Source organism: Astatotilapia calliptera, chromosome 8 (assembly GCF_964374335.1).
Source record: "Astatotilapia calliptera chromosome 8, fAstCal68.1, whole genome shotgun sequence".
In the NCBI taxonomy this organism is placed as follows: domain Eukaryota; kingdom Metazoa; phylum Chordata; class Actinopteri; order Cichliformes; family Cichlidae; genus Astatotilapia; species Astatotilapia calliptera.
The window spans coordinates 16,059,943-16,130,076 of NC_137429.1; the positions used below are offsets into that span (position 1 = coordinate 16,059,943).

The window sequence follows — 70,134 nt, forward strand, 5'->3', positions numbered from 1 at the left end:
GCCGAACGTTTCTTGCTAGAATACAATGGCCTAATTTTGCGTGCATTATCTGTCGTCTTTATTTCGTACTGGCATATACTTTTGCCTACTTCTTGTTTTGTTTTTAAGACATTTGTATGCAGTTCATCTAGCATTGCAGTAATACCCTCTGGAATGAATGCCCACTGTTTAACTGTGTCTAAAACAGCATTTAGTTTTCCAACCGCATCTTCTGTGCATTTTTTGTCTGTGTTTTCAACTACAGGAGTGTCATTTAAAGTTGATAGAGGACTTTTCAGAGAGTTTTTCATTTGTTTAAAATGGCTACAAGCCACCTTCAGGCAAGCACATGTGTTATAGTGAGAGAACGTACAACAAGTGCACTGAAGTGTTTCAGCCGATGCAAAAAGACACAGATTTCCAAACAAACTTGGCATTTTTATCACTTTCAAGTCCTCAGTGTACAAAGTAATGCCTTTCTTTCACTGCAATTTTTGCCAAGTTAGAAATGTCTGTTTCCATGTTTGGATAGATGTCATTGTCAACCTCTGCTAATTTTGCAACTAACACTAGATGCTTGCAAAGAAGTCCTCGTAAGCCATATGTACAGTTGCAGTAGGACTCAACAGGGCAGACATCATACACCATGTCTTCTCTTGACTCAGATGGGACTTGATATGCATTAACTCCATGGCTGTTCTTGACTGTAATTTTAAGAGCCCAACCACTTTCCATCAGTCTTGAAGCAGAGTCTGAAACTTGAGACAAGGTGTCAGCAAACCTGTTTTTCATGCGGCCCACATCTTGCAGGGTTTTTATGACTGAGAAGTAGTCGTCGGCCTTCCCTAGGAGCACTTCAATCAGATCATCCAGACGCCTATTCTTGTAGCCAGATAAAAACTGGTATTTCAGGCGGTGGAAAAATCTGAAAAACAGTTATTTGAAATGATTAGTAACTGTAATTGAAGGAATTTAAAGTTTTAATCAAGACTGAAATTATTTAAAAAAAAATTGGAATACCTATTGCACACGTCTTTTATAAAGGAATGCTCTGTGCCGGTTTAGCTGATTTAGGCAAATCCACCTACTCTGTTTTTTGTTGTGATAACATAAAAAACGCTGCTAGAATTTAAAGGATTTGCCTAAAACCTGTTCTGGCAATGACATGAAGAACCTACTCAGTTTAGCCTCTTGGATTAAAGCATAATATCTTTTTTTCAGCAATACAATCGAATGAGTTCAAAATAATAAATCATACCTTTCAATCACATTGTTTGTTTCAGAACGAGCGTGACTGAAGCGACGGCCGTAGTCACACCACATGTGGCCAATGCCTTCCCAGTGCTTCTGAAAATACTGGCACACCAAAGGGTATTGCTTAAATGTCTGGCAGAACTCTGCTGATGTGGCTTTAAAGTCGTCCTCCTAAGAGAATTGGATGCAACAGAATATATTTCAATCCATTTAACAGACCTATTGAAATCTTTAATATTATGTATTGAAGCCCTTTTCCTTTTATTGAATAACATTAAGAATTGTAAGTTATTAACTCATTCACTGCCAGCCATTGGCAGTGAATGAGTTAAACCCATTGACTCATTCACTGCAATTGACGGCTATAGATGTCAATGGCAGTGAATGAGTTAATAATATGTCGTGTTTTTGTATTAAGAAGCAATTATTTCTTCCCTTACAATGGCTAAGAAGGAACACTAAACCTATAAGCATATTTGGTTTCAGCATCTGTCTGTGAAAGAATCCCACTCACAAGTTCTACTGCACAGTGGGTGACACAATGATGGTCTGCACAGCTTAAGTACTTGTTTTGATAAGCAAGCTAAGAAGCCAGTTTTAGAAATTGTTTCAAAAATCTATTTTGTATCTCTCTGTAACTTTTTTTAGCAACTGAAAGTTATTATGCTCTTAGTGTAATCAAGAAATCAAAATGTGAAATAGACAAATTACACTTACAGATGTGCAAGCTTTCAGCTTACAAAAGAAAGAAATGATTTCATTTCTCTTTTGGGTGTTAGAAAGCCCATGGACCCCGGACTCTGATTTTGAAAGCCATCGATTAACAGCCTGTGAATGTAAGAGAAAAAAAGTTAATCTGGAGAGAGAGACAGAGGAGCAGCTGTACAAAAAGCATAAAAGAAAGCTGACGTCCAAAAATAACTTTGTCACTCACTGGACAAGAGGACCTGTGCATTACAGAAATCAACCAGGCAAACATATTTTTAAATGTCAAAAAGAGCTTTGGGAAGCAGCCACCAGAAGATGAGTGCACTGTGGTCTTAAATGAATGGACAAAGTCACTCAACATTTTATCCCTTTATATTCATTAACCTGAGTAGGTGAATATCACAATGAGGCAAATCATAACAACAGGACCCTGTTGTAAAAATGTGTTTCAGGTGCATCTTAGACAACGTTACCTGCAAGACACGGTACCAGCATAGAAGGATAGCTGACTCTGGAAAAACCTTCTGCAAAGCATTTATTTCCGCAAAGTCTTTGTCAACCATAAATGCTCTACAGAAAAAAAGAAAACACTAAATGAGATTAAACAGTATGAAAATGTTTTTGCTATCTCAAAGCACCACTTCAATGCCAAATTAAACATTTCAACTCACAAGTAGATATATAAAATACTGCATACAGCCTATAGGAATAACTTCAACAACTGGAAAGGAAAGTTTTTTGCAGCCCATGCTGCAGCTATAGCATTAGATTCTGGCATGTTATAACTTTTTTGAAAAGGAATTATTTCAAAATTAATAGCTGTCAATGTATTATTTACCTCGGGGAAGTTGGGAAATGCTCACAAACTATTCCAAGAACAGTTTCCAGGGTTTTCTGACTTTCGTTGCTGACAATAGCATAGGCCACAGGGACTCCATGCCCATGATCATCTCTTACAACAAGTGTGAATAAGGGAAATGAATAATGGTTAACGCAGTGCGTGGTGTCAACAAATACTAACTGTTTTGCATAGTTCTCCATGTTTGATTTCATCACAGGTGTCTGCAAAACAATCATTAGTTCTTGGTCAGATGTGTATGGTTGATAGAAGAGAACATGTTCTTGATGTTTTCCATTAAGTAAGGTATGTACACTTTGACTGTCTCCACAGTTAAAGTGCTTCTTCCTCATCATGCAGGTTTTAACACTGTCAATGTCACATGGTGTGACAAAATGCTCTCTGTTGTGAAGATCTCTGTGTCCATGTTCTTTGGCCCATTTATGACATTCGGTTAGTATGATGGCTGGCTTAGTTCCAAGGGAAAGCAGTTCCTCAATCTTCCTCCTCAAATCACTGGAAATATTGTTGAAATGTGCGTCTTTTGGGTCCGAAGGATCATGCCCATCATGCTTATCATATGTACGCTGCACGATGACTGTGTGGTCTTTCCAACATTTGAGTACTTTAAATGAAACATAGGCCTTACAGCCCACTGCTCTGTAGCTGTTTCGACTTTTTTTCCCAGCTCTGATGCAGTTGAATTTGTAATAGTCTCTTTTCCTGTCTTTACCTGAGGCAACATTTAAACATTTATAATGTCCATGAAGGGTTAATGAGTTCAATTTTTCTAACACAACACTGAATGGGTCCTCCTGGCATTGTGACACATGCACACAAAGTTGTGTATCTTTTCCAGTTCTTTTTTTTTCGTCATTCAGAACACTTCTTCTAATTATATCGTCCATTTCTGGTGGAAAAATAACGAAGGTTTAATTAGTCAATATTCATTAATTCATCTTAACTTGTTTTGGGTTTTTTTGCAATACAATGTAAATATTAAATATAATATTAAATATATATATATATATATATATATATATATATATATATATATATATATATATATATATATATATATATATATATATATATATATATATATATATATAAAAATAAAAACACCCAGCACGCCCCTGCGGGCGGTTTATCCTTCAAGCTCGGGTCCTCTACCAGAGGCCTGGGAGCTTGAGGGTCCTGCGCAGTATCTTAGCTGTTCCCAGGACTGCGCTCTTCTGGACAGAGATCTCCGATGTTATTCCCGGGATCTGCTGGAGCCACTCGCCTAGCTTGGGAGTCACCGCACCTAGTGCTCCGATTACCACGGGGACCACCGTTGCCTTCACCCTCCACATCCTCTCGAGCTCTTCTCTGAGCCCTTGGTATTTCTCCAGCTTCTCGTGTTCCTTCTTCCTGATATTGCTGTCATTCGGAACCGCTACATCGATCACTACGGCCGTCTTCTTCTGTTTGTCTACCACCACTATGTCCGGTTGGTTAGCCACCACCATTTTGTTCATCTGTATCTGGAAGTCCCACAGGATCTTAGCTCGGTCATTCTCCACCACCCTTGAGGGCATCTCCCATTTTGACCTCGGGACTTCCAGATTATACTCGGCACAGATGTTCCTGTACACTATGCCGGCCACTTGGTTATGGCGTTCCATGTATGCCTTGCCTGCTAGCATCTTGCAACCTGCTGTTATGTGCTGGATTGTCTCTGGGGCATCTTTACACAGCCTGCACCTGGGGTCTTGCCTGGTGTGATAGACCCCAGCCTCTATGGATCTTGTGCTCAGAGCTTGTTCTTGTGCTGCCATGATTAGTGCCTCTGTGCTGTCTTTCAGTCCAGCTTTGTCCAGCCACTGGTAGGATTTCTGGATATCAGCCACCTCCTCTATCTGCCGGTGGTACATACCGTGCAGGGGCCTGTCCTTCCATGATGGTTCCTCGTCTCCCTCCTCTTTCTTGGGTTTCTGCTGCCTGAGGTATTCACTGAGCACTCGGTCAGTTGGGGCCATCTTCCCAATGTATTCTTGGATGTTCGTTGTCTCATCCTGGACTGTGGTGCTGACACTCACCAGTCCCCGGCCCCCTTCCTTCCGCTTAGCGTACAGCCTCAGGGTGCTGGACTTGGGGTGAAACCCTCCATGCATGGTAAGGAGCTTTCTTGTCTTTATGTCAGTGGCTTCTATCTCCTCCTTTGGCCAGCCTATTATCCCAGCAGGGTACCTGATCACGGGCAGGGCGTACGTGTAGATGGCCCGGATCTTGTTCTTACCATTCAGCTGACTCCTCAGGACTTGCCTGACCCTCTGCAGGTACTTGGTGGTTGCAGCTTTTCTAGCGGCCTCTTCATGGTTCCCATTCGCCTGCGGGATCCCCAGGTACTTGTAACTGTCCTCTATGTCTGCAATGTTGCCTTCTGGTAGTTCAATCCCCTCAGTTCTGACTACCTTCCCTCTCTTTGTTACCATCCGACTACACTTCTCCAGTCCGAATGACATTCCAATGTCATTGCTGTATAGCCTGGTAGTGTGGATCAGTGAATCAATGTCTCGTTCACTCTTGGCATACAGCTTGATGTCATCCATGTACAGGAGGTGGCTGACAACTGCTTCGTTCCGTAGTCGGTATCCGTAGCCAGTCTTGTTAATGATCTCACTGAGGGGGTTCAGGCCTATGCAGAACAGCAGTGGGGACAGAGCATCTCCTTGGTAGATCCCGCACTTGATGGTGACTTGTGCTATGGGCTTGGAGTTGGCCTCTAGTGTTGTACGCCACATCCCCATTGAGTTCCTGATGAAGGCTCTTAGGGTCCCATTGATCTTGTACAATTCTAGGCATTCCAGTATCCAGCTGTGGGGCATTGAGTCATAGGCCTTCTTGTAATCAATCCAGGCAGTGCACAGGTTGGTCAGTCTGGTCTTGCAGTCTCGGCTGACTGTTCTGTCTACCAGTAGCTGGTGTTTTGCGCCTCTGGTATTCTTGCCAATCCCTTTCTGTGTCCCGCTCATGTATTGACCCATGTGCCTGTTCATCTTAGCCGATATGATGCCTGACAGGAGCTTCCATGTAGTACTGAGGCAGGTTATTGGTCGGTAGTTGGAGGGGACCGGTCCCTTCTTGGGGTCCTTGGGGATCAGGACCGTCCGACCTTCGGTTAGCCATTCCGGGTGTCTCTCGTTAACTAGCAGCTGGTTCATTTGTGCTGCCAGACGCTCGTGGAGTGCAGTCAGCTTCTTTAGCCAGTAGGCGTGAACCATGTCAGGCCCTGGTGCTGTCCAACTCTTCATACTGGAGACCCTTTCTTAGATATCTGCCACTGTGATGGTTACTGGACCCTGTTCAGGGAGGTCGCTGTGGTCTGCCCTCAGATCCACTAGCCACTGAGCATTGCTGTTATGGGTTGCGTCCTTCTCCCATATGCTCTTCCAGTATTGCTCCGTCTCCAGCCTTGGTGGTGCTGTTCTCTTATTGTTCCCTTGCCACTGAGAGTACACCTTTGCTGGTTCTGTGGAGAACAGCTGGTTTATTCTCCTGCCTTCTATCTCTCTGGTGTACCTCCTCAAGCGGCTGGCCAAGGCTATGAGTCTTTGCTTGGCAGTTTCCAAGGCCTCAGGTATGGACAGCTTGCTGTATTTCTTATGCACCTTCTTTGTCGCACCTTTCTGCAACTCCGTTAGTTGGCTAACCTCCCTCCGTGCTACTTTGATCTTGCCCTCTAGCCTCCTTCTCCATGGAGGGTACTGCCCCTTGTGGCTGTTCAACTTGTAGCCAAGCATGTCACTGATCACTGCTGCCGTATTGTAGATCAGCTTGTTAGTGTCGGTAATCGTGGTTGTAGGTATCGTCCGTAGTGCTGCATTAACATCATCTAGCAGACCTTCTGAGGGTACTTCACGTAATCTTGGTCACCGACTACGGGGGATACAGGTTTCAAGCTTGGCCATGATCCTATATTTCAGGTCAGTTCCTCTCGCACTCAACGATCCTTCTCCTATCGCTATATATATATATGTTAGGGGTGCAACGATATTCGTATCGATATTGAACCGTTCGATACAGTGCTTTCGGTTCGGTACGCATATGTATCGAACAATACAACATTTGTAATTTATTTTATCAACTTTCCTTCTGACGATGCTGTCTTTGTTGAGCGCTCAGTGAATCTGCGTTCGACTACTCCGCCTAGGCTGCACTGTCGAGCGCAGATCCACTGAGCGCTCAACACAGACAGCATAGTCAGAAGGAAGAGCGCAGGGCACCTCCCCCACCCTCATTCAGATCTGGCGTTTGGAATTATTTTGGTTTTCATGTGACGTATGACCCTGAAGGTAAGCGAGTCATGGACTAAAGTAAAACAGTATGTTGGATGTGCCATGCAATGCTCAATTACATTGGTGGGAACTAGTGTGTTAGCGCAGTTAGCTCGTTAACGTGTTGGCCGTCTAGCCCCATGCACGGGGCGATCGGCGGTAGCTCGTTAACGGAGATTTGCCGTGTTGTGGCGTTAAGGTCATTTCAACGAGATCAACCTGAAAGCACTAGTGGGAACACAACGAATATGACTGCACATTTACGCCGACATCATCCTAGTGCAAAGACAAAAACAACAAGCATGCTACTAACTTTAGCCGAGTCATTTAGACAGCTGTTAGCACATGATTCTCCTTATGCTGCTGAGAATATAGCCCAGAAGAAGCGGATAGTATAGCTTTTATTTTGGAAAGAGCCATTTCTCTGTAATAAACTCTCTTTTCCAAAGATGCATGATTCCTCAATCAGATACAGGGCTTGCAATATCGCTAGCCTGACGTCCTGGGGCTAGCGATTTTTTCAGTCGGGCTACCAAAATCTATCTCTTCCCTGCTCGTCGGGCTATTGTAGGAAGGAAAAATATATGTCAATGCTTTTGCATTCTTTCAGAAATGTAGCTGGGTAATTATGTCATTGGCATCGGTGAGCCACTGTCAATATGTGACATATTGAAATCGCGTTTGAATTTGCGCTTGTTTTTTTGCTTTCACTTTGCAATCGTGCGAACTGTGTATAGAGAGCGACAGCACTGATCTGTGAGTGATGATAATTTGCGCACCAATTCCTCTGACATAGTCTTATTAATCGTTAGCTTACTATGCAAACATGACAAGTGAAATCTCCCGCAGCAAGCTTAAACATGTGAGAGGTTGATCGCGCAGAGAATCGCTGAGCTTATGTGAGTGCGTGTGTAAAAGCAGCAGGATTTATATTTGACTACGATGACCTGGATGACTGAGAACCTTCACAGACAGATATATATTTTAGTTCTGCTGAGCCAAATAAGACAGGTCAGGGTGAAGAAGTGACAGCCAAAGAAAAGCTTACCACAAAACGGAGAAGTTATGACAAATCAGACTATAAGGCAAAAAGAAAGTGCAGCTTTATGGTTTCATGGACAAAATAATTTCTGTGGCTGCAATATGACGAGCTAAATAACCAGGGCTGCACATAAGTGGTCCGCAGGTGCGCATTCGCTGTCAAAATAAAAAACGCGCACAAGGGTTAGGGTTAAATTTAAAAACTGTACTTTTGAGTTAAAATATATATATATATAATTTTAATAAATGACAAATTAAAAAGGCATGAACATTTTTTTTGTATCGAAAAAATATCGAACCATGACACCAAAGTATCGAACCAAACCGAACCGTGAATTTTGTGTATCGTTGCACCCCTAATATATATATATATATATATATATATATATATATATATATATATATATATATATATATATATATATATATATGTTGTCCCAGGGCAACTTCTACATGATGTCCCAGGGACAACATTTACGCGATGTCCCAGGGACAACTTCTACATGATGTCCCAGGGACAACATTTACGCGATGTCCCAGGGCAACTTCTACATGATGTCCCAGGGACAACATCTACACAATGTCCCAGGGACAACATTTACGCGATGTACCAGGACAAATTTGTAAATTTCTGGATTACTGTTAATCTCCATAGAATCAAGAACTCATGTCCAGTTTCACAGCTATGGACCAGTTAATTATGTTTCCAGGTGATAGTTTGATTCATAGATTCGGCACAAAACCATAAGTCTAGGCCTTTTAGTCCAGATTCTCTTCACTTACGTTTGTAAAATGATCAGGGAAGCTACTGCAATTTTGCCTGACCCAACCCCCGGGCCACGAAACACCCAAAAAGTTGGGGAACGCTGGTCTAGAGAACACTGGTTAGCTAATGCTGTCGTCAAGTAGCTTATCGCTAGCAAACAAACAGCAAGCCAAGTGAGGAACATATGTTTAATGCTTACCGTTTATTAAAGGAAAGTATCCTATATTGACTTCAAATTCGGCGGACAGGCGGCGGTTTCTCGCTTTTTCACTTGTATTTCAAAATACTCGAAGGCGGGTATTTCGAAGTCGCAATGGAATGACGTCACAAGAAGGTGATTGGTCACTTGTAATGTTGAACCTGGAACAACATTAATTATGATGATGTGGGAACAACGCTGACACGAGGAAATCAGATCGTCCCAGCATAAGATCTCAAAATGGTGGAGCATTGATCAAACTCTTATAGCCTCTAGTGGCCCCCACCTTATCATAAAAGCCTAAACATTCACATGCTTTCTCTCGCACGGCGCCTAAGCTACGACCTTGGCTCCCTGTTTATCTGCTCCTGCTGAGATGGGGCAGAAAACCTCTCCAGTATATTCTGTTCCCTTCTAATCAGACAAATAAGGCGATGACTTTCTGTGAACAGTATTTCTTATAACTCAGCAGTATAATGCATCATAAAACAATATCATTCATTCACAATAAATCAGCAGTCTAATGTAATGCAAATCAGTTTAACAAATGCAATAGTTATCACCTTCTTCTAATTCAGGAGAATAATGCAAACTAAAACTACATAATAATTCACAATCTTTAATTAGGGGTATAACATGGCATAAAATAATATTATAATCCCACACTCCCCCTGTTGAGCTCTTTAGAATAAAGAGCTCACCTACACCCTGTAATCCAGTGTTATCGGGTTCATTTCTTCTTACCCCTGAGGCCCTTTGTCCCCCTGTTGGGTGAACCATATGTGAGATGACCTCTGTGTTTGCGCAGTTCAGATGCAAGAAAAACTATTATTACAACAGTAGCCGGTACAGATGACACTCCTCAGTTCTCCCACAGCTTCATTTTGGTGCTACCTTATACCCTTCAGACGTACTCAGACTAGAACCTCTGTCCGAGGAGCTTTTAGCCTTTACTTTATTGCTGCAGCTACCAGTGTCTTCCAGTTGGGTGAACCTCTGCTCTTCTTTCTTCAACCTCAGGGGTTAGACAACCCTTCAGTCGTGGCACAGATCAGGGGATTATTCTGCCCCGATTTCAAACAAAGATCTGTGTATCCTCGGGTCCTGTGTATCCTGTGTATCCTCCAGAAAAAGATCAGGAACACGTCCCCCTTTTGACCAAGAGCCTCGCTGGTCTGGTGTTCCTGGATTTCCGCCAACCCCTTCATGGTTATTGCTGTGTTTATGGGATCCATCCTTTGAGGTGACTAATCGGAGCCCAAACGCCATGACACTTGGACCCAGTTGGTGTCTCGGCAGTCACCGTGTCTGTCTCTGCTGCGAAGGATCCCCGTATATCTGTGACCTCGTCTGGTGTCTGTTCCTTTCTCTGTAAGAGACAGAAAACCAAAACACCTCTCTTCCTAGCTCTAATAATCTAATGTTGTCATCTACTGATCTTCTGGCGATTCAGAATTGGTTTGGAATATTCAGAATGTCCCAGGGACTTATTCTAATCATATCCTATGTGTGTGTAAGCGTGTTTGCATTTAGCCCTCTGCACTCAAAGTCAATACCTGCAATATATCATCACGCCGAAGGAAGCTTATGACCTTCAAAAGACCAAGTGCCAACTCATTATAATAACATTTGCAAGGTGTGTCTGAAAATTATTAAAACCACTCATTTTAACAAAAGACATCAAAAACAAATTAGGCATTTTTAATTCTAACATTTGCCCCCCTTTTCACAAAAATCATGTGTTTCCTTGCTTTGCTCCACGGCCTTCTGCGGCTCTGCTGTTCGGCTCTTCTCAGAGGTCAGCTCCTGGCCGAGCCCCAACACTGGGTTGAGTCAAACGATGATTTTAATGATCACACGCGTGGGAGATGGACACCGTACGCAGACAGCATCAGATCTCAAAATGGTGGAGCATTGATCAAACTCTTATAGCCTCTAGTGGCCCCCACCTAATCATAAAAGCCTAAACATTCACATGCTTTCTCTCGCACGGCGCCTAAGCTACGACCTTGGCTCCCTGTTTATCTGCTCCTGCTGAGATGGAGCAGAAAACCTCTCCAGTATATTCTGTTCCCTTCTAATCAGACAAATAAGGCGATGACTTTCTGTGAACAGTATTTCTTATAACTCAGCAGTATAATGCATCATAAAACAATATCATTCATTCACAATAAATCAGCAGTCTAATGTAATGCAAATCAGTTTAACAAATGCAATAGTTATCACCTTCTTCTAATTCAGGAGAATAATGCAAACTAAAACATCATAATAATTCACAATCTTTAATTAGGGGTCTAACATGGCATAAAATAATATTATAATCCCACAAACCGTAAATTGATGGAACACTGTCATATCTTCATTAATAGTACCGTTCCTGACTTGAATACAGCTTTTCTGCTTTACCACAACCAGTTATGTCTGAGGTGGATCTGAATCCTCCGTTGGACACAGTACAACGATCTTTGCCCGCTTCTAGTGTGCACATAAATTTGTCTTTAGGCAGAAACATACTGATAAGAGCAGAAATGCTCATTAGCAGTGTAGTGGTAGTAGTATAAAATAATTTTATTATTATTATTCATTGTTTGAAGTTTTGATGCAAGGATAAAAAAAACAAAACAGGAAATAACCATGTTTATGATTAAGAAATGTTATGTGCTCATTCTTGTTCTCACAGTGTGCAATTTCTATATCAAAATGTCCATTTTCAAATAAGATTTTCAGTTTCCTGATCTTTCAATCTGCACAATATAACAAAATTATATTATTTAACAAACTGCTATAAGTGGTGGCCATTAATTATAATCAGTAGTACCCACCACAAAAGAAGGATATCGTTTCCATGTCTTAAAAAAGAAGCCAATGCTGAAGTGCATTAACCCTGGATTCTGTGTAATAACCAGAAGTGTCTGCTCTGGTTCTAACAGAGGTGTCAAACATAAGGCCCGGCGGCCAGAATCGGTCCAACCAAGACTCTAATTCAGCCCCACTGGGCAGCTTTAGAAAATGTGAAGGAGTTAAGAGATTTTGGAACTTTTAACTAACTTTTCATAAGTTTTACACCTTTTCCTGATGCTAAAAACGTTTAACCCTCAGTGCCATTCATACTACGCCAAAGTAATTAAATAATAGATAACAAATTAAGTCACAGGAAAGTTCCTGTTTATGTGCTATTATTGAGTTCACAATAAATTAACAAACACTTTATTTGTTGTAATCAGAGGAGAGTCAGTGCAGTGAACTTTGTAACCATGTAGCTTCACTGGTCTTAACATCCCTAGTCTAGATTAAGCTGCATGCATGTTTGTTGTGGCGGAGCAGCCGGAGTGTTTGAGCTGTGGACCCAAAAGCAGACACGGGAGAACAAAACTCAATCTTAACAGAAAGCGAGCCATTTATTGAGGCTGGCATCCGAAGCAAAAACAAGACAAGGCGAGTTGCGGAAAAAAGGAAACTAAAAACTTAAACTGGGCTAAACTAAAACTAAACATGAAAACTGTGACATGGAGACTTGCAGTGACATGATACGAGATAAGCAGACAACCCAACACTAAACTGAGGGAAACAGAACGTAAATACACTGAAGGATAATGAGGAAAGTGGAAACACCTGGGAAACAGAGATGACATAACAAGGAAACAAGACTTTCAAAATAAAACAGGAAACATGTACAGACATGAACTGGGACACGCAAGCTTGAAACAAGAGACAGAGAGAACGAGCGAGAGTGATAGAGCAACACCGAGGAGAAAGACGTGGGGAAAGTACACAGACAAGGAGATAGAAGAATAGAATAGGTAGAATAGAATAATCCTTTCATTGTCCCACAAGGGGAAATTTGGTTGTATCAGCAGCAAAAACACACATATACAAACAGAACAGGACACAGAACAGAAACACAATTTTTACATATTTATATCATGGACAATAGTTACCAAAGCAGAGTACTGTACAGTTATTAAAAATAGAGTGCATATAAGAGGCAAACCCAGGTTGTAGTGTGCAAACAGAGCAGGATACTGAAAGATGTTTAAATAGTTAAGAATATTTAGAATAATTAGAAAAGTGCAGATTGTGTATTGTACCTGCGCATTAAAAAATTGACATGTAACTTCCAATAAGTTAGTGTATATATAAACTGAGAAAGGTAATGTGCAAGTTATAACACATGACAAACAGAAAAAGACACATATACAAGGAGAAGTGGATGATAACATGAACTAGACTAAACCTAAACTAAGACAAGCTAATAATAACCCTAGAACTTAACATTATCTCATAAGTAATCAAAAAATGCAAAATAACTCAAAATGCTGGGTCACAGCCCCGGCCCCCTGACAATGTTGTTGTTATTGCTCTTTCTTTTTTAGTTGGGAGGCTGAATGTCCCCTTGCCTTGATAACTGTCTGGTCAGTTAAATTCTTTTACCAGGTAAGGTGAGCAGGTTTTGTCCTTTGACTGCTCAGTAGCCCAGATTCTGCCTAAATTATTAACAGCAGCAAGTCTTAATAAGCTGACTTAGATCTGACAGATGCAGCACACTAAATTTGGTTGTGTTTCTGGCTTCTGGAGACAGTGGATGCTCTAGTCAAGAAAAATAAAGAGAAATTGTTTCTAGTTTTAAGAATTTCTTCTGTCAATCGTACTAAATATTTTGAATTAACATGAAAAATAGAGCCAAGCACAAACAGGTTTTATACAAAGACTTTACAGCTGGGATGAACTCAGTGCTGTGACCATGGAGCATGCTTTTAGCACCTTATCGGAAGCATTTATTCCTGTTCTGCCTGGAAAACATGTTGGGATGTGTTTACTGATATTTCTATTCCATTTCTAAGGGATATCCTTTTGTGATTTTCAGCTTTAGGAAATTATTTCATAAAAATATCCCACATACAGCCTGTAACATACATGCTTTAAGCATTCCAACATGCAGTTCTGCAGATAAAGGTCAAAATGTTTTTCTCGTCCCTCACCGTGTTAGGTCCAGATGTAGGCTGAGTAAGTAGAACAACAGCTGTGTTAAATCTGTGCAACTCCCCACATTCACATCTGGGGAATCGCTCGTGTTTGCTTCTCTTGGCTGTCTGCTGTGCAGCTCCATCAGGGCAGGTATGTATTTCTGGAAATGAAACAGCAGTCAAATGAGATTTCATTAATAAATCAACAGCCTGAAACCATTAAAGATTAAAACAGGGTACACCTCACTGCGTACGGTACACCTCACTGACAGGCAATAATAAGTCAAGGCTAAGTGATTGCTCATTTTCTGCTGAGATTTTCATGGTAGTTTTCAGTTGACCTGCCTAAAATCAAACTAATTACTAAAAGAAGTGATTTTAATTTTGTATCTTTCCATAAAAGCTTCATTCCACTGTAATCCACTTCATTCAGTCCACTTGCTGGCAGATGGGGGGCATTTTGACTGAAAAAGGACTCCCTGCATAAATGAATAGTAGCAAAACACATGGTGATTCACAAGGAGATGCATTATTAACAAAAAGTTCTTTGTGTTCTTGATGTCTCAGAGAAAAATGACAGCACAGCAAGAGACGACTGAGTAAAGAAGGAGTTCAGAGCATAGTCGAGTTTTCAAAATATTACTATTCAATACCTAAAGTAGTAGAAGACAGCAGTGCAGATGTGTCATTTTGTTCTACTCTATTTTGCAGTGAGCAAAGTCCAACATGGAGTTAAACGTTTACATTTTATTCCATAGTTTTAATTATCTGAGCTTATATACTGTTTTGTTTGTTTGTTTGTTTGTTAATTAGTTAGTTAGTTTATTTGCTTGTTTTAATCAATTTTAAATCATGCTTTTTATTTGTTCTTGTTTCTAATGTCTCTGTAAAGCACTTTGAATCACCTTGTTGTTGAATTGTGCTATACAAATAAACTTGCCTTGCCTTGCCTTGCCTTATCTGAGCAAGGCTAATGTATCATAAGCTGATTATTTTTTATCTTGTACACACAAATGTGTCCTTGAACAACTTATTATCTTGTATGTGGTAATTATTTATCATGTGCACAAACAATAATTTATTACACATGACATCGCCAGGGTTGTTTTCATGGTAATTGTGGGCTTTTAATGATTTCTTTGAACTGATTGCACAGCATGCATCAGTGACCTTAAAAAAGTAGAATTGATGGCACATGTTTGAATTTATTTTGGATTTTCTTTAATACAACGGTCAGAATTGTACATACAGGCTCAAATATATACTTACACAGTATATATTTGGTTAATGTCCTTTATCAAGTTACACCTTGACCAGACACTGTTTGTAGCTAACAGCTGGCATCTGGTATAAATCAGGCTGAATATTTGACCGCTTTTCTTGGCAGAATCAATAGTTTATTTAGATCTGTGGCCCTCCTGGCACGGACTTCTAAGTTTTCTAAGTGCAGTCCACAAATTTTAAACAGGGTTGAAGTTGGGGCTTTGGGCCGGCCATTCCAGAAGCTTAATCCATTGCTAAAACCACTTTTGACTTGTTTGGCATCATTGACCTGTTGGAACAACCAACTATATCCAAGATTTACCTTTATGGCTGTTGATTTGAGGTAAAGTTGAAGAGTTTGACGATCATCCTCCGTCATTATTCCATCCGGTTTGTGCAATGCACCAGTATCACTGGCAGCAAAACATCTCAAGAGCATGAATCTACTAGCACATAAATACAAGAATGGTCTCTGTTGTAGACTAATCCATTAAGGGATAGTTTATTGGAAGCTTGGTGTTTATGGGTTTTATACAAGAAGATGTGGCATGCACCAAGCTGACAAAACAGCTATCTTTGTGTGGTCATGCAGTGGAAAAAGTGCATAACCACACATATGTCTTAAGTTGATGATGAAGGAACACTGAGTTTTTCTCATATGAAACACAGGAAGATGTGAATTCTGAAGCAGTTCTTGCTTTTAGTGATCCAATGCAGAGTTTACACTGCAAAAGATTGAATTAACATTGAGAGGGGAAAACAACAACTTATGTGTGACCCATGAGGTTGTCCTGTTGGTTCTCTTCTGTTTGTGTAATTAGCTTTTGCCATTTTATTTCTTTAAGTGAAACTGGTGGGTGGAGCTGACCTGGCTCACATTTCACTACACCTGTGCAGGCTCGGCTTGGCTTGGAGGGACAAGAGCAGTATATCAAATCCTCCAACACCGTCTTTTCCAGTGGCTGACAGAGCTTTCGTTTCATATGCACACACTCATACATTTACCATCCATTCTGACATACTGACAGTCACATAGTTTTGTTTCTTTATTTAGCTGAAATACAATCTGAAGACTATGTGTGGTCTCACCTCATATTTTTTGCAGGTTTAAAACTAAAATCATCTCCAGCTGCAATAATAAAGTGGTATCAAAATTAATCCCCAAAAATTTATTCTGTTCATCTGGATATAGCGTTTTCAGCAGGAGAAACATTTAGTCACTCAAGAAGGCTAGCATTCTTAGACAGAGATTTCCATCAGTAATGGGGGACATTTAAAAGTTAATATGTACCGTAAACCTACGCATACGGATCAGTTTTGAAAAGGCCACAGCGGCCAGGGAAGCAGAAGACCTTCACATCAAGAAGGCCCTGAGTAGATGTGGTTATCCCATGTGGTTATCTTAGTTTCAGTAAGGCAAGGCAAGGCAAGTTTATTTGTATAGCACAATTCAACAACAAGGTGATTCAAAGTGCTTTACAGAGACATTAGAAACAAAAACAAATAAAAAGCATGATTTAAAATTGATTAAAACAAGCAAACAAACAAACTAACTAATTAACAAACAAACAAACAAAACAGTATATAAAATCAAAACAGATAAAATCAGAAATAGATAAAATCAGTAGTTAAAATGTAAGTTTTGAAATTTAAGCTTAAAAGTGTGGATTTGGTGCTTTATTCAAATGCAGCTGAGAACAGGTGAGTCTTCAACCTGGATTTAAATAAACTGAGTGTTTCAGCTGATCTGAGGCTTTCTGGGAGTTTGTTCCAGATATAAGGAGCATAAAAGCTGAATGCAGCTTCTCCGTGTCTGGTTCTGACTCTGGGAACTGATAAAAGACCAGATCCAGATGACCTGAGGGATCTGGAAGGTTCATACTGGGTCAGGAGGTCATTGATGTATTTTGGTCCTAAACCATTCAGAGCTTTATAGACCAGCATCAGAACTTTAAAGTCTATCCTCTGACGGACAGGCAGCCAGTGTAAAGACCTCAGAGCTGGACTGATGTGGTCCACTTTTTTGGTCTTAGTGAGGACTCGAGCAGCAGAGTTCTGAATGAGCTGTCTGACTGATTTTTAGGTAGACCTGTAAAGATGCTGTTACAGTAATCAAGCCTACTAAAAATGAATGCATGGACTAGTTTTTCCAGGTCCTGTTGAGACATCAGATCTTTTATCCTTGATATATTCTTGAGGTGATAGTAAGCTGATTTTGTTATTGTCTTAATGTGTTTTTCTAAGTTTAGGTCTGCATCCATCACTACACCCAAATTTCTCGCCTGGTTTGTGGTTTTTAGATATATAGATTGAAGTTCTCTGGTGACCTGTAATCGTTTTTCTTTGGCGCCAAAGACTATTACCTCAGTTTTGTTTTTGTTTAGCTGGAGAAAATTGTGGCACAGCCAGTCATTAATTTCCTCAATGCATTTACCAAGAGCCTGTACAGGGCCTCGGTCTCCTGGTGACATTGTGATATATATTTGTGTGTCATCTGCATAGCTGTGGTAGTTTATTTTGTTGTTCTTTATAATCTGTGCCAATGGGAGCATGTAAATGTTAAACAGAAGGGGTCCCAAGATGGAACCTTGGGGAACTCCACATGTGATACTTGTCTGCTCAGATGTGAAGTTACCTATTGATACAAAGTATTTCCTGTTTTCTAAGTATGTTTTGAACCAGTTTAGTACAGTTCCTGAAAGACCTGCCCAGTTCTCCAGTCGTTTGAGTAATATGTTGTGGTCAACTGTGTCAAATGCTGCACTGAGATCCAGTAAAACTAAGACTGACATTTTTCCACTGTCTGTATTCAGACATATGTCATTAAACACTTTGGTCAGAGCAGTTTCAGTGCTGTGGTTCTGTCTAAAACCTGACTGGAAGGCATCATAGAAGTTATTCTGTTTTAATAAGTAATTGAGCTGTTGAGAAACTGGTTTTTCAATGATCTTACTTAAAAATGGGAGATTTGAGATCGGCCTGTAGTTGTTCATTTGTGTCCTGTCAAGATTGTCCTTTTTCAGTATAGGTTTAATTACAGCAGTTTTTAGTGGTTCCGGAAACACACCTGACATTAAAGAAAAGTTGACGATCTGTAACAGGTCTGACTCTAAAGTCTTTGAGACCTTTTTGAAAAAACTTGTTGGCAGGACATCTAAACAGCAGGAGGAGGTGTTCAGTTGACCTAAGATGTCCTCCAGGTCTTTGCTGTTAATAGGGTGAAACTGTTTCATGGTGTTTAAACAGTTTTTTGGTGGACACAGTACATATTCTGGATCTGCTGTTGATGTACCAATTGCTTGTCTAATCTTTTGGATTTTGTCTGTGAAGAATTTGGCAAAGTCATTGCAGGCCAATGGTTGAATGAAGTTCAGCTGCCACTGACACAGGAGGGTTTGTTAGCCTGTCAACTGTAGAAAATAAGACCCGAGCAGTATGGGTGTTTTTAGTGATGATGTCAGAGAAGTAGGACCTCCTTGCACTCCTCAGTTGTAAATTATAATTGTGAAGTTTCTCTTTATAGATGTCATAATGAACCTGGAGGTTTGTTTTTCTCCATCTGCGCTCAGCTTTCCTACACTCTCTTTTTTCATTTTTCACTAGTGTGGAGTTTCTCCATGGAGACTTTTTCCTTCCAGAGATAACCTTCACCTTAATGGGAGCAATAGTGTCCATTACATTTAACATTTTTGCATTGAAGCTATTGACGAGCTCATTGACTGACCCTCTGGACAGCTCAGGTGTTAATGGGAAGACCTGGTTAAAGATCTCACTACTGTCTTCAGTTATACACCGTTTTGTGATCACTGCTGTTGATATATTTGTGTGGGCTGAGATTTTACTTTCAAAGAAAACATAGTAATGATCAGACAGGCCCACATCAGACACAGTAATGTTTGAAATGCTCAGGCTCTTGGAGAGCAGTAGGTCAAGAGTGTGTCCTCTATTATGTGTGGCCTCTGTTACATGCTGAGTCAGCCCAAAGTTGCCCAGAGTGTTACTCAGGTCTTTAGTCCCTTTGTCCTGAGGGTTGTCCACATGGATGTTAAAATCCCCAACAATAATTACACAGTCAAAATCAACACAGATCACAGACAGCAGTTCACTGAGGTCATTAAAAAAGTCTGTGCAGTATTTGGGAGGCCTGTAAACATTAAGAAACACAACTTTGGATGGGGCCTTCAGCTGTAAAGCCACATATTCAAAAAGACTGAAAACTTCCAGGAGATAGCTGCTTACATTGAAATGATTCATTAAATAAGACAGCAACCCCTCCTCCTCTCATGCTCACCCTGGCCTCACTGATAAACTGTAGTTAGGAGGGGTCGTCTCGATGAGAACAGCTCCACTGTTACTTTGGTCCAACCAAGTTTCAGTTAAAAACATAAAATCAAGGCTGTGCTCAGTGATTAAATCATTAATTAAAAATGTTTTCCCAGCTAAGGATCTAACATTTAATAAAGCCAACTTAAGTGTTTTAGAGGCATTACTTGTCCCCTCGTGTTTGGGAGCAGTCTGTGGCACACAAGGTATGTTTACTATATTTAAAGATCTTTTAGAGTGCAGCTCTCTGTGTTTTGACCAGGCCACATGTCTCCTGTCACCTAAAAGTACAGAAATTTTAAAACCTTCTAGTAAACAGGGTCCCAGCTTCTCCTGGGAAAAGTCACCACTGCCATAATCCTCGCAGCCCGGACCCTCCACACATCACACATCAGACTGCGGAGACAGAGCATGAAGGTGGTAAGGAGGAACTAAGGGGGGCGAGGCTGGGCAATGTGACTTCGATTGCTCTGTTGAGGGTGGGGCTCGATGGCGAACCTTTGGCTGCTCTGGTGGGGGGTTTATGGGGGACAAAAAGGGATTGGGCCGGGGGGTAGATCTGAGCCCAGCATTGACCCGCTCCATCATCTCCTCAGTGAATTTCAGGTGTGGGGAGGGGGGAGAAAGGGAGGGGGAGGAAGGTGATGGGGGTGATGGCCTGTCAGGGGTTTGGGGGACCTTGGGTCCCTGGTCCTGGTTGTTGGTGTTGTTGAGAGAGTTGGAGGCAAATAGGGACCCCTCTTCTTGCCTCAGATGTCTCTCCTTTCTGAGGCTCTTCCCAGGTGGGGGCAAATGGAGCTCCTCCTCAAGGTTTCTGCTGGGCTTTGTCTGTTCTTGGAGTACTGTTTGTTCCTCTTTATGAGATAACTCCTCATTTATCTCAGCCTTGGCACCAAGCACAGATGGATGACGTGTGGAATAAAACAAGTTGAAGGTGAACAGTTTCACCCCTGACTTGTTAAAATTAAATCAATTTGCTTTAAACAGATGCCTGCGTTCCCAAAAAATATTAAAGTTGTTGATAAAATGCACTGAGTGGTCAGTACATGCTGATATGAGCCATTTATTCAGTGTAAACAACCTGCTGAATCTCTCGTCTCCTCCTCTGACGGGCGGTACAGGTCCACTGATGAATACAGCTGCATTCAGAGAGTTTACAGTATTTAATAATCCAGTAAAGTCCAGTTTCAGAACCTCCGACTGTTGTTTGGACACATCGTTTGACCCTGTATGCAGAACAATGTTTGTCACAGTTGGATATTCATCTGCAATTTGAAGAATTCTCTCCTTCAGGTTGTTGACCATATCGTTAGGAAAGCAGAGGACTTTAGTGTTCTTACCGCACATCCTTTGTACATCTTTTACGGCAGAGTCACCCACAATCAGAGTTTCAGGCCTAGCCTTTAGCTTTCCCTGTGGCCTTTTACTTTTCAAAAGATTTTCGGACCTTACTTCGCTACTTTTAGATGGATGGTTGTCCGATATAGATCCAGGGTTCGTTTTAGTTTCTTTAATGGGAGGTATTTGAGAAAGAGGTGAGATTGAAGAACTCCAAACCAGCTATTATAACATAAAAACTTTGCTCAGATAAACATACACCCCAATGTCTCTTCATGCTACATGTGTCAGTCATTAGACTATTATGCATGTATTCTGTGTTGGTTACATTATTAAAAACAGTTATTAACAAATATTCTAAGTCTAGTTTTAAATAATATCTCAATCAAAAATGATTCTTTTTTCAGATTTAGTTATAGTTTTTAGTTTGATTTTAGTTAACTATGTTAACCTTGCTCGTTTACTGATTGTGGTGAATTCATTAACCTGAAATGACTGCGTCTTCTCTTTTACGTGCTTTACGGTAATTTTCTCTTAGAAACGGAAGTCTCAATGAGAACTTCCTTAGTTACAAGACGCTCGCACTCCGATTGTGTGTTGATTTTTTAGCTTGTAGCCTTCTTGCTACGTTTTCCAACGTGTTTAAGTCATAAAGACAAAATTTATTTGACCTTTAATTTAATTTTACTGTGACGCGAGACAGCGGAGAAACTCTTCGGGTAAAGTGTCCATATTCCCGCTCGTTTTTCATGGCTCTTTAGAGGAAATGACTTCCATCCAGTGGTGTTTTTTACCCCTTATATTGACGGTCATATGTGGACGTCTGGCACACGGAGCTACAGACCCAGTGGGGAGTTCCTCCATCAGTGCCACCCCCGCTAATGGGGAACCGATCAGCTCTGCCACCCCTGATCCGAGCGGTACGGAGGCCGTGAACTCCACTGGTGTCAACACCACGGAGGTCCCTACGCTTGCCACCGTGAACTCCACGATGAACACGACGCTGTCCGCGACCGAAGCGCCCACTGCGGCCGCCGAGAGTCCAACTGCAACCACCGTCCAGCGTGCGGTGTCTCCACAGGGTAAATTACACCTCCACCTACATCATAGGTGTCAAACTCTGGCCCGCGGGCCAAATATGGCCCGCAGCCTAATTACATTTGGCCCGCGAAGCCATACCAAATTATTATTAGAGCTGGCCTACTGGTATTATACAGCTAATATATATATTGTTTAGTATTAAGCTTTGCTTGTTCCATATTCAGTTTTTCAGCAAAACTTGTTTGACTCCATAAGAAAAGATTCATTCTTAAATCTGGAGGAAGATTTTTTTCCAATAAATATTAATGTTAGCCCGCGACCTTGTTCCAGTTTTGAATTTTGGCCCACTGTGAATTTGAGTTTGACACCCCTGACCTACATCGTTTGTTGGGGCGGTTAAGTCTTTTTGTTGCTTCGATCAGGCTTCCCGCTAATTACTCAAGCTAGACTTTGTGGATCTGACGGTGATACCACACCTAGCATAAGTACTCCCAAGCATGTCCAACCCTTTTCCTGATGTTTTCCAGCGTGTCTCTGTGATTTAACCCCTGGTTTCTGTGACATCGGCTGCTGCTGTGACACAGCTGACTGTGGGGTCCCTAGCTTGAGCGCTGTCTTCACTGGATGTCCGCAGAGAGCCATGTGAGTGTTGGTCGTTAGCTCTATAACACGTGTAGTACACAGCTTCAGCATTTAAAATACCATTTTTAACTTTACAGATCAGGTGTTTGCATTGAGAAATGGCTGATGTTCAGAGCCAATGTGGATTCGTCTCTTATCACAGTGACCGACTCTCTGTTTTGTGTGCAGCCTTCAGGTAAATGGCATAACTTTTTTTTTAAAAATTACAGGTAAGGTCAACGTATATCATTATCGTTTTCCAACCTCCAAACAGATAACACGTCCCAGTCTTTCCCAGCCCAACCTCAGCATCCAGTTTTAGGGGACTCGTACCACTTCTCTCTACAGAAGAGTCCAACTGTAGGCCCCAGCAGAGGTTTTTACATGGTAAGTGCTCACAGACTTAAATAATTAAAACAAAAAAAACGTAAGATATTTGAAATCATCACAACTTTTTTTCTGTAGGTTGATGATGTCATCCAGACATATTTCCCCAACTCCTCCGTGCGGGGTCTCCTCCGTCAGCCATCTCCAGGACCGGCAGCGTCAGCTTTTTGCATCGACCGCAACCCTGCAAGTAAGATCACATAAAAAGTTAAATGTTGAACTGTTGAGTGGCAAAGTGCTGTTACACCATTTTAAGTGCAGCCCTGCCACCTAGAGTTGCTTCTTCATATTTACTTTGGACAGTTTTGGGAGAATTAGTTTAGGATATTTTCTACAGATGTCTTAGACACAGCAGCCCAACTCAGACGTGTGGGTTTGTGGCAGTATACATGATAGCCTTTTATACTGGGGAGGCCAGCAAGTATCCTATAACTGACTCATCTCTTAGCCCCTCCTGATCAAGGACCAATCTCCACATTGTGTCCCAGGCTGAGCCCAAACACTGTTCAGAGGAAACGCCGCAATATCATTCTTTCTGCTTGTTGCCATAGGTGACGGTAGGAATGTAGACTGATTTCACACTCAGCTCTCTTGTCACGACAACAGTCCGTACAGAGACACCACACCAATTTGTGTGCATATGGGGGTGCTCAGAGGAAATCTTGCACATGTTTTAAGGCTCCATCACTACTAAACAGGTGTTTACAGGTGTTAGAGTGATGTGTGCTGCCATCCAGGTGATGACTTTGTCAGGAAAAGACTTGCACACAACCACATTCTGCTCATATTGTACTGTAAACAATGTCTTACTTATCAAAAGTTGGTACACACATGCAGAATTATTACAACAACACGCTGTTTCCTACGCCACATTTTATCCACCTTAATTCCTCCCCTTCTTGTAGAGTTCTTGAGGTCTGTGTCTCTGTCTTGTGCACGGATGGTGACTCCTCAGTCATGCATCACAGATCCAAGCCTCAGCGCCAACTCCTACTTCTCCGACCTGCATCTCGTCAAGGTCAGCGAGTCCATTTGCACTAAATCCTTTTAAGTGCATGATTAGCTGTGAGACTCTCACCGCAGATGGACTAATATCGTGTTTTTCTGTGACAGATCCCAAAAGCTGAGATGGCACCAGTGTCAGATTTTCTGGTAAGTCGTACATTGCTGTTGTAAATGCGCTTTGACACTCCACTTAAAATACTTTGTCTATAGTACATGTACTACACTGGAAAGGCAAAAATAGGACTTAATAGTTGTTGCTGGGCTAATATTTCACAGTTATTGATTATTCTTACAGGCTAATGTTTTCCTGACTGTTTTAGATCCCAGTGACCAACCTGTCAGTTTGGCCTTCACCAACGCTGCGGAACAGCTCCTGTATTAATGCAGTGCAGAAGGTGAACAAGTGCACAACTGTGTGGTGAACCACGAGTGCTCAAGTGTGTGACGAAACATTGACGTTGACTCTGCTGTTTCTGCCTTTCCTGCAGGTGAAGTTTGTCATATTTTACACCGGCAGAGGGGAACTCGCAAACGCAACGGTTGATGTAACCCTAGCCGACGTGAATCAGAGTCAGCTGTTGCTCCAGATGCACTCCGTAGAGTTCCAGGTAGAGCCAAAAGAATTAAAAAAACTAATTTTAAACAGTTTAATGTGCCAAGTAATGTCGTTTTTCTCTTTTAGCTGACCAAACCGATTCCCACTCCCGCAATACTGAACCCTGCAGTCGGACTTAAAGTTGGATCTCCTCTCATCGGTCGCTTTTTAAAGGAAGCGATGCCTGTATCCTAACTACAATTTTAAGATTGTATCTTTTAATTTATCTGCCAAGCTTCGGGGAAGTTTGGCTCCTTAACAGTGAGCCAGCTGACCTCACTGGGGGTGTCACAAAGTGGGACCTGTTCCCCTGATACAACCACGCGAACGCCCATCCTCTTCACGCACAACATCATCACTGGCTGCACATTCAGGTGAGTCTGCATTATTTCTTTTTGCCTCTGTTGTCTGTGGTTCTAGTTAGCTTACATTAGGACAAGTGGAGATGTCGCTAAAATAATGAGCAATATCCTCTGCTTTTTAAAAAAAATTTATTTCCGTGCTACAAGCTCTCCAGCCAACGACTGCTCAGAGCTGCGCTCGCAGATTTATGGGATTTTGCAGGGACTTGCTACTCCTGATGAGATCGCCATGAGCTCGGGCTCCCAGCCAGACTGGGCGAGAGTCCTCACACAGGAGTGTCCCTTCAGCCTGCAGGTATAACCGAAATCTGACCCCCATACACCGTTACAGCTGTTCTGGTGTCTGCAGCAGCACCTAGTGTCGGTGCTTTGTATCTCCCTTCAGCCAGTCGCAGCAATTCAATTCAGTTTTATTTATATAGCACCAAATCACAACAACAGCTGCCTCAGGGCGCTTTATACTGTAACCCAACAATCAAACCCCCTATGAGCAAGTGCTTCCTGTTAAAAGGGAGTTTTTCCTTCCCACTGTCGCCAAAGTGCTAGCTCATACAAGATCATCTGATTGTTGGGGGTTTCTCTGTATTATTGTACGGTCTTTACCTTACAATATAAAGTGCCCTGGGGCAGCTGTTGTTGTGATTTGGTGCTATATAAATAAAACTGACCTGAGTATCTGTACACAGACACGTTTCACAGAGACATTTATGTTGTTCCTTCTCAGGAAACGTGTGAATCAGGCTGTGTCCTCCCTCACTCTCTCTCCATCGAAGTACTGTGGGCTCGCCTGGGTCCCCTCGACATTCCCCAAAACTACATCCTAGGGGCCAGATACCTTTTCCAGTGTCAAAATTTCAAGGTGTGCTCTCTACATCTCACTTTTTTCTCTGTTTTTTCTGACAAATTGACCTTTAACATTCCTCTCCTCCTGTCTTTATTTTTTGTTTTCTTTTTCCTCCTCAGTGTCCTCTGTCATCCTCTCTCGCTCTGACCACTAGAGTTACGTTCGCTGACAGCACAGTCTACCCAGAACCCCCCAGGGGTTTGCCTCAGCCTTTCTGGAAGTTTCCTTTTGGCTTCTTCACGAGAGGCTCCGCTGAGCTGGACGGCCACATTATTATGAACAGCAGCAGCACAGAGAAGGTCACATGGAGTTTAATGCTGCTCACAGTCATGTCACTAACAGGATTAGAATTCCTCTGCAGGTAACTTGACGGGTAACTGGAGCAGCACTGGAACTCGAGGAAAAGTTTTCTAACATACCTAATTTATTGTTTCAATTATTTCTCAGAAATAAATACATTTTCACAAGACAGTTTGAGTCATTTTTAGACTGCATCACTGAGGTAAAGAGGCACTGTTTGCACACAGCTCCTCATCTCTCTGCGCCTCCTGCTGTCGCTGGTTTCTGTGCGTTTCCTTCTTTTTCTCTGTGACGCGCACATAGTTGAGGAGATTGACGACTGCAGCGGGAGTTATACCTTCCAAGCGAGTAGCAGCTCCCAGCTGGAGGACAGAGCAGAAGAGTCAGGGCATATTTTTTCTCTTTTATTAAAATAAATATTTCACACTATTATTTTGAAAGGAGTGGGCTCACTGTGCTCGGTCGAACTCTGTCCAGGATCTCTCGAACTTCGTCGGAAAGCGACACCGGCAGAGAGAAATAGTCAATGTCCTGCGGCAGGGACATGTTCTCCTCCCTCTGAATTCTCTCGATCTCTTTCTTGTTTAAGTCGCAGTGAGGCTTGTACACAGCTGCGTGACAGACAAGAGAAACGTTTTAGCAAGAGTTTTATTGTAGATTAACATTTCAGGCGGGGTTATTTTTTTCTTACCTTCTATCTTAAGTCTCTGTGCGAATTCCATAAAAGACGAAAGGCTCTCGGGGAAGGCAGATGCCAACATTTCAAAGGTCACGTCGTTGTACTGAAGAAGATCTAAGCCACTGAAAAACAAACATTAACGGGAAACATTTTTAAACTGTTGTGACATGAAAAATTTAATTATTAGCTTGGCAGATATCTATCGCTCACGTCAGTAAGGTGCTCTTGGTCTCACTGATGGGAACACTGGGAAGCTTCTTCTTCCAGCTCGATGTAGACAGAAAGAGAGCCTGAAGGGCTGTCAGTGCATCCTGGAGGCTGTTCCTCACTCTTAAAGACTCCTGGTAGCGCACAGAAGACACACATCCCACCTCCTCAAAGCCTGATGGGAAACAAAAGGTAATGAGAGGAGGAAAAGAAGGGGAAAAAACAAAACAAACGCAAGCACAATGACACGTTGAAGATGCTACACCTACCCTTCGGGGTCAGGCGGAGGTCGGCGTTGTCCGGCCTTAGAGAAGTTCGAAACTCGGCCCGGCTGGTGAACATGCGGTAAGGCTCTGTCACGCCTCGACTCACCAGGTCATCAATGAGAACTCCAATATAGCTCTCTGTTCGAGACAGCGTCACTGTGGGCATGGAGAGCGCCGAGCGGGCAGCGTTTGCTCCCGCCCACAAACCCTGCTCAGATAGAAGAAGAAAAATCAGTTACTCCTAAGCTGCTTCCAGCTGTGTGTGTGTGTGTGTGTGTGTGTGTGTGTGTGTGTGTGTGTGTGTGTGTGTGTGTGTGTGTGTGTGTGTGTGTGTGTGTGTGTCTTTAAGGAAAGAAGCACCTACCTGTGCGGCAGCCTCCTCGTACCCCGTGGTTCCATTGATCTGACCGGCCAGAAACAGACCTTGAGTGCTCTTCACCTGCAGCGCCGGGCTCAGCTGAGTGGGACACACAAAGTCGTACTGCACGCCATAACCTGGAAATCCCAGAAAACAAACATTAGACTTTCAGTTCTGGAAACCAGCTTACTTCTGTCAATCCATTTTTTTTAGAATTAGGGAAGAATTGAGGGAACTGTCACTGTTACTAGGCAGATCAAACAGGATCTAAAGACCTACCTGGCGTGTGGATCTCAGCTCTGCGCATGGGAGGGATTTCTCTGATGAGGCGTAGCTGTATGTCAGGGGGCATTGTCATGGACAGACCCTGTGGATACAGGAGGTCAGAGGTCACGCCCTCGGGCTCCAGCCACACCTGGTGGCTTCGGCCTGGAAAGCGCAGCACTCTCGACTCGATGGAGGGGCAGTACCTGTTAGAGACGAAGACTGCACGTCATTCCAATTCAGCTCGATTGTTTCAGTTTTGCATAAAAATTTTATGATACACAGTTACACTGATGTTTTTGTTTTTGTGGCATTTTCTTTGCAAAAACCTTCATGTTAAAACGAATCTACATGCTTTATTTTGCATTAATGAGCAGAAAATGATGGAATAACTGAAGTGATTCCTTCTGAGTTTCAAACCATTGAGTCCAAAGTGTGTGTGTGTGTGTGTGTGTGTGTGTGTGTGTGTGTGTGTGTGTGTGTGTGTGTGTGTGTGTGTGTGTGTGTGTGTACCTGGGACCTTTGGTGTCTTGCTGTATGTGACAGTTTAGTTGAAGGCTCTCCCTCACCACTCTCTCCACACCCGGTGTAGTAAAGGTGAGGTAGCAAGGCAGCTGCTCTTCTGGCTACAGAGGGTTACGTTTCAAAATAAAGCAGGAGGAACAATAAACTAGACAGTGAGTTAAAGAATAAAAGTCCATTCATTCAGCTGTACCTTGCAGTGGGTGTGGGTATTGAGGAAGCTGAAAGGAGTCGGGTGACTGTCAGGGAGGTGAAGCTTAGCCAAAGACAGGTCTACTGAGTCCTTCACAATCCTGGGAGGGGTACCGGTCCTCAGTCTGCCTGTCCTTAGCCCCAGCCTCTCCCTCAGCGTATGGGACAGCCCAGCGCTTGATGGAGCGTCTCCAATCCGACCCCCGGGGGAGGTAGTTTGACCCACAAAGAGGGAGCCAGACAGGAACGTACCAGTGGTAAGAACCACTGATCTGGCTGAGATGGCGTGGCTGCCATTAGCTGGTTGTTCAGGAAGTGCAAAAAACATGAGAAAGTAAATTCAGTGTATAATATGTACCGTTTGCCATTTAGGTCCTTGTCCTTAAAAGAGGTAATCTGCTGTGTACCCAAACGTATCCCAGTGACTCTGTGGTGCCCGGGCTCCTCCGGGTTTGGTTCTGTTACCAACAGCTCCTCCACTGAGCCCTCCACCATGGTCAGCCTGGGAGTGGACAGCAGCTCGGACTGAAGAAAAAAAATATGTAGAAAACAAACATTTTAATTCACTCGCAGACAAATATTTTACTTTAATGGACGAGTAATTCAAGTTTTGGGTTTTTTTCTTAACCTGAATGAAGTCTCGGTAGCGCTGACGGTCCAGCTGGGCTCTCGGACCCCACACGGCAGGCCCTTTTCTACGATTCAGGATGGAGAAATGAATCCCAGCCCAGTCCCCTGCCCGACCACACAGCCCATCCAGAGCATCAACCTCCTTCACGAGCTGGCCCTTCCCTACTCCTCCCAGGGAGGGGTTACAGGACAGAGCACCTGTGGGAATATTATCAGAGAAGTCTAGTTTTCCCTGCTGGAGGAAAAAGAGCTTCTTTGTTTAGGTGTCCCTTTATCCTCACCGATGGTGTGAATTTTCTGCGTGATGAGGAGTGTTTCAGCCCCAACTCTGGCTGCTGCCGCCGCTGCCTCGGTCCCTGCGTGACCCCCGCCCACCACGATGACATCATACTGATGTCCGGTGAGGTGACCGACATGTCTGGAAACCGGTGAGAGGAGACTGTGCAGGAAGGGAAGCTTCTTTCTCAACATGTGAGACGCACACCTGTCAGAGTAAAAGTTAAATGATGGTGTATCCCTGTTAGATACTCCATTACTTTCGTGACCCATCAGCTTTATTTCAACTCTCAACTTGGAAAAATAACTTTGTTGTTTACAGTGGGTAAAATAAGCAATGAACATGTCACCAACTTTCTAAGTAAATATATTTCTAAAGGTGATTTTGACATAAAAAAATCTCACCAGATTTCAGTAACAATCCATCCAATCCACACATCCAAAGAAATCAAAACATAGATGCCATGATGACAACGGCTGAAATCTGTCAGTAACTGGAAAATAATCCTGGCATTTATTGCAGATTAATATCAGCTGGTTCATTCCAAACTTGACCTCAGTTTCCTGTTCCTGACTAAAGTAACACCAGGTGTGGTTTTGTGCTGCTGCAGCCCATCTGCTTTAAGGGTCCACGTTATACACACTGAGAGATGCTCTTCTGTGTACCTTGACTGCAAGGAGTAGTTGTTTGAGTTACTGTTGCCTTCCTGCCAGCTGGAAACAGTACGCCTTTCTCTGACCTCTGGCATCAACAAAGCATTTTGGCCCTAAATCCAATTTAATTCTAAAAATTTGTTATGTTGAACATGTACAGCTGTGAATCAAACCGCATCCTCGCTCTCTGTTAGTAAGAGCACAACGTACAAATACGTAAACAGTTTAAATACGGCTTCGTTTACTCAGCGCACGTGTGGATCCACAACAAACTCTCCCCTCAGGTTTGAAATGCACTTACGGTTTATTTGGGAGAAGGCGTATTGTTGTTTTTATTTCAGACTCTCTGTAGCAGAAACTGAGACTAACAGAAAGGCAAAGATCATTTAGGAAAATTACCAAACTCCTGCTACATAAGTCTCCCTATGGAGGCCGCCATGATGTCTGTAGCTCACAACCGTAATAACTGGTTTACAGACGCACTGAAAAAAACGATGCTCAGCATGTTTCAGCCTTTCGCCTGTGCTGTTGGTGTCTTCGTTTGGTTAATGTTACAATCATGAATCAAATATAATAAATTAATAAATAAATACATGCGATCAATACAGATAGGAAAAAAATAATGGGAGATGATTAAATTAACAGAAACCAAGGTGGTGATTTGTAAACAAAACATTAAGTGTTCTGTATGGTGACTGCCACGTTTACAGCAGGGACCACCCATCCTTGATTATATCAGCGATACAGTGGTATCGATTAAGTCCTGATTTAATCAATGCACACATTCTTCCACGTAAGCGCGCTCACGTCAACGCCCCCTCCCCCTTTCAGCCGGTTTGCAGTCAGCCGCGCGCGGGTTCAGTCAAGCTGTCCTAGCGAGAGGAGGTGTTGACCGACCGCAGCAGGTTTTCCAAAGGAAACCTGAAAATCTAAGTTCCACGGCAGAGGACAGTAACGCCGAGCAGTAATTTTTTAACCGACGGTTCAGCGGTGTTGGATTTAAGGCGACGCGGCCGAGGATACAAAGTAAACCCCGGAGGGAGAGCGTCCGAAGTGAGCCCGAGGATCACAGCTAATGCTAACCTAGCCAGCCTTGGCTAAATAATTACACGGAAGCTGGTGTAATTTTTAATTGTCGCTTGCTTTGGCGTAGCCTGTGTGGTTGTAGAGTAGATAGCGTGGGGTAATTTGTTAAGTTATGTGTTCGATTTAGTTATATTATCGAGGTGTTTTTGCTTTTACATGTTAGGCCACACGCGACTGGTGTTCACCTAGCAAGATTAGCCACAATAGCCGGGGAGGTTACACCGGCTCTGCGCTTCTTAGGGCAGCTGATAACTGCTAAAGAGAGTTCGCTTTCAAAGCTACTTCACATAGGAGGTATCGGTGTTTTTAAGTGAGCTTACACTTGATACTGTCTAAGCCTTGTGCTTCGCAATGCTGAAACAACAGCAACCCGGATCCGGCGGGAGAAAGGCGTCTAACGGGACATCGGGCCCTGCCGGTATGTCTTCTCCAGTCAGCGGGATCAACAACGCCAACAGGGCACCGGCTGGAAGGTAAGAGGGCTGGGATTTTTCTTTCAGGACAGTCCGGGGATTGTCCCGTGACTTAAAGGCCTACCGGTTAAAGCGCTGTTTCCCAGTGGGCGTAACCCCAAAAATAGAGCTTACCTAGGAGCCAATGGGATTCACTCTTCTTAGATTGGCATCATATGTGGACCAATCAGCACGCTCGAATCGAACCTCAACCGAATCAGCGAAGTGGCGAAAGCTAGGAGTAGCAAATCAGCATAGAGGTGATACAAAGTTTATTTGGCCTGTTTTTGGTTGAGAAGGGGCGAAAGAGAGGGGAGGGAGAAACTGTTTACATGTATAACCTCACGTCCCAAATGCTTAATAAAAACGCCTGATACAATGGCTGTGTTAACATTACACAGTTGTTATGACCAGTACGAGGTCGCGTGTGCTGCTGATTTGTGAGATGAGCGCGTTTACTGAAGTCTTGTTAGCTCCGTCTTTGTTTTGTAACCGAGCATGTAGCAAGCATTGATACGAGCCACAGTGGCCATTCACGGTGGAGTTACGTTTAGCATGCAGATTGGTCTACATCACCCTTTCATGGCTTTTCCAGTCGTATATCAAACGTCTTTGGGCAGAAATGTGTTTTTAATTTTCGATTTAGACTTCCTGTTTTCTATCTTAAGGACGCATATTAAAAAAAAAATTCAAACTAAACTGACATACGTTATTTATGTCTAATTATATTTTATTTATGTCAGCAGTTATTATAGGGCAAATTGGATTACGAATATTACAGAGAAACCAATCAATACCCTTTCAGCAAGCAGGCAGTGAGAGTTGGGAGAAACATCTCTTTAAACAGAAGGAAACCTACAGAAACTTGCATAGCCAGGCCCCGGGGAGGGTCGACCATCTGCCTCAACTGGTTGGGGTGAGGGGAAAAGGGAGAGGGCAGGGGAATCAACAAACAGTGTGGTAATAAACACTGGGGAGAAACTTGAAGCTCTAGAGCCAGACATACCTGCAGTGAGGTGAAGGGGGATGGGACAGATGGGGGGGGGAGATTAATCTGTAAACAAATATTATTTCTTTAAACAATATCTATGTTCGTATGCCAGTTTTTCCTTTAAGTCCCTCAGTTAGAGTGCGTGGATTGAGAATAAATTAACTGTGGAGCTTTTCTGGTGAGCAGGAGTGACATAAGAACTTGTCCTGCCACTCTGAGTAACTTTGTCTGCTTCTCGAATAACCAATTTTTCTAGTGTGTGATGTGGACTGTGACACTGACTCCTCAGACTTAAACAAGTTCTTCTCCTTCTGAACAGCGATACGTTTGTTTTGTTTTTCAGGAATCGATCTTCTGCAAAGCCATCATTCCAGTCATCTCCTGTAAGTATCCCGATGATATGAGTATGACCTGTGTTTGATAAAGTCCTCCTCTGTAAAAGGGCCATTGAAAGGTTTATCTACAGCTGCTCTTCACTCAGCTGTGGCTGATTGCATTAGCTGGTCTTTACTATACCTGATCCGATCCACAAAGTTACTCTGTTATGACCAGTCATCAGATTGGGGTTAAAACTGCGTGTGCGGTTATGTGATTGTACACAAGACTGTGGAGGTTGGTTAATATCTGATACGGCAGATGTAAAGGATCAAAAGTGAAAGTAAAGGTAGTTGAGTAAGAGTGAAATTAAAGAGTCAAGCTGTCCAGTCAGCGCAAGAACACACCAAGGACAGATTAAATTTTTTGAAAAACGCAACCAGGAAACAAGTCATTGTTTAGACACTGGCGGCTTCTAAAAGTGGAAAGATATTGAAATCAATATAAACGTTGGCGTTTTTGAGGCATTTGAAAAGAGGTTTTACCCTTGCCTCGTGGATTGTTCGTCGTGTAAAGAGGTGGCCAGATGTTGAGTCGCGGTTCGACACTAACTTTAAATCCAGTGACACGTCTTGAGTAATTTATGATTTCTTCTCTCCACCACGTGTAAAAACAAAAAGTCTGTTATATGGCACGGGACGTCACCTTTAGCGTAACCTGTGCAGAAAAATTTTTACCTTACCTGCTCTGGACTAATTGCAGGATTTACACACGGTCATAGTCAGAAGACGGTTTAAGCTGATGATGTAACAGGCATAGCTGCCGGGTCGGACTTAAAAAGCCAAGTTATGACGGATTAACTTAAGACCAGGAATAAGCACTTCTTGGTGCGAAGGGCCTCTGAGGGTTAATGTTTAACTCTGTTCTAGTTTGTCAGCGTCAGCCCGCGTTAATTTAAATATATTGCGTCTTTGTAAAGCTTTGTTTTGAAAATCCTTGTTTCCCCATGTGTAGGTGTTTGAGGGTGTCTATAACAATGCCAGAATGCTTCATTTCCTCACAGCTGTTGTGGTGAGTCATTTGGCTGGTTGTTGTCTTCTTCAGACCATGTTGTTGTTATTATTATTATTTATTTTGTAAACAATAGTCTTATAGGTAAACTTACCTACTGTAAAGGCACTCTTTATTTCATGGTGGGATCTGTACACTGGTTAAATTTGTTTCACTTTTTTATGCAGTTTTTCCACAAATAATATAGCAGTTATTGATTTAATACTGATATAAACACTTCTCTGGTTAGCTATAGTTTTTAAAGACTGTCTTGTCTCTCTCAGGGATCCACATGTGACATAAAAGTGAAGAATGGCAGTGCATTTGAGGGCATATTTAAGACTCTCAGTTCTAAGGTAAGAAGCTCAGGTCACACAGGCATGCACATCAGTTTGCCGCCTTATTCGGGCTGTTAGAGTGATGGTCATCTTTTCTGTGGTTGTTTAATACTTGCTGAGCGCTGAGTGCTTTCTCAATGTCCTTAGTGCGAGTTGGCTGTGGATGCTGTACACAAACGCAATGAGGAGGAGGGCTCAACATCAGCTCCGCCACGGAGGGAGGACATCACCGACACCATGATCTTCAGCCCCTCAGACCTGGTCACGATGATCTGCAGAGACGTCGACCTCAATTACGCCACCAGAGGTATGAAAATGCACGTGTGCCGAGGGTCAAGTCAGGGCAGGCTCTGGGTTTCTGCAATCTGGTTAAAAGAATGTAAACGTGGCGCTTCTTCATTCAGTTTGAATGGCTGCAGATGTAATGGGGAAACTATTTCAGATTTATCTACCTTGTTTTGACGTCTTCTTGCGTTTGATTTTTCAGACACCTTCACAGACACAGCCATCAGCTCCAGCCGCATCAATGGAGAACATAAAGAGAAGGTTTTGCAGAGATGGGACGGAGGTGACAGCAACGGAGAGAGTTACGATTTGGAAACTGATACAGTAGGTTTCATACACTCTGTCAAGTTTCTGTGTATACAGACTGTTACTTATTGTTAACTCTTGCGCTGATTCCTTTACTACCCCATTAATCTCCCTTTTTTTTGTCTCCAGTCTAACGGCTGGGATGCCAACGAGATGTTTCGTTACAATGAAGTCAAATATGGTGTCACATCAACGTATGATTCCAGCCTCTCAATGTACACGTAAGTTACTGCAGCAGTTTGTAAAATACGCCAAAAACATTCCCTTAACTAGTCAGTAAGGTTATAAGTATCAGTATTTTTACTGTAGGACACACATCTGACACAAACATGCAGATTAAGTCAGTTTTTATTTCTCCCACCGCCCAGTGTACCGCTGGAGAGGGGCAACTCTGAGAACTATCGGCAGAGGGAGGCACGCGCTGCCCGCCTGGCCCAAGAGATTGAGTCGAGCCCCCAGTACCGCAGTCGTGTCAACCTGGAAAATGATGAGGGCAGAACCGAGGAGGACAAGTTCAGCGCCGTGGCGCGGGACGGCAATGATCGAGAGAGGGGCCGTGAGAGCCCACGTGACAAAGAACGGGAAAGGGGTAGAGACAGTCCAGGAGCCAGCAACAGGTGAGAGGAGGTTTATTCTGAAATGCTTGTCAGGAACATAGATATAAGGGTTGTACTTATTTTAGGTGTTCACTCACTTTTTTCCCCCTCTTTTTGTGGGGGGGTTCCAACTTAAAGCTAAAGAGTAAAGTTTGAAACGCGTTTGCTCCCCTCTTTTCTCCACCAGGGAGGGCAAGTACATTCCATTACCTCAGCGTCAAAGAGAGATGAACCGGGAACGAGCTGAGAGAGGCTCTGGCGGGCCTCCATCTCACAATCGCCTGAGTGGAGGTTACCGCTCCAACCCTCCATCCTCCTCGTCCCCAAAACCACCCCTGCCCTCTGCAGCTGGGCCCCAGCCCGGTGTCACCCCCTCAGAGAGAAGCAGCCCTCTGTCGGGTCGTGTCGGTGCCTACGCCCCTCACCACCCACAGGGAAACGCCAGCCCGAGTCCAGGCTCCGGCCCAGCCAGCCCCTACACGCCTGCTTCACCTGGCGGCCCATCATCCAGTTCAGCTTCCGCTTCAACTGTCCCGTCCCCAGCCAGCCCGCCCGCTCCACACGGACACACGGTTCCTCATTCCCACTCACTCCCGCACTCGCTGTCCGACGCTAGCAGACCAGTTAATGGAGGTGAGTGTGTTAACTTTTCTCAGGATCGACTTCACAGCTGTAGCATCTATGCCTGTTGCTAAAGCAGATGTTTCTGTGCTTTCAGTTGCTGCAAGGACCTCTCCTAAAGCCCAAAGACCTCCACAGTCAAGCCGGACAAGCCGCACTCAGAACTCTCACGCTCAGTCCACAGGTACAGTGACGTTCTGGTCACCCCCCATGTTAATTATGAAATTCAATCAAACTAACTTCACTTTCAATTTTCTTACAGCTACTCGTTCCCCTAAATCAGGCTCTTCCCAGGACACACCTTACTTGGACACATCTTCTGTCTCGCTGCCTGCTCAGAAGACATCAGGCCCCGCCCCTCTCTTCCCTGTAGATGGTACAGTCTCTCCTAATGTTTGTGTTCATAGAACAATTTTAAAACGAAAGTTAAAGCACGAGGCTCTTAACAGTATGCATCAGCTTGGAATTAGAAATTCTGCAACTAACTGGATTATTGTGCCGTTTTCACAGTGAATGAGATCCTCGGTGCAGCTGCAAAGGAACGCTCCGGCGAGAGCCCGAGCACAACAGAGGAAAGCAAGACGAGTAAAGGTATTTAAGTTTGGTGCTGGCTAAACGCTGGAAGTGAGCTTTTTGCCTAGTTACGCACCCTTTGTGTTGTTGTTTGAAGTTCTCAAAACTCTTTTCTCTTCCACCAGCGCCGTCGGTTCAGCAGAGGTCCCACATTGAGGAGCTGCGAAAATTTGGCAAAGAGTTCAGGGTAAGAGTGTTTCAGCGACGTGTGAAATGAGAAAATCCGTCACCAATCACAAGGCTGCGTGCTGACATCAGTGATGTCAGACCTCCCTCCAACATCACTCCCATCTTAATCATGTTGTGATGATCAACTTTAGCAGATGACGCTCAATGCTAGTCATCCATCTCGGTCTTTACAGTGTCACTGACCAGTAACAGCTTTTATTCAATTGAACTGCCACAGTAACAAAGTAAAAAGGAAACAATGATCAGTATTAAATTATTTTACAACATTGGTGTCAGCCCAGCAATTCACAGGCAGTACATGTCTAAAATAAAAGGCACATAAGATTACAATACTCGATTGTTATTAAATGTGACTGAGCTGAAAGTTGATTATGACATCAGGCTGCTGCAAAGCCTCAGATTAATCTGTTATGACTCTGTTTCTGTGCACATTGTTGGATTGGACTCAAGATTCTTGTGTTTCACAGTCTCCTTTTCCACCTTTTCTTAGAAACAGTACTCCTCATTTGGATACTATTATGACCTATTATAGCGGGATTGCTAATCAACACGTTTTATATTCTTGTGAACTTAAATTAAACCTCAGTAGTTATAACAGGCTCCTCAGTTGTGAGGCTTTGCTGTCATGTCTGATAGTAAATTAATTATTTGATTTGTTGGATGAAACAAACAATTTTGCTTTTACAGACCAACTGCTTATCCCTCGACTCCTTTTTATCTTCCAGCTCCCACCCAGCGGAGCTAACTCCAGCTCTCCCAGTTCTCCTGCAGCAGGGACGACCCCTCCTGCTGTAAGCGAGGTCAGCCAGCCCAGCGCAGCCAACCCCGCGCCATCAGACGCTCATCCTCCATCAGAGTCTAAACCTCAGCCTGCAGCTCCCAGTCCTTCCCAGACCCAGCCTTTGCCAGCCGTCTCCGAGGACCCCTCCAAGGACACTGCAGCTACACTGGGCACCGCAACAGCTGCCGCCACGGCACCCCTCTCAGACAGGCAGTCCCCAGCCACCCCTCAGCCTGCCAGGACCCCAGGAAGTGAGGAGGTCAGGTCCGAGGCAGCGGAGAGGACAGAAGGCGTAGCAGAGTGAGTTTAAATAAAAGGACTAAAGATTTCTGACTGTGAACTGTGTGATTTATTTTTTTTAACTCAGTTTATTGCACTCATCATAATTTATAACAACTATTTTCTCTTTTGCAGCCAAGTAAAGAAATCAACCTTAAACCCAAATGCTAAAGAGTTCAATCCTATCAAACCTCAGATGCCTATGGTAAGACACTTGAATCTGTTAAGTCATTAAAACTTAAAAAACACACACAGAAATTAAGATATTATTTCATATATTGAATCTATATTTATTTACCCGTGATGTGTTTCTGACAGACGAAGCCCAACACTGCGCCCACCCCACCTCGGCCAACTCCTCAGAGCCCCGTGGTGCTGCAGCATCCAGGAGGACAGGGGCCGCTCTACAACCCCCAACCCTACCTCTCCTCCTACATCTCACAGATCCACTCTGTGCCGGTACGCAAGCCAAAAATAAATAAACATGGTCACTTAAGGCGTCTTTCTCTAAATGTCGTGCTTAACACCTTCTACAAATATCTTGCTGGCATTTGAAACATGCCAATAAAAAGCCAAATATTCACGTGGAACTGCAATCGGATACTGTTTGCAGTTTTTCTTTTCACATTAAAGCCACAGTTCTTGTGCTCAGCTGTTCATCTTTTTGTCTTTCAGCCCCCACAAATGTATCAGTACACCATGTCTACAGTGGGCCAGGGAAAATACCCCAGAGCAAAAGGTAACTGCAGCGTGTGCTTTTTATATTGTTTCCCACATATTTAAAATGAATTTCCTGTCAGCTCTTGTCAGAGGCTTGACTTTCGGCTCCAGAGAAAGTGCTGACTGTTACCTCAATGTTAACCTTGAGTTGTGATCTGCTGTGAAACACAGAGCCGTCATGCTTTAAACTTGCAGAAACGCTTAAACACTTAAATTAGAGACGACTGAACTCTGGAATCTGCAGTGAGGAACGGGAAAGATGGTGTTTTTGTCCTCCATGTTTCTGTTCTCTTGATGATTGGCTCCTCTCATTAGGCTCGGTTGTGGCTCAGCGCTCTGACCATGGTTCTTCAGCACCCCCCATGCTGCAAGCTGCATCAGCTGCTGGGGCCCCGCTGGTAGCGTCCCCTTACCCCCAGTCCTACCTTCAGTACAACCCTCAGCAGTATGGCCAGCAGCAGGTCATCCAGGCCATGACACCCTACCCTGGACAGGTAGCACGTCTGCCCTCCAAACACATTCTGTAGTCGGGGTTTTACATTATTTCTCATTCAGCAGAATAACACCTTTTTCCTTTCTTTTCTCCATCCTCAAAAGCCCATGTACTCAATGCTGCAAGGTGGAGCCAGGATGATAGGTCAAGGTGGGGGTCCCCACCCACAAGCCCTCGGTCCACCAGGAGGGCCCCAGTTCTCTGCACAGGGAGATGGACCTCAAGGCCCACAGCAGGGCATCTACGGTGAGTGGAGATGGATGTGAACGACAAAATATCCACGTGACCCGAATCGATTGATTTGTAGATACAGAGTCGACCCTGACGTGAATTCTCTTCCTCTGTAGCTCCACAGTCATTCTCCCATCACACAGGCGCAGTTCATCAGCCTCAGCCCTCCAGTACACCAACAGGCAATCAGCCCCCACCCCAGCACACTGCACCTAGCCCTGGACAGGTAGGACGCCCCCGAAAAGGAGAAGGGACCGTCCACCTGGTCTGTGCAGTGTGGGCTGCTCATTGCTGCTTTATGTCAACAGCTTCGACACACCTTACATTTTCAGACTGGATTGTGTGAAATATGTTCAGAATTCATTCCAATTATATCTGTGAAGGTTCTCAATCATCCAGGTCATCGTTGTCTAAGGCGCTTGGGAAGAAAAGCGTCTGGACTTCTTTAAGTTGCCGTGAACAACCATCTTTGAACCGAGTCTGCCATCTATAATCCAGTTTTGGATAATAGATGGCAGACACCTTAGCGCCCGCTCACATCCTGGGCCATTTGATCACATGATAGGGTGGGGCTAGGTTTCACAGTGAGCTCATCCAAAACCTTGGCTGATTGTGACCTACACCGTTTTTCACACCTTGGCTCGTGTGATTAGTTAGAGGATCAATAGGGGATCCATTGTCCCTCTTGGGGGGACACTCCCACAGGGGTTAAATCTGGGACTCTCCATCATTTGACCCTAAAACTGCAGAAGCTTCTCAGATGAGAGGTAAACGTCTTCAAGCAACTTAAAGAAGTCCAGATGCTTTTTCTTTTTAAGCTCCTTAGACTATGAATTCTGAAATTAAGCAGCTTGCACTATCAGGTTGATTTTTGGTGATCTATTTAGATATGTTGACTTAATAATAATGATAATAAGCTGAAAAGCATAGCACTTGTTCTAATCTCACTTTTGGAAAAGGCACATGTGCACCTTTTCCTTCTCTACAGCTTTATTTTTATGGCCCTTGATGAATTTTCACACCTTGATGTGCTTTTCAGAACGCCCAGTCGGGCCCACAGCCCCAGTCCTTGTACCACTCAGGCCCCTTGTCAGCACCCACCCCACCCAACATGCCGCCTGGCCACACGTCTCCACAGGGTTCTTACTCCATTCCGGGGTACAGCATCCATGGTCACCAGGGCATCCCACCCACCTACCCCCTTGGACAGATAGCACAGGTATGTGCTCCATTTTCCTGTTTTCCCCCTTTTCTCAGCAGGTGGTGTTTTAACTTCTGATCTAAACCATGTCAACTGATCTTGTTGTCCCCCAGGCTCATGTTCAAGGAGCCATTTCGGGTCCCCACCATTCGGGGAGCCATGGTCAGCCCCAAATAGTAATGTTGCAGCCTCAGCAGGGCCCTGGTGCAGTGCCCCAGCACCCCCAACACGGACCTCAGCAAGGAGCACACCAACACTTCTACATCCAGCAAGGTATCACACAACCCCTCCCTCAGATTTCCCTTTTATGGGTCAAACAAAGGGGTCGTTTGAAGCGCGGGCTTTACAGGCTCTGTTTTATTTTTGTTTACCTCCCACAGCGATGCAGGTCCAGCCACACCCCGCTTCCTTCCATCCGCCTGGAAACTAAAGCCTCTCTGCAACCTCCCAGATTGTTCTCCCCCTCTCCCAATCCCCGTCTGCTGGATGAGAGGCCCAGAGTGAACGCGACTCATTTAAAACAAAGAAACTGACAGGATCACACGGAGCAGAGAAGAAATCAGAAACCTCGCAGCACCTTACGCTTCTTCAGTACAAACCTCGGTGTCCGTGCGGCACTAGGAGGAGCTTTTTAATGCTAACGATGAAGGTGACAGGATGGCAGCAGCGCCTGACCCCTGGTGCTGTCCCGCTCTTCTCCCCGACTTTTTATTTACCCTATTCAGAGACACGAGGCACCTTACTGGGAGGACCAGGCGCGGAGGGAAAACAGCAGCAGACTCTTTATCTTCCAGAATTGTTTTTTAGCCTTGTACTACGACACAAATGAGAAACGGACTGTTTCTCATGAATACAGGAAAGGAGGGATTTGAAGACGTGATGAGGACTTTTAGCAAATTTTTTTAAAACTCTATCCAGTAGTTACAAACATCCCCTTTCCCCTTCTTTTCCCTTGTAGGAAAATCTAATTAAAAAACAAAAAAATGGACAAGACAAAAAAAATTTAAAAATAAACAATGACCAAAAAATAAAGTTTTCAACTCAACTACAAAGCGTTTAATTTATTGTATTGTTAATTATGTTTTTGTCTGGAGCATTAGTTTGCCTTCTCACTTCAGGAGTTAACGACCATGAGGCACACCAATTTATTTTTCATTATCCTTTAGCAAAAGCACATTTAATTTGAGGCTGGAGCGTTTGTCATTATGTCAGGTTGAACAAAACAAAGCAAATTACCTCCCAGAGGATGCTGCTCATTCATTTCATATTCTCATTAGCTTGGATTCGTTCTGCTCACAGGAGCAAATATGTTGATTTAAAACGGTCACTAGGGGGACCCCTGCTTATATGCTAGCCTCCGTGCCAACATCACGAGGCACTCTGTCCTTGTTCTGGCAGAGAGGACTCTTTAGGTTAGTAGGACACTGCTTCTGCTTCCCCTTTAGGCGACTATGACAACATACTGTGGCTCAGTGACAGCTCTCTAAATCAATGTACTACTGAGCACACCAGCTAGCTCTACTTCAGTGTGTCAGTGTGCGTGGCCCAGTTTCCCCCTTGCCGCAGCGGGCCGGGACACGCTCTGTCAGCACGGCGGGGTTGCAGCGACCTTCCTCAGTGTGACAGCGCGTAGAGCTGCTCGGCACTGCGCTCCAGTCGCTCCCGGTACTCCAGGTTGGCGTAGTTGCCTTCGGGGACCCCCTGCAATCCGTAGAGGAGACCCCAACAGCAGCACGCAATCACTGCGGTGCTGTCGCTGTCACCTGGACAAGAGAGATGAGAGCAGAGTGAGCAGTTAGTGTGCGTGATAATGCATCACTGATATTTATCATTTATCTTTGTGGCCATCTTAAAAGTGACTAATGATTTTTTTTTTTAATATTATTATTAGAAATAATAACCATCCATCTATCACTAGACTGGCTTCTTTGGTGGGGATTAATATTGTTGCCTCAGAGACAGAAGGTCCCATGTTCAAACCCACCATTTGGCCGAGGCCTTTCTGTGTGGGGTTCACAGGTTCTCTCCCACAATCCAAAGAAAACAGAGTGAGGTTGGGTTAACTGGTGATCCTGTCCAGGGTGTACTTCTGGTTTGTTTTTTCTCTTACTAAACAAAGACACCAGATTTTTTTTCATTCACACAGTTTGTCTCACACCTTGTTGCATAATTATTGAGAAGTCAAACAACTGGCAGCTTAATCTTCATGCCTTACTTTATCAGCTGACATCAAGCTGTCCGTTTAATGTCTGATTTACTTCTTAAGTCTTGTTCCATGTTCACAAAGTTCCTACTTTCCTTAAAACGGACCAGTATTGGGTACAATTGCAGTACAATTTGCATTTGCAACACATTTGCATTCCTGAGTTCAGAAATCACATTAGTTTCTAATTATCTGCACTTTGAGACACAAACTGCTTAAGCAACAACCAGCCGAACTCAGTTTACATGGGAGAGAAATTTCCAGGGAATTTACAAGATTTCTTTGAAGTTGTACGAAAGGTTACATTGTTCCTTCAGCTGCTCTCTTTAGGGGTCACCACAGCTGATCAGCACCCTTCTGTTACACCAACCCTCTGCAGGCCCTCCTCCACTACTTCCATGAACCCTGAGGTCTGCCTCCTTTCCTCTGCCTGGCAGCTACAAATACAACATCTTTTATCCACTTTCTGTCATCTCAGCCACAATTCCCTCAATTTGTCTCCATCATGTCTCCTCGTCTTCTTCCTCTGTCAGTGGATACACCAAATACCTTCTTCATAGTTCCCTGTAGTTACATTATTTAGCAATTAGGTGAAAGAGCATCTCAAGTGGTGCTGTTAGTTTAATAACTTACTTTGTACAGGGATTTAATAATCCATTGCTTGAAAACAACAACACCTTTTTCTGAGTGACTGTGTGTAAATGTTTGAAACGAGAGGAATGCTGACTCCGGTAACATGATGGTTACCGGAGTCACTATCAAACTAAACCAAAGATTGTCAAAAAGAAAAAGCAGACTTCAAACTAAAGCTGAGTTTGTGTTAATATAATTAAACACATATTTTAGGTAAAGGTTTTACATTTAGTGCAAGACTTCACTCACAGCTTATAATACATTACACCAGTGAGACCTCTGACCTCCATGGAAGGCGGCCCTGCTCATCAGCTCTTCCCAGTCTGAACCTGCGCCTAGCAAGGCGTCCAGCGCTATCATTGGAGCATCATGGCCACTGCGTCCGGCCCAACCTGACAAGCTGAAGCTCTTATAGGCTTCGTCTCTTTCAGCAGGGCCGTAAGAGGCAGGCCAAATCGCAGGGCCCACACCGTGAGCGAGGCCCCTCAGATCCAAGTACCTGCAGACAGGAAAGGGGGGTTCACAGCATCTACACGGTCTACCTGTGTCATTCTCTCTCTGTTAAAATGAAAAAAATAAAACAATGCAGTCATGTCATGACTGTTTCTACAAAAAGGTCTGTTTTTTATTACCTTTGGACAAAATCAAAATATATTTCTGTGTCCAGTAGCTACTCCTACCATTTAATCACTCGCTTACTTTTAGGGTCATTCCATCTCAAATCACCAAAATGACTCAATCATTTTTGATTTGCCAGATTAGAATGTGAACATACATAATAATAATCGCAGTGAATTTCTTTAGCTTCATATATGTAATATAAAAATAAAATATCAAAACATGTCTGATAATTGGCTAGTTCGAATATTCAAAAAATAACGCCGTCCTCTAAAGTCCCATATTTGAGCACACTTTTAAAATAACATTGCAAAATTCAACTAGCGATAATTTCTTAATATATAAATATATATATTAAAGAATACTTTAATATGAAAATGTTTGTCACAAAATGTGTTAGTCATTAAAAAATGATTTTTAGACAGCTAATCCAAATATTGTGGCGTTTCCAGATGGTACTCTGAACATCAGTGTAGCATTTTCATATATATTGCAATAATTGCAGGATTCACTCTGGGGTTTCTCAGTTATAATTAGACCATCTGGAAACATTTTGCTTTTGTTGTACAACTTATCAGTTTTTCTGTTCGGTATGAAAGTTGAAGGAAAATTGAGTTTTCTTACTTTTTGTGATTAAGAATTTCATGTTAAAAAGTATTCTGCATGTTTTAATTTGCATTTGTCATCAGTTTTCTTTTGCAATGTGATTTATTAGTGTAAGCTCAAATACTGGACTTTACAGGATGGCTGTACCTCCAGTGTAATCACTATATAGCCAACCAAGTCCGTAAGTTTATTTCCCAAAATAACAAACTCTTCCTTTATATCACATGATCTCATTCAAGCATATATTACATCAAGTTACCAGAAATATAAAAGGCACATTTCGCACATTTACCTGAATATAGTGTTTTGCACTTACATTGATCTTTGTCAGAGGATGTAGTACTGCAGGATAAAAATGACATTTGTTCTGCTTAAGTAAACCTGACCGGTGACATTTTAGTACAATTTCATGTCACCGTCTGTTAACCTTGACGCTGAAATAGGTTAATAGAACTTGCTGATGCTGGAAACTTTAATCTGAATTCAACATGACAGCCTAACAAGGCTCAATTTCAGCAGCCCATACCATTGCCACTTGTCACAGAAGTAGCCCCAGTCTCTCTCGGTCTCCTCCACGGCATAGCCTCGACCTTCAACGAAGTTCTTTGCTATTGGGCAGGCCTCGTTTATCAGGCCCAGACCCCAAGTTGTGATTGGCCTGCGCTGGATGGCGTATGAAGTGAAAAGGGCTGACGCGACGGCTCCCAGGAAGCCCGTGGGGTGAGGATGGGTCATTCTGCCTGTCTCAACAGCAACCGCCACCAATGACAACAGCTGGTCGGGCTTTGGATACCTGATGGGGATGAAATATTAAAGACCTTATCAGTATTTATTAAGGAAGATAATATCTATCACCTGAAATATTCAGGTTTTCTCATTGACATGCACAGAACTTCTGAGCATCATCATTCTGAGTTAGTATGGTGCAGATAAATACGTCTGGAAAAACATGTTTTTTCCATAAAGAAGCTGTTATTCTTCCAATAATTGAATTATCAGTATTTGTTGAGAGCTAAAAAAAAAACTAGTAAATTATTTGTTGTTAAAATGCTAATAGTAGATATTTTTCACTTTTTCTGTGTTTTTATATAAAATAAAAATAAAAACTCAGCATATCTGGCACTGTCAAAGAGTCAAAATCAGCATTATAGTCATAAGCTCGTTTTTTTTTTTAATGCAGTCTACGTTAACAGATGAACTTGAATCACTCATTTTAGACACTAAGAACTATTTCAATGGAGTGAACTGCAGATCACCTTCCTAATATTAAATAACAGTTTTATTTTAGTAGTTTTGTCTCAACTGCATTAACTGTCATGACTGATTTTTGTTTCTTGCCCCCGGGGGTATCCTGAAAGAGAGATCTTAAACTTAAAATAAGTAAAGTATACATATATTAAATATTGCTCCTTGTTTCTGCTACATGTAGATGAGCAGAATAACGTGAGATCACCTGTGTGACCTCCTCTTCTATGCAGGAGACAAAAACCCCACAAAGAAGTCAAAAACTCCACAGGAAACCTTCACCTTTGAAAGTCATGTGAGTTGCATAAGAAGGGCAACACTTTGCACCTCAAAAACAGATAAACAGAGTCCAAGAGAAAAATATTACTCTCAGCCAATGTGGATTATTATAACTGATGACTTGGACCTGGATCTGGGATCATTATTGTCTTTGGGTGGTTGTAACGTTGAGGATATTAAACTTATTTCTTGTATAATGTGATACACAAATAAAAATGGATTTACCTTTTACATTATAATACTAGACTTTTGTGCTCGGTAAAATAATTTAGGATCAAAAATAAAACTAGAAACACAGAAATAATTCTGTCCTCATCTGTATTGCATTTAGCACAAAGATGGTTCTCAGTTTAGATGTTGGTTAGTTTGCTGATTATCTTTCTAACAGAATTAAAATAGTCTCCAAAAGACTTCAGGTCAAGTCCATTTGCCATTTGTACAGGTGTTCCACAAGGATCTATTCTTGGAGCTCTTTTATTTGCCCTTTACACAAATAATACTCTCTGCCACCCAAAACTGTAATGTCAATTTTTATGCAGATGACACCACTATATATACCACAGTCTCTTCCTTTGCATTAAAAATCTACAGTTCGCTATTGATACATTTCAAAATTCTCTTATTAAACATAAGCTTGTTTTAGAATTAGATAAAGACAAGAGTATGGGATGGTACAGTCCATATTCAAACTCTTCTTAGTCTTTAAACTGTTAATTACTTTGCATACTTAGGACCCTGGTTGGATGCTAGACTCGCTTTTAAGACCCATGTGGAACACCTGTTAAGAAAATTAAAGACTTCCAGAAAAAAAAAGAAAAAAAGGAAAAAAAAAAAAAAAAAAAGAAAAGAAAAAAAAGAAAAAAAAAAAAAAGAAAATTAAAGACAAAGATGAGCTTTTTATAGAGAAACAAATCTTGTTTCTTAACTATTTTATCTGCACTTATACAATTACGTATTAATTATACACAATTATGGTGATATTGTGGTGATATTGTTAATATATACACTCATATATGTTATCATGGGTCATTCTTTTCTTAGTCAAAATTGTGTCTTTTATGAAAAAAGTGGCACGGATTGAAATATGTTGCTGTTGATAAATAGAACAAGTTTAAAAAAAAAAGAAAAAAAATACAATTTCTGCTTTGATTGGAATATTTTAATGGTTTTATAAATGATCTCCAACTACACTGCATGAGCTTTTCTTCATTTATGAGCATGCACAATGTATCCTTGTCTTATGTTCAACTAGCATGCATGTTTCTGTGCATTTTTTATATGTGGGTTTTGTACACAACTCTCACTCGAATAAGAGTTCTAAATAGGACTACCTAATTAACCTAATGTAATTAAAAATTTTAATTAAAAATAATAATAATTTGGAACGCCTTTCACTTACTTTTTTATTAAAAAACTGCTCTGAGAACACAGCAAAACACTCTCTCAGAAAAAGCACGACTCAGACTCAGTTCATGATTAAGATGTGCTGCATCTGCTCAAGACAGCCATATTTCAGAATTATTGCCAATTAAAAAGTAATAACCAAACCCACTGCGGACTCAGGGAAAGAACAAACAACATGAAGATTGAAAAGTAAGAGCTTTTTACCTCAGGCCAATGCACATGGACCTCATGGCTGCTCCACAGCCTGTCCCGTCAGGGTTATATGCCACTCTGTATCCCCCTTCCTCCCCAGGCTTTAGCTGGGAAACCCCTAAAAGAACAAAGCTTTAGCTCTATATCGCCTCCATAAACAGATGTTAACCTTCCTGCCTTCTTGGGACCTTTTTGTGCCACTGCTATGTGTTAAATGGCTGCCATTTCCACTGTGTTCAGTGGAATATAACCAAACTTGCCACAGGATAGTTTTTACCTGTCAATGTTAATATTCCAGTGTGAATTCCTTAAATCAGCCTAAAATGGCTGAGCAGCAGAAATCCCCACACCCATCACCCTGGGGACCATTTTCTGCCCATTGACTTCCATTATAAACGCTATTTTTCAACCCCAAATTATCATCATATGATTTTATTTTTTCTTCTTTTCTTGGATGTCAATGAAGACTCAGGGCCTTGAAGTTTTAATTTTTAAATTGCAAAAAAAATGCAAAAAAAATAATGGCAGGTCAAAATGTATGTTGGTGCCAATCTTTGGTCCATCTAAAGGCCTACTTATAATGACAATCACATATTACTTCAACTGGTTTTTTGTGGAAATATTTAGTTTCGTTTTTTGGGTTTTGGGGCTTATAACACAGGGCGCTCATGTAATAACACTGGGATTTGAAGGGTTAAAACAACGAAAATATAATTAAAACTTTACATGAATATTTCAGGGAGAAGTAGTTTTACAAGGTTGGCTAATTTAAAGTGGAATAAAATATGGATATATGGTCTTTTTATGGCGTGGCTGAGAATGGTCCCTAGGGTGATGGGTGTGAGTTTTTTAAAGGATGGCAGGAGGGTTAAATGACTTCAAAATGATGTTTTACCCAGAATGCTCGAAGGCCCTGGTTTTCTGCCCTCCATGTCCTTCATGGCTTCCACATAACGAGCAGCCACCTCATGCATGAGCTCCTCCCCAGTCTTTCCTGTTAGGATGACACACATTGTTCAAACTGCAGACTTTAAAGAGGTAACTGATCTGTTAACAGGACTGCCTGGTTTGCCGTATCCCACTAAAGGTCAAGTTGAATTTCTGCCTCTTTTTCCCCCACTTGGGTAGCACCTAATAGAGCGCTAAATCAAGGCAAGGCTGGAAATTAGATTTGACCTTTTTTTGTGGAGCTCTTGAAGAGGCGTGAACAGCGGCTGTAAGGTCAATCCAATCAGCTCCTCGATTCCAGCAAGATGTGCAACAGAGGAAAAACCAAGTAGAACAAAATGTTTTAATGTGGCTTTGGACTCGCCTGTTGCTAGTCCTTCAGCTGTAGCCAGATGCAGAACTGTGTCGTCACTCACAGGCCAGTCAGGGAGCTCAGCCTTGATGTTCTTTAGGCCACCAAGTTCCTGAAGCTCCTGCATGGACAGAGAGGATGATGATGAACACTCCTTTCTTAATAACTCCCTTCTAAGTCATCATCAATAAAAACTACATGTAACTCATAAATTAGATGATACCTTCATCTTTATGCATAAGAAAAAATAGGAACCCTGGATGGAAATGCTTTGCTGGTCCAGTACTGACCTGGTGAATAGCTGGTCCTGATTCATTGTACTCCCACAGCTGGTTCCTGTAGCCCAAGGCATCACCAACTCCACTCAGCAACATGGCTGCCTTGTAGAGCTCAAGCGTAGCAGACCTGCTGGGGCTGAAAAGATCACAGTTAGCCTGCTGAACTTTGCAAAGATCACCTAAAATGCACTAAAGCAGCGGTCCCCAACCCCCGGGCCTCGGACCGGTACCAGTCCGTGAGTCGTTTGGTACCGGGCCGCGAGAGTTGAGGCTCAGGTGTGAAATGTATAGTTTTCAGGGTTTTTATTGGTTTTCAGCGTTATTTTGTTATCGTTTACTCGGTTTTCCTGGGTCTTTTCACGTGTGTTATGAATAAAAGGCCGGTCCATGAAAATATTGTCGGGCATAAAGGTTGGGGACCGCTGCACTAAAGGCCACAGACGGACAACCCGATCAGCTCATAGTGCTTTTAACTTTACGTTAAATAAAGAAAACTCATTGGAGAAGTCAATGAGCTAAAGTCTTGATTTAGCTCAGTCATAGATTGGCCTCCCCAGCAGCTGGATCTCAACATTACTTTAGAGGGATTATCTTGACAGAGAACAAAAACAAAAGGCAGCTAACATGAAAAAACAAAACAGAACTTCAAATGTCCTTTAAGAAGCCCCCTAAAGGTGTGCCTAAGAGAGTTCAGGCTGTGTTGAAGTATAAATTTGGTCATAGCAAATATTGACTTACAACATGGTTGGAATTGTACCAACTCTGTTTTTGTCTTATACACTGCACTCTATTGAAGTTTACACATTTTTTTCAACAAATCTCCCATTTTTCTAGCAAAATATAAAGAACAGTAATTGCACAGTAATTTACGTTTACTTTTTAAAAAGCAATATTCACAGATAACATTTAACCCTTAAATAATAGCTCTGAATTAAAAATGTGCTTTATAGGAGAAATGCGCTGTTGTGTCAAAGCAGTCATTCTTCTAAGTTACTATGAGGCTAATTTACAGTTACTTGACATAAGTCTAGTACTAGACTTATGTCTAGTCTAGACATACACTGTAACTATAAATATCCAAATATGTTAACGTGCATTGTACATTCAGCGTAAATCGCAAAAACTGTGTCTCTAGAAGTCATGATATGTCACATATAAACAATATCACGTGTGAAGAGAGTTGATCTAACAGGACAGGTCAATCACAGAGAAACCTGATTCAAACTAAGTAACGCAGGACGTCCTCCCTCCGTGCAGCTGCAGCCTCACCGCTCCATTGCAGCGTGTTGTTCCCACAAACGATCCTCAGGAGGCGGTTACACGCGTCCAGTTAACACCGCGGCTGCACACGGGCCCTGCTTGGTTGTTGCAAGCAGTAGCTCAGACTCCTAGCTCAAAAAATTGCGTTCATTTAGAAAAGTTATGGTAACAACTACTTTTCAAACCACAGCCAACAGCCGGACTCGCGAGAAAACGTGCGGGCTAAAAAAGGACACAGAGAGGAACCAAGTTTAGCTCTCCAGCTGGCAAGATGGGGACAAATGTTTAACAGCACGATCTCTGACGAGTTCCCAAGCACCGATCACACACACACACACACACACACACACACACACACACACACACACACACACACACACACACACACACACACACACACATCATTTCTGTGTGTGGAGATCTGAAGGTGATGGATTTTTATGGTCAGTAAATGTCAGGGGGATTTTTTCTGGACAAAACCTGACTGTTTGGTATTTTCTTCATACAGACATTTCTCCTTGATCAAGTTTCTTCCTTGTCCATTCTTCACATTTGCACCAAAGTGGTGCTTGCATAACCTTACTGACAACCAGACACCACCATCAGCTCCACCTAAGCATAGGAATAAGTGTAATATGTATAAGTGGATTGATCCAAATACTGAGAGTATTTATACCAGTGCTGGTATAGGAATTAAATCAATACTAGCCCAATAGCATCGATACTTAGCTTCTATATAGTGCTTTTCTACTCTCCTGGAGCACTTAAAGCGCTTTATACCCCCATCATCCATTGCTTTCTACCCATCATTCACACACATTCATACCCTGATGGATGCATTAGAGAGCAACTTGGAGTTAGTATCTTGCCCAAGGACATTTTGGATGTCATGATCAAACCACCGACCTTTTGATCAGTAGGTGACCCACTCCACCTCCTGACTGCCACCCCAATGTCTGAACCACGACTGTCTCGTCTATTTTATTTATAGCATATACAGCACATTTAATCTACAGAAGCTGACCCAAGGTGCTTTAGAGAGACGCACATTTACATTTCAGATCTCCAAAATAAGCGAGATGCACTATACATGATAAACTGAAAGGTGTGTTATGTCATGTTAATTATTGTGGAAACTAAAAATCACAGTCACATCACAGTGGTCATTCAAATGTGCTCAGAATTAGGCAAAGTGATGACGATTCACCTCATAAATCATGATAAGCTGCTATCCCCCACATAAGCTGCTTTTATAGGTTAAAAGTATCAATATTGGTATCAGCGATACTGGCCCTGTATTTACTTGGTGTCGGATCAATACCAAAATTTGCAGTATTGCACAGCACTAGATGGGTGGCCTGATGTGAGCAGATGTTTGTAGCATCTCTGTCCTGTGAGCTGCATCAGAAAATCAGTTTGTATCCAGCTTTGTGACATTAACTGATCTCACAGAGAAACTGCTTTTAAAACAAAATGCTTCAAGACACTTCATCACTTCACTGAAGATAAACAGCACACATAAACTGTGGAAACAAAGAAAAGAGTTCCTGAATATGCATTACAAGAACAATAAAAGTTTGGCGAGCAGAGCATGCCAGATGATGATCTTGGCAGTTCAGATGAAGGATCACACACACAGACACACACACACACACACACACATAATATATGAAAACCTTTAAACGATAAGCATTTCACATCTTGAACTACACAAGTCTGAAGGATTTCTTTTTTCAATTATAAAGTCCCATTAAGGGAACTTGAAAATCACGAAGCAGTCCTAAGAAACAAGACAGGCAGTGTCTGTAAGTGCTCGTCACCAGACAAAAGACTCACATATCAATGAAAGGCTGAATATTTAATGTCATTTTTTATATTCAAGTATATTTGGGACGGGAAGGAAATAAAGATGAGAGAGAGGAATACAGCTCCCCGAAATATCACTTCAAAACATAAGTCTGTGAAACATACGTACACACAGATTTCAGGTCAATGTATTACACAAAACACTAAAAATCAAGGGAACCAGTCCCAGACACAGTACATGATGCATAAAGGTTAAGGGACAACACACACAGTTACAGGCCGGCTACACTGCAGTGATGACCTTATAGCATCTTAAGCAAATCAGAATCAATTTTAAGAAATAGAAAAGGAAATCCAGCAAAGACTTGACACCAAACCTGAGACATGCATCTGAAACTTTATTTGATTCATGTAGAGTTTCATGAAGTCTCATCAGAAATGATCTCAGTGGAAGGGTTGTTGTCAAGAAGCCATTCCTAAGGAAGAGAAACAAAGAACAAAGGCTGAGGTTTGTCAAAGTACACAAGAACTGGACTGAAAGCTCGTGGCAACAGGTCTGATGGAAGTGTGAAACTGCTGGTTCGCATCATCGTCAGTATGTACAGAGGATATTAGGAGATAGAAATAACAGCGAGTGACTACAGCTAAACACATTTAAGGCTCTGTCAGGATTTTTCTCTTCAAAGAAATGACTCCACAGTTCTCCTTCGGGGTTCAGAAAAGCATTACATCACATTATAATCAATTCTATGCTCTTAGAGTCCACTTTAGATGAAGCCAAAGCTTCCACTGCCAGTGATCTGCCCATCAATCTGTGTTCTGAAGCTCTTCCTGCCACAGGGTGGCATGATTTCACTGCAACAAATCAACAGCTGCTTTTAAAGAGACCCGGTGATTGATGCTGCCAGCTGGTGGATCCTGATGCCAGACAGTGATTCCCCATGGCTGATGCGCATGGTCACTCCTCACTATACCGCGCAATTATCATCAAAGGGGAAGTGCAAATTGAGGAGGTGATGTATCAGGAGGGAGAAGGCCTGGAGGCTATTTGTCATATGAATTGTCAGGCCTGGGGCCATAAAAACTATGGTGAGTACAGAGAGCCACAGAGAGAAAGAGTGGTGAAATAAAAACGGATGGTGCATGTGCAGATATGTTTGGATGGATTGTGGAGGTGCCTGCAGTTTAGGACTGTGTCAGCAGTGTTGTAGCTGCATTGCTGTGCTGATAAGATATTTTAAGAAGATAAGAAATGTCTGCAGCAGTCAAAAACATGTCATACCAAGGCAGCTGGCTGCACAACAAATGTCCTTCAGTCCAGGTTACAAACTGATTTGGTATACACAGCGCTCTTATTTAAGCAACCACAGAGAACATTGATTACTTCCATGTCTATCCAGCAGACAGGATAAAGAATGGCTCTGTGCAAAGTAAACAAAGAAAAGACAAGAAAAAATCAGCCATCAATGCTATTTAATAAAGTGGCAATAGACAGCTTCCCCTTCTTTCCTCACTGCCATGTGCCTCTGTCACAAAGACTGCAAACCATTATTTGTTTAGTTATAAAAAACACGTGGTTGTAGCAGGATAAAGCAGGCAGGTTCTGCTGCCTCCTCGCTGTAGAATTAATGCAGACTGATTCAGCTCTGCATCCATTTGTTCTCAGGTTCTTTTGATTTCTATCCCTTTCCCTCCTCTTCTTCTTCTCTTCCTTCGACAGAGGGACTTTTGTCTGGCAGAATTTCCACAGTTTTTCTTAGTGTGCCATTTCCACCATCTGCAGAAAGCTCCTGGGCAAACTAAAGCGCCACCCTGGTCATGTTTTGGTTGTGCCAAAAACTTGTCTATTTCCATTTTTTAAGCTCCTTAACAAACATGTTTTTACCCGTTTTGCTTAATCCAACACTGTGACATGTACCACCACACCGGTACGAGTTGCTTTATTTAAAATTGGAGGTATAGCCATGTGTAATTTTGCACAGCTAATCCACACACTGAGAAAAGACCATTACCCTCTCTGCACTCATTCATTCATTCCCTTTACACTGAAAACGAGATAATAAAGCAGCACCGTTATCCTGTTGCACTGTGGCCAAACCAAATGCCATCAAGTTCATTCCCCACTTGCCATTTCTAATTATGAAACCAGAGAAATTTCTCCTCATGTGATTATAATGTTTTTTAAATTGCTCCCGCTGGCATGGTCGAGCTTCAGTAAGCAGTACTGCTTCTCTGCTGGGGTGGTTGGTTAAAGGCAGAAGGTACAGTCTGCTTGACTAAGCCTGACAAACTCGCCCCCAGGTTGCCTCTTAGGGACACGGGCTGGAGTGTGGTTTTGCAACCAAATCATATTCTCTAATGCTTCCTCTCCCTCCTTTTCCACACGTCGGTCTCTGGTGGACTTCTAAACACATCAGAATTTGCCATTTTTATTATCGCCTAACCTTGCTCTTAAATACACTGTGTACTCTTCAGAGTTATTTCAGTATTAAGCTGTCTGCCAACTTCAGCATCTGGAGGCAACAGGCAACTGCAGTCATTGTTCATGACTACTGAAAACAAGAGGGGGGGAGGCATAAAAACTATGTTTTGACTTGCTTTGCAATCACATTTCAGCAAATGCAATCTGCAATGCTCTGTCCGCGCAGACTGATTATCTCCATACAACCAAAGTGTCCTTGAAGGTTTGTGATCTAACTACTCAGGCTACAGACAGTAAAGCTTCCAGTAACAAAGAGCATGTTCCCCATGTTTGTTTAACACTGGCTATATTTGAAACAATTAGCCTGAAAATGTACTGGCAACCAAATAATTTAAAAAAAGCTCTACACTCTGCTTTCAGCTGCTCCAAAGTGAATCTTTGATGCTTTTCTTAGTCATGTTTGGGTCTTTTTGGTTATTGATTACAATTACCCAGACATTTAAAGACTTAGTATACCTAAACAATCTAGGTTTTGTTTTTTACTACTGCTGTCCAGTTTCCCTCCCCTCACCCCTGGTCATGGCAGATGGCTGTCCCTACCTGAGCCTGGTTGTGCTGGAGGTTTCTTCCTGTTAAAAGGAGTTTTTTCCTTCCACCTGTGGGGGGTACTGAGGAGTCTGTATGGACCCCACATGCTTGTATGTATGCCCGGCAATGTCGAGGAATGCTCCTAATGAGAAAACAAATGTGGATGATTCGGGGGATGTCTTCCCAGATCTGGATTAGGGAATCACTAAACCTCCCGAACAGTCTGAGGTGTCCCAGAGGTGTTGGATTTAGGCTGGAGGAGCGGGGTGATGAGTTAAAGACTTTCTAGGGCCCCGTCCAGCTCTCCTAGACTAACTGTCTGTCTCCTGGAATCTCCTCCATACTCTCAAGACTGCCAGGAGGTTTGCTGTGTCTCCCAACACAATGACACGTATTGATGTATGTCCGTGAAGGTTCTCAGTCATCCAGGTCATCGTAGTCTATGGAGCTTGGAAAGAAAACATCTGGACTTCTTTGAGTTGCTTGAAAGTTGCTCTGACTAAAGCTTTGTCAGAAACTACATTTCAAGCAACTCAAAGAAGTCCAGACGCTTTTCTTTCCAAACTCCTTAGACGTATTGATGTACCATCTTGGAGCAGTTTGACTACCTGTGCAACCTAATTGGGTCCAGGTGTTACCTCACACTACCATTAGTGACACTGATGAGTTAGGGAAACAATGTCAGAGACCTCCACCTGTAAAACCATCCCTGTTTTGGGGGTTGTCACATTGTAACCCCTTTAGCACACCTGCTTTTAATTTAATTAACACCAAAGCAGCTGAAACGGATTGACAACCTGCTCTGATATTTAACTGGCCAGATCAGTATCTCCAAAGTTTGAAATTGATGCTACACTCCACTTTGAAGTTATCCTTTCATTCCTTTTTGAGACGTGTATGATGTTCCATTTATTTTATTTCATTGTCAGTGCTTGAGGCTCTGACTAAAGCTTTGCAGAGATGAAGATAATAATCTAAAGATCCCAGGGTTGGTAAAAGCGAAATAACCACCTGCTTCCATCCCTACTCTTAATATTTCTCCTGTGAGAAGATGCTGTAAAAAAAAAAAAGACTAAAAGAACATCTTATCTATCGCTGCACTTCAGATCCTCACCTGACATCATCACCATCCTTTTTGACGTGCCATGTCAGAAACTACATTAACATAGACCTCTGGGTCCCAGAGCAGTTAGAGATGGTTCAGCCTAACCAGTCTCCACCATGGCATCTCACTCCAGTTTAGAGGCTTCCTCTCAAAAAACAAAAATAAAAAACCCCTTGCATCCTCCTCACCCGACACCCCTGTCAACACACGCACCCCCAACCCCACCCGTAGCGGGCCGTGAGACCCGAGTGCTATTACAGGTTCCAGTGTTGCCTAGCAACTGGCTGGCGGAATACAACTGGGGCTGAATGTGTTGGAGATTTAACACCATTTATGGGGGTGTCAGCGTGTTTAAACAGTACGTGAATGTGTCTGCATGCATTGGTGTGTCTGTTGGGGCAAAGGGAACTAGTGTCAGAGGGATGTGTGGACATGTATGAACCGTATGTAAATGTGTCACCGGTGCCCTGTTCTTCCTGTAACTTCCAGGAAATATACCGCTACTAAACTTCCTCGCAGGTGTGATCATAAGAAAGTAGATGACCAGGTGTCTGTCATCTTGATCTCTGGATATGTTCAGCTTTTACTGAGGCGGAGCACCACGTGTATTACTCTGAAAACCCTGCCCACCCAAAGAGAAAACAACTGTTGGTGTTTCAACATTAAAATCGTAATAAAAGAAGACTTTAGCTGGATAAAGGATAGCTGGAAAACATTAGATTTTACCACGTCAGTCATTATTTTTCCTAAATCTAATGAGGTGCTTTACTATATTGTCAAAGTTGGTTAGCAAAATGGCTTTAACCAAAAGACATTATCAGAAAAGAACTTTTTCTTGAAGCATTTTTAAACATTTGACTTATAAGTGACCTATTGTTTGCTGGACACATCAGGATATGACAGTTTGTCCAAATCTACCTGCTGACGTCTTCAAACCTGCATCTACTTGTATCTGTAAGGCTCTTTACTTTCTTTGTATACTACCTCACCACACAGCAGACAAAACTGGAAGGAGGTACCTACTTGCAAACTAGTGAAGAGTGATTGCAATGCTTGGGATATCAGTGTGTGCCGGACTTAACTGTTCCCCATCTTGAAAGACTGGTTTTTGATATTTTGGACCCACTCTTTACAATGTTTCTTAAAATTATCGAGTTTTGTGGTCATTCGCTTTCTTAAGGTCCCAACACAGAGTTTTAATCAAGTTGAGCATTGCACAACCTGACCTTGGGGCGAGCCTGCTGGGATGAGCGCTCCTCGGAAAATTGCAGCACTGTGTTAATGTAAACCTGAATGCTCCAGACCATCAAACTGCTAAAACATCTACATTTATAGAGGTGCTTGAGGTGCTTACACTTGCTGGTTATAAACAGCACCTAGAACATACTGAGACTCTTAATTACTATGGAAGCTTTGAGGGTATAGTTAGTTTTCCAAAGACTGCACAGACTTCAGTGAAAACTTTATTTTTCACACGATAACACATACAATTCTCATGAAGTCATGAGCAGAAAGCAGTCAGCTCAACATAACAAAAAAAAATCAACATGCTATATTTCAGATGTTCAATATGCACAAAATTTAAACAGGACATAACGAGACTAGCTATGTAATCATTGTGGCAGTGTTATGCTAGGCTAAGCTAACTGGCAGCGAGGCTACGGACTTCATAAACAAACACCATCTCAGTTAATCAAAGAAGCAAAACGACTGCTTTAAATAACATTTCCTGTTTTAACTTTTGTTTCAACTTTCTTCCAATTCTCACATAAAACATAATTTGAACCCTTTACATCAGTTTGCCTCGGAGAGTTGTCCCGTGAGCTTTGCTGTGAAAGCACGAGTGCCCTGCTGCATAATGAAAGCTCACTCTTGAAGTTAATGTTCCTGCCATGGCTTGATGTGGTTTTCATCTAACAGAGCTAATTCAGGTATTTTTTAAGGGGTCACACTCTTGGTATAGAAAATTCAAATTGCAAAGGGCGGCTCTTCCAGATAATGTTTCCTCTTATTCTCTCATTTGTGTTGTTGCCTCAGCTGCAAATTAGGTTTATATTGTGAAATAACATTTCGGCGCCTTGAAGGCTGAGGTGTAAATGGAAAGGAGCACTGCTTGTGTAATATATAAGGCAATCTGTAAACAGAGGGGTTTCAAATGTTTTTACTGAGAATATGTTTTTATATATTTATATATTTTCACTTTATTGTATTTGTGTGATGATACACATTTGTCATTCCTCAACAAAAGAATATTTTTTCAATAAATCCTGTGTCCCGGAGGCATTCTCAAACAGGTAGATGGTGTCCCTGATGAAATCAATATCTGCACGGAGCTGGAAAAACTTCACTTTTCTGATTTGATTAGTCGGATGTTTCAGGTGTGAAGGCTTCCTTATATTTGCAATCCTTATTTTGGACATTTAGATGAAATAAAACTGTTTACATTTTCTTCAGCATTGTAAGCAGTTCATCTGATTCCCACCCCTACATTACTTTTGTCGTTCTGTCTTTTTTCTCCATTTCTTTTCTCCCCTCACTCTTTTTTTTGTATTCTGCTTGTATCCATCATTCAAATTCAGAAATCACTGACACTACGCTCTTGCTGATTAGATCCTAAGCTTGCCCTGTAGTTTAAAAAAAAAAACTAATTATTTAAAAAAATTAATATGACAAAATGCCGCTTCAAAAAAACATTTTTAATTTATATTTGTCAGATTTTCAATAATTAGGACCATGTGTCATGTATGTTAGACAGCACCCTGTCAGTTCCTCAGTTTAAAATTACAGCATGTCTGAGATTCCCATATGAAATTCATCTCATCATTTGCCACTATCTAATTAAACCGTCAAATCATCTCAGCTGAGAGCCATAAAATCTGCATTAAAAAGAAAAAAAAAACTACATAAAACTGTTTTTTCTTTTTTCCCAGATAAAAACTGAAGTTGGACAAATATCACAGTGAAATCTGCACTGCTGTCATTGTGAATTATTAGGTCTTACTATTTTTTAATTGTCAAGATTGAAGATTTTAGTCCTTTTTAATTTTATGACATAATTCTATTTGTGCTAAATAGATAATAAAACTGTTTTTTCTTTAGCATTTCTACTGTCCGGCGACAGCAAACCAACATCAGAGTAAAAATGTTAATTTTCCAAATGCCCTTTCAAGCCTTTCTGCATATGAATGTCTAGTTTTATAGCAACTGGCTGCACATTACCTGAGGCGGCATGTATGTACTTATGAGAGAAGAAAATAAACCAAGAGAACATGTTAAACTTTACCTTAGGCACTGCTGACACAGCAGCTTGTCAGCTTGCATTTTGTAAACAACTGTATGCAAAGTTGTGCAACTTAAATGATGTAAGGTTTTCAAAACTCAACATACTATATAGTAAGTAACATTTAATTAGAAATTTTATTTGAGGGCCTACTTTCATTGACCAAAGTACTACACAAAGTATGCCTATCTAAATATATGAATGCCATATATGCTGTAAATAGCAATTTTATTGCTTCAATAGAGTTTTGAATAGAGCACGGCTCCTTACTTTACTTTCTACTCATAGCTCTTGTGCAGCTGAAGGTGCTCTGTGTACATTTCAGAAAACTATTGTTATTAATGACACCTGTTGGCATAAAGTGTACGACATCATCTTCATCTTGTTTGCATGACCCAAAACAGCAGAATCAGCAGTCACACCAGTTTTATTTGTTCCTATTTGGAGTTTGTGTTGGAGTCTCCTGGGAGCCTGTTGTTTGTTGGCATTAGTGAATAGTGGACTCCATTTATAAGCTACTGTTAGCTAGTGTTGCTCACTGTTGACGCTAGGTGCCAAATAGAAGCACAGAGGCAAGACACTTGGGAGCATAAGCGTCACATCCTTTGGATTTTCACAGAAAATCCCACAATGTCCCACATGCTTCACACAGAAAACAGGCTGTTAGAGGCAACCAAGGGAGTCAAGGAAGGGATTCTGAAAGCTGCACAATGCATGTAATCCATACTACTTTTTAAATGAATTGGCTTTAAAAAACAATTATATGTTTAATATTTTTAAAGGCTTGGAAGTCAATTCCTGCATTCACGGAAAAAGGTGCAGTAATATATTTATTCCCTCCTGTCTTGTTCAGTTTAAGCTGCTGCAAGTCTCTTGTTTGAAAATCATAACTGAGGTACTGTTGTGTTTGTTGCATTTTACATATCTGGCATAGAGTTTTCTGTCATTCACCATCAGGCAGAAATTGTTTGAGTTGTCGTCTGCCTTGCTGGATGGGATGCAACCACCAGTTGAGAAAACATGTATTCACCGACCAGTTAGCGAGCGGTCAGGGAATAAACATTTTTCCTTAGCAACCAGATGATCACGGACCAGTCTCCATCTGTGTGACTGGGAACTTACTCCTACATTGGTACACGTTCTAAACAGCAGACAAATTCACATCAAATCATAAGTGATCACATGATTGACCTGTATGCTAGCCACTACTTGCAGATGAGCTAAAAATGCTATTTAGTCATAAATGAGTAGATGCTAAAAGGGCAAACTGGCAGATTTAATCAAATCCTTCATGTAGTCACAGTCAGGGGTTGTGAATTTGTTTCTCTTTTACCCACCTCCACTGGTTTCCTTTGGAGGTGGGCAAAGGAAACCAGTGGAGAAACATTAAACATTCATTAATGTTTAATGTTTCATAAACATTAGTGAATATGAAAATGGAAATAAACACTGGATATGTTTTTTTCATTCTCCTCTTCTAAAAATGTCTGGCTGATACATTGAGTTTTCTTTTAAAATGCTTGAATATGTGTATTAAGCCTGTGCCTGTCACCATGCAATTTATCTTTAAAATTTTGCTTAACCTCAATAGTGGCTACCAGGGACATATACACAAACAGATATTCTTACATCACCCGAGCTATGGATTCCAAATCCAAAAGAGTAAAGGTTGCAGGGGAAAATAGACAGTTTAACAGTTGATAAAAAACTCATCAACACTCCTGGCCTAATGTGATAATAATCATTGAACTGCGTGTGGACTGCATGTAGTCAAAATTACATTAAAACTAGCGTAATTTTTAAAAGCTTCAAGGCTGCTATCTGTAGAGGAAGGCATTATCTACTTTAAAGGCTTAAACCCTTAAAAGCTTATAATTTGGGCTGGATCAGGTGACCCTAAACCCTCCCTTAGTTACGCTGCAATAGGCCTTGACTGCAAGTGGGACTTCCCATGATGCACTGAGCTTTTCTTCTTCACTGACCTCTTTAAACTTTATACACCAATACTGCATTTAATCATTAGTAATTATTAGTTTTGGGTCCTCTCCACAGTGTCTGTCCTGTCCTGTCTCAACAGATAACTGCACTTCCTGAGCCCAGTTCTGTTGGAGGTATCTTCCTGTTAAAAGGGAGTTTTTCCTTCCCACTTTTGGCAAGTGCTTGCTCATAGGGCTCTTGTGATTGGTGGGGTTTTATTTGTAATATTGAAAGGTATTTTCCTTACAATACAAATCGCCTTGAAGCGACGGATGCTGTAGATCAGTGTTATATGAAAAAAATTGAATTTAATTGTTACATAGGCTGCTTTATAGCTACTATGTTTAAGCGTAGTGCCTAAAATACTAATATGTTTCATGGATTGGTGAATTAAACAAAAACCTGGTCACCGTGGCAAACTATCACAAGACCTTTCAATTTAAGCGGAGCCACAGTTACACATTTTCATCATTACTATACATAAAAAGGAAAATATTATCATCTTATCTAATGCATCTCAGCTACATACCACAGTGATACCACAATGCAAATCTATGTGATGCCCTTAATATTAATTAGGAGGATCTGTCTTTCAATTAATTTTGACTCCTTCATGCTGGCACTTGTGAAATCAGGTTTCCAAGTAGTGTTTTACACCAAAACACAAAGTAATGGTGACAGATACCAATTTGAATGTAAGTGTCTGAGTAACGATTGAAACTCCAGTCGAGTGGTAAAAAGCCATTACTGTCCACAAAGGCTGGCTAATGGCGATAATCTTTAATAGCTGCCTCTGCTCAGTAGTTTCCTCGATTCAATAAGAAAATTAGTGAGCTGAAACAGTTATGCTCATTCAAGTCATCTTTCCCAGCCTGCAGGCTTGTGTATAATACAGATCTCAGCGATAAAGATTTTTGCAGTGTCAGTTTGGATCTAATAAGTCTTAAAATTGTGTGAGCTGCTCATTTCTGGCACATAAAAGTCTCCTCTGTGCCCGTCAAAGAGATTCAGGTACGTGCTCTAATTATATCAACATAGGTGTTTGTAAACATAAATATGCACACACACTCATACAAAACACTCATGAGTACCCAGACAAACAAACATGTCGCTGTGTGGATGCCGCGGGGCTCGTAAGCACACTCATCTGCACACGTCACAGTCAGTCAGGCGCTCATGTAAACTTGTTTTCTGCCCTCCATGAGTGTTACGGCAGCTCATCTGCCAACTGAGACTGCTCGCTGAATGAGTCCACGGTCGAGCATCTCTCCACTGACTGTTTGTTACTGAACAAGACGTTTTTAACCAGAGAAAATCCCTTTCAACAAGAAAGATTCAAGATGCGTTTTATGTTTTACTTCCAAATTGTACCTGCACGAATGGAGGTCTAACATCTATGCAGAGGCTCTCTCATCTCTGGATTTAAAGCTCCATAGGGGACGAGATGGAAAAATAGAGAGGGTAACTGGGACAGCACCCAGGATAATATGCAGAGCAAAGGCACATCCTATATGCAGTAATATAGAGAGAAGCTCATTAGCATGCTCAATTCAGAGAAGCACCTGTGAGAAAACTGTGTTTTGTTTTGTTTTTTCATTAATTGTTTTACCATCGCTTGAGTGGACTCATGAAATAAGTCTTTGGAAACTAAACTGAATATTCAGCTATTAACTGAAAGGAACCAGGCCTGTAAAGACATCTTAAGGCAGACACTTCAGTTTTGCTGGAGACCAATCAATAAAGCAGCATGGGCATTTTTAATGTGTGTCTTTTATCTTAGCCTTGATCCGTGTGCTAATAGGTTGTGAAATTTGGCAAAATGAGTCATGTCTGCACCTGAAGCACTCTAGCGCCACCACCAGGTCGTAGTTAAGTGCATGGTTATTTGCAATACCGCTGCACTGCATTAACCTGCTAGCAATCTAATCTGCCACTAGTTTAAGTGGTAGCAACCAGTCTGGGAATACTCACTTTGCCTTGGCAACTGGTGGTTCCCAGGCGGTTGCCAACTGGGCTCTAGGCCCGTGTGATTGAGGCCTAAGCTGACAAAGTGGTTGTGCTGGCGTATCACAGTAACATTATGATCTACCTAAAAAATAAAAAATTTAAAAATTTAAGAAAAAAAAAAAACTTGCCAAAGAGACTTTTAAGGAAGATGAGAAATTGCAGCATTTCACCTCAAGAGGGCATCTCAACAAAAAAATAATTGTTTTGGCTAATAACGGTTAATGTTCCCTTAAATAGAAAGCACAACTAAAGATATGTGTAGTTTATTATATTACCATTAATATCTATAATGTAATTCCATTTTGAAAAAAGTGTATTTATTGTAACATTTTTATAAAATTTGAAAAAACTCTTGTAGGCTGCCATTTTTGACATCAGATTATTGCGATGGTCTTGATTCCTAAAGCCAGACAAACGTGTTTGCTGTTAAACTTTTCGATTTGAACCTCAGTGTAAAATAATAGAGGAGGGAAACACACCAAACTGAAACTGTCCGTCAATAAAAGATCACAGAGGTGATCAGAGGTGATCAGAGGTGGCGGCTTTGTGGCAATTACTCGTCTATGCATCCAATGTTTTAATATAGCTCCCTTCCAATTTTTTATTTTTTATTTTTATTTTTTTACCATCACACACAGAGAAACATGGCCTACAAATACCTGTCTCCCACGTATCTGCTGACCAATGCACTTTTTCTTTAGTTTCCACTGAGATCAGAATCGTGACCGCTGGTTTGCTATCATCCTGGATGTTTTTCATATTTCGTAAAGCAAATTTCTGCCCGACATCCGAAGGCTTTTAGAGTCCATGTGGGAGAAAATTGTGGCACTTCGTTTGGTTTTAGCAGTCGCTTTTAACAAGCAGCATTTGTGAGCTCTTGTAGTCGATTACATGCATCAAATCCATGAAGAAAAGTGCTGACAACAAAGCTTAAACACTGCTTGCATCTGTATTTTCAGAGGTGTTCATTTTAATCCTGTTACATACCGACTACGTGATAAAGTGGGAGGAAAAAATAAAATCTAATTGTGTGACGTGTGTGGCTGAATGGTATTAAACCGCTCTTATTAAAACATGATCTGCTGACATTTAATTCCTGGATTTTTTTTTTTTTTTAAGTAAATGTCAGCACCTCACTTTTATGAGGATTATTAATCAATTCAGCAGTTGTTGGCTCTTCTGAATAGAGTAAAACTCCTCACCTCCTTTTGCAGACACCTTCAGTCTTCTACAAATGTGTTACTTTAATGTAATTCAAGTTTCCCGCCTGGGATCAGTTACTGTGTTTCTATATTCAATTCACACTTATCCCTTTAAACAGGAACATAGAGGTACATTTAAGTCCCAGTGTTTCTTTTCCTTTTGCACATTTATGTGCCAGTGGAACACACACTTCATCCCAGTAAGTGATGAAGAAGCAATGTAGAAGAGCGCTGTGAGAAGCTTGAGACATTTTACTTTCCAATCAGTACACAACGACCTTGCAGTCACATGTCGAAGAGCCGGATGAAAGACGACCTTGGAGAGCTTGGATTGTTTCATTTTGCTTGCCAATGCCTGCCGTCATTAATAGAAGTATGCAGTTGGGAGTTAATCCCCCTTTAATACGCTGTAGGAGTCGTGTTCTGTATGTCTCATGTTAAATATATGCTGTGTAAAAATAAATAAATGTGTGCAGTCTTGTCTATCATTCTTAGCTGTAATATGGAGGAGGCCTTCACAAATACAGAAACAGAATCTTCTGATTATTCCTGATGCTTAAAAATTGCAATATTCCTGCAATTCTTTTTACAGTTAAATCTTTTTAATTGGTAAATACTGTTTGTATTCCTTTTACTTTATTTACAATATATTACCAAATTCCCTCACCCACCCAAATCATTGAATTCAGATGTTCCAATAAAGTCTGCGGCCACAGGTGTATAAAATCAAGCACTCAGGCATGCAGACTGCTTCTACAAACATTTGAGCAAGAATGGGTCGCTCTCAGGAGCACAGTGAATTTCAGCATGTTACCTCGATAGGATGCCGCATGTTCAACAAGTCCAGTTGTGAAATTTTCTCACTACTTCAACACTACACTCAGCTGTTAAAGTGGAAACAATTGGGACTGACAGCAACTCAGCCACAAAGTGGTAGGCCACATAAAATCACACAGCAGGGTCAGCGGATGCTGAGGACCATAGTGCGCAGAGTTCGACAACTTTCTGCAGAATCAATCACTCCAAACCTTCAAAATTCATGTGGCTTTCAGATTAGCTCAAGATCAGTGCGTAGAGAGCTTCATGGAATGAGTTTCCATGGAGAGCAGCTGAGGCCAAGTCTTGCATCACCTAGTGCAATGCAAAAGTGTTGGATGAAGTGGTGTGAAGCACGCCACCACTGGACTCTAGAGCAGAGGAGACGTGTTCTCTGGAATGATGAATAATGCTTCGCTAATGGATTTGGAGTCTAATGGATTTTAAAGTCTAACTGCATTGTACCAAGTATACCCATATGGAAAAGAAATAGTAAAAACATATATGATTTACTCATGAAAGTGGCCACTTTCTCATTACTTTCATATATTTTTTTAGTAAGTATACAAAACATACAAGTTTCATTATATCATTTTTCAAGGGATCTTATATGTGTTTTCACTCTTGTATGCTTTTCATACAAGTTTCATACAAGACAGATAAAAACTTTATGAGATTTAGTCCTGTTCAGTTTAGTAGCCGTGTCCAGGTTTCCCTCTCTCTGTTCCAATATATATATATATATATATTTAAAAAAATAGATGAAGCCATCATGCACTGATCTGTGAAATCCTTTGGTAGGATATATTTGAGAATTCGGGGATTTGCCATGTTATTGTTGTGAAACCAAATGTGACAAACCAGGGGATGATCGGACTAAAAATGAGGAACACTGCATGCTCAAAACTAATATCATGCAAATAAGCCTTGAAACTAGTGACTGGGTTTATAAATTCAGTAGCACCGTTTTTTAAATCAAGGAAATAAATCATGTGATATGTTAGTTTTAATAGAAGTTTATGGTAGAGATGACCTGACTTCCTTTTTCTTAATCAGAGGAGTTTCTCGCTGGTGGCCATTACAAGTTCGGTTAGCTTCAGACTCAATCTCATTTGACTTTATTTTTATCGGCCTTAGAAAAAACCCCATAAAAGAGTAAACTAACGTTTCTTGAGTTTATTTCCTGGATTATTTGACAAAGATATCCTGGAATATTTCTAGTAAAAAACTGGAACATTTTTCATTTTAGCACAGATAAACATCAGTTATTCATTCTCCTATGAAATGTGTGTGTCAATCAGCATAATTACCATTTTAAATTAGCTCTGATCTGCTGTTTGCAGATTATGTAGGATGCACAGAAAACATAGCGAGTATGTGCCACTATAAGAAACTGAATCAAAGTATTAACGAGCACTTTTAAAACCAGGATAGGTACTTTTGCAAAGAGCGGTTACGTATGGAGTTTTTTTAATCCTTTCCCACATTAAGACGAATTTGATGACCTCCCCTGTAAACATAATTCACCTATAGCTTTGACATCTTAGTATATAAGTGAAGACACCCATTAGAATAGTTTCCAGGTTTTTTCAAGGGTATTCTGCACAAGTAGAGACCACCCTCGCTAACATCTGACACGCACACACCAGCATTTTGTTATGTAAGAAGCCAGAAATATGACAGAAACCACAAAGTTCAGAAAACAGCTTCAAGGCTAGTAGGCTTTTAAGGGGTAAAAAGATAAAAGAAGTGTCTTGTAGTACTCCATATCAATTTTCTTTTTGAATAATCACCGTGTACTGTATCAGGAACTTTATAATTGGTTAGAGAAACTATTCCTGTCAGTGTTTGTCATCAATGTGCAACAAGACCAACTGGTTTGCTGATGTCATTTGTTCTTGTCAGAGCCTTTGTGGACTCTGTTGCGGTCAGCTGTTTTCACTGAAGCACTAGCACCCGTCCCTGCCATAACTGGTGTGGAGAAAGCATGTAACGACTATGCATTTCTAATGAGGAGATTTTCTGTTCTCATAAACAGCAGGCAGGAGAGTGGAGATAAGGACTTAGAGGAGAAAGAGGGGAGGGAAGTGGAATAAATCCCAAATTTAAGGACTGAAGGGTCTTTTCACAACATCAGTAGAGTGTTGGCTTGAAATGTGTGTGCTGTGTGTGCGATTGCGTAAATGTGTGTTGCATGAAGGAGTGGGAGTCATCCTTTCTAGAGGCTGCTGTGCCAATTTTTGGCGTGCGTTCACGCGTTCACGCATGTCTGTTGCATGGCATAAATTTTATGGTGCGACCATATACGAGAGTGGGTGTGATTGTTTGCATGACAGAAAGCAAGAGAGAGATAACTTAAGGGGGAGTAAGAAGTAAGAAGTAAGAAAGAAGACATGATGAACACCACTGAACAAAGACATCAAGCAGTTTTTGAAGATTGCAACAACAACAAACAAAAAAACCCCGCCAGTACGTCTATTCATCATCCCGTGCTGTGTGACAGTTTTCTGGCTCCTCTTTTTGATAGACAATGAGTTTCAGAGAGTGGACTTAAATCTGAAAGGAAGAGACAAAGAAAGAGGGGGGCAAGTCAGATAAAAAGAGACAGAGAGAACACCAATTTTGCCCTCTCAGCTGACGCAAGGGGGAAATAGCATGTTTCCCCTTGTCCATCACAGACTCAAGAGCTACTAGCTTAATTATACAGAGCAACAGAGACTGAACAGACTGTATGTGTGTGTGTGTGGTTGTGTGTGTGGTTGAGAGAGCGACAGTTGGATTTGGATGCAGTGTATTGGCTTGGAATTAACACGAACAGAAAGATGGAAAGGTTTAATTAGATGTATTCCCCCTGAAAACTAACACAGTTTGTGTATCTGTGCGGCTGACATTATTAGGACATAATAACCAATCTCATACGCGCATAGGGAGACAAACAATTTCCTCACAAGGAAAAATTCTCAGTCTTGGGGTTAAGTTAGGGTGAAGTTAGGTGGATAACATGTTGAAAGAATATTTAAACTTTGCAGGAAAGGAAATGTGGGGGTTTTTTTCTTTACAGGACTGAAAAGATGAAAAGCACTCTCATGCTTGTGCGTCAAATACAGGGTCGGGGCATTAGCTTAAAGACTAAAAGCAGAGGGAGGACTGCTCAGTTGATTAATTTTTCCATCATGACTAATTCCTCATGTTTTTTCAAACATTAGTTTGGAAAGGCTGATGCAGTCGGTGAGCACAACTTTTACTTTTGGTCAATTTTACCAGATTTAGCTAGAAGGTACTGACCTCTCCAGCTCCGGTACATTATTTCACCTCAGTGGCATGTGGTGAATTTTGTAGAAAGGCAAGCAGAGATGATGACAGGTGAATTAAACCATGTGTGACACAGTTAATCATTAATATCTACGGGGGATTCAAAAAATATTCAGGAAAATTTAAGGTGGTGACTTAATACAACTGGATAAACTCTTTTTTTAGATATGCTATTGTGAAATTGCTGCTAACTTTACTGTTTTTTTAAAACCCAGACAACCCAGGCCCCCTCCATTATCAAGGCTTTCTGTGCTAATATGCAGGAGTTATCATTCAAGACCTTTTTCACATCACACCACACTAACTCCTCTATACATATCACACATTTTGGGCAAGGTGGTAAGTAAGAGAAAACTTATCGGTTTAAATGAACAGTTAAGCGGGCTTGTTTACTTGCTAATACTAGCTCTACAAACAGCATATAATAACTGATCTCAGAGCAGTGAAAGTAAAGCCAGGCACAGCTTGGTGACACTGGTCTAGCCCGCTGGATTATCCACAAAGCCCATGTGCAAGCAACTAGAAAAATCTGCTGGCGCGCTAAAGTCATTGTTAACGGGCATCCAGATTAAATCGCTTGCCCACAGAGATTTCAATGGGATCCCAGTCAAGCAGTCAACCTGCTTCCAGAGACAATAGCCAACTGCCACAAGGTGGAAGTCATTTAAAAGACAGAATCAAGCAAGAGGCTTTATGACAGAATACTGTGTTAGATGTCAGAGACTGTTTTAATTGATGTCTCTTTTTAGCTTTTAAAGGGCAAGCACTGCTCGTCTTGCTTGCCCTGATGGAATGACACTGCTCCACCTATAGCAATAAAACGTTTTTCTTCTTTTAAAATTTGAATAATGTCATTAATTGTGGTTTTAAATCGTGCAAAGAAATTATTTTATTTTGGT

General features: G+C 41.8%; 4 protein-coding genes and 1 long non-coding RNA gene across 11 annotated transcripts in view; 2 read left to right on the plus strand and 3 right to left on the minus strand.

Annotated features, from left to right (window-relative positions):
* The window catches only part of LOC145430411 (uncharacterized), a 2,688-nt gene extending 413 nt beyond the window's left edge, over nt 1–2,275 (minus strand). Inside the window, exons 1-4 of one of the 2 annotated variants that reach the window (XR_013910984.1) lie at nt 2,168–2,186; nt 1,951–2,061; nt 1,238–1,404; nt 1–904 (exon numbers count right to left, since the gene is read on the minus strand). The exon at nt 1–904 is cut by the window's left edge and continues 413 nt beyond it. This is a non-coding gene — a long non-coding RNA (uncharacterized LOC145430411). Of the gene's footprint in view, nt 905–1,237; nt 1,405–1,950 lie in introns of both variants that reach the window. The other variant, XR_013910983.1, reaches the window with a different exon arrangement.
* A 19,262-nt stretch (nt 2,276–21,537) lies between these two features.
* Nucleotides 21,538–26,316, plus strand: LOC113019329 (tectonic-3). The gene is made up of 14 exons (XM_026162953.2): nt 21,538–22,074; nt 22,561–22,675; nt 22,753–22,850; nt 22,929–23,041; nt 23,120–23,231; nt 23,947–24,059; nt 24,155–24,193; nt 24,367–24,441; nt 24,535–24,654; nt 24,729–24,827; nt 24,912–25,015; nt 25,151–25,298; nt 25,728–25,862; nt 25,967–26,316. The coding sequence occupies exons 1-14, from the start codon at nt 21,759–21,761 to the stop codon at nt 26,210–26,212; spliced, it is 1,833 nt and encodes a 610-aa protein (XP_026018738.2). The 5' UTR covers nt 21,538–21,758; the 3' UTR covers nt 26,213–26,316.
* Nucleotides 26,254–30,656, minus strand: mto1 (mitochondrial tRNA translation optimization 1). 2 transcript variants are annotated; one of them, XM_026162951.2, is made up of 13 exons: nt 30,497–30,656; nt 29,547–29,749; nt 29,264–29,463; nt 29,043–29,160; nt 28,637–28,935; nt 28,435–28,547; nt 27,937–28,127; nt 27,664–27,794; nt 27,303–27,507; nt 27,037–27,208; nt 26,839–26,948; nt 26,601–26,758; nt 26,254–26,509 (listed from the first exon to the last, which is right to left on the minus strand). In XM_026162951.2, exons 2-13 carry the CDS (start codon nt 29,734–29,736, stop codon nt 26,342–26,344), a joined length of 2,055 nt encoding a protein of 684 aa, XP_026018736.1. In that variant the 5' UTR covers nt 29,737–29,749; nt 30,497–30,656; the 3' UTR covers nt 26,254–26,341. The 2 variants fall into 2 exon arrangements, with proteins under 2 accessions (XP_026018736.1, XP_026018737.1); XM_026162952.2 differs by lacking the exon at nt 30,497–30,656 and adding an exon at nt 29,947–30,085.
* A 371-nt stretch (nt 30,657–31,027) lies between these two features.
* On the plus strand, nt 31,028–41,747 carry LOC113019327 (ataxin-2-like protein). 3 transcript variants are annotated; one of them, XM_026162950.2, is made up of 24 exons: nt 31,028–31,248; nt 31,648–31,754; nt 33,068–33,107; nt 34,054–34,110; nt 34,374–34,445; nt 34,575–34,734; nt 34,915–35,036; nt 35,148–35,239; nt 35,387–35,635; nt 35,802–36,247; nt 36,333–36,419; nt 36,498–36,611; nt 36,746–36,826; nt 36,934–36,995; nt 37,723–38,078; nt 38,193–38,262; nt 38,376–38,516; nt 38,733–38,796; nt 39,093–39,271; nt 39,375–39,516; nt 39,618–39,727; nt 40,541–40,720; nt 40,816–40,975; nt 41,083–41,747. In XM_026162950.2, exons 2-24 carry the CDS (start codon nt 31,702–31,704, stop codon nt 41,130–41,132), a joined length of 3,087 nt encoding a protein of 1,028 aa, XP_026018735.2. In that variant the 5' UTR covers nt 31,028–31,248; nt 31,648–31,701; the 3' UTR covers nt 41,133–41,747. The 3 variants fall into 3 exon arrangements, with proteins under 3 accessions (XP_026018735.2, XP_026018734.2, XP_080161243.1); XM_026162949.2 differs by lacking the exon at nt 31,028–31,248 and having other exon boundaries at nt 31,488–31,754; XM_080305117.1 differs by lacking the exons at nt 31,028–31,248; nt 39,618–39,727 and having other exon boundaries at nt 31,488–31,754.
* Nucleotides 41,731–51,078, minus strand: adprh (ADP-ribosylarginine hydrolase). Of its 3 annotated transcripts, none has more exons than XM_026162955.2 (8): nt 50,730–51,078; nt 49,473–49,596; nt 49,195–49,303; nt 48,778–48,876; nt 47,895–48,000; nt 45,289–45,555; nt 43,823–44,037; nt 41,731–42,465 (listed from the first exon to the last, which is right to left on the minus strand). In XM_026162955.2, exons 1-8 carry the CDS (start codon nt 50,735–50,737, stop codon nt 42,317–42,319), a joined length of 1,077 nt encoding a protein of 358 aa, XP_026018740.2. In that variant the 5' UTR covers nt 50,738–51,078; the 3' UTR covers nt 41,731–42,316. The 3 variants fall into 3 exon arrangements, with proteins under 3 accessions (XP_026018740.2, XP_026018742.2, XP_026018741.2); XM_026162957.2 differs by having other exon boundaries at nt 43,788–44,037; XM_026162956.2 differs by having other exon boundaries at nt 50,675–50,815.
* Nucleotides 51,079–70,134: the final 19,056 nt, after the last annotated feature.

Bases quoted from the DNA above. Each gene is read 5' to 3' on its own strand.
- LOC113019329 (XM_026162953.2), top strand. From the start codon at position 21,759: ATGACTTCCATCCAGTGGTGTTTTTTACCCCTTATATTGACGGTCATA. The intron at 24,442-24,534 runs GTGAACAAGTGC...CCTTTCCTGCAG, and splicing joins GTATTAATGCAGTGCAGAAG to GTGAAGTTTGTCATATTTTA. The intron at 24,655-24,728 runs GTAGAGCCAAAA...TTTCTCTTTTAG, and splicing joins TGCACTCCGTAGAGTTCCAG to CTGACCAAACCGATTCCCAC.
- mto1 (XM_026162951.2), bottom strand. From the start codon at position 29,736: ATGTTGAGAAAGAAGCTTCCCTTCCTGCACAGTCTCCTCTCACCGGTT. The intron at 28,548-28,636 runs GTACAGCTGAAT...AACCCTCTGTAG, and splicing joins ATACCCACACCCACTGCAAG to CCAGAAGAGCAGCTGCCTTG. The intron at 26,949-27,036 runs GTGAGCGATAGA...TTTGTTTTTCAG, and splicing joins ACCAAGAGCACCTTACTGAC to TGGCTTAGATCTTCTTCAGT.
- LOC113019327 (XM_026162949.2), top strand. From the start codon at position 31,633: ATGCTGAAACAACAGCAACCCGGATCCGGCGGGAGAAAGGCGTCTAAC. The intron at 35,240-35,386 runs GTAAGTTACTGC...CCCACCGCCCAG, and splicing joins TCCAGCCTCTCAATGTACAC to TGTACCGCTGGAGAGGGGCA. The intron at 39,272-39,374 runs GTAGCACGTCTG...CATCCTCAAAAG, and splicing joins TGACACCCTACCCTGGACAG to CCCATGTACTCAATGCTGCA.
- adprh (XM_026162955.2), bottom strand. The intron at 44,038-45,288 runs GTATGGGCTGCT...TCCTGTCTGCAG, and splicing joins TTCTGTGACAAGTGGCAATG to GTACTTGGATCTGAGGGGCC. The intron at 42,466-43,822 runs GTCAGAGGTCTC...TCTCTTGTCCAG, and splicing joins CAGGGCCGCCTTCCATGGAG to GTGACAGCGACAGCACCGCA.